Source organism: Pseudorca crassidens, chromosome 9 (assembly GCF_039906515.1).
Source record: "Pseudorca crassidens isolate mPseCra1 chromosome 9, mPseCra1.hap1, whole genome shotgun sequence".
Taxonomy (NCBI): domain Eukaryota; kingdom Metazoa; phylum Chordata; class Mammalia; order Artiodactyla; family Delphinidae; genus Pseudorca; species Pseudorca crassidens.
This window is the reverse complement of record NC_090304.1, coordinates 40,021,207-40,092,815: the sequence shown is the minus strand read 5'-3', so window position 1 is coordinate 40,092,815 and position 71,609 is coordinate 40,021,207. Positions and strand designations below refer to the sequence as shown.

The 71,609-nt window shown below is 49.3% G+C and overlaps 1 protein-coding gene and 1 non-coding gene across 27 annotated transcripts in view; both read right to left on the bottom strand.

Annotated features, from left to right (window-relative positions):
• Positions 1-31,030: 31,030 nt before the first annotated feature.
• Positions 31,031-31,103, bottom strand: TRNAK-UUU (transfer RNA lysine (anticodon UUU)). Its single transcript has one exon. It is a non-coding gene; the product is annotated as a tRNA-Lys (tRNA).
• Positions 31,104-68,857: 37,754 nt separating this feature from the next.
• The window catches only part of SOX6 (SRY-box transcription factor 6), a 631,442-nt gene continuing 628,690 nt past the window's right edge, over positions 68,858-71,609 (bottom strand). For all 26 annotated transcript variants that reach the window (XM_067749779.1, XM_067749774.1, XM_067749772.1 and 23 more), the window contains one exon: positions 68,858-71,609. This exon is cut by the window's right edge and continues 4,108 nt beyond it. The gene's annotated coding sequence lies outside the window, so the exon portion shown is untranslated.

The window sequence follows — 71,609 nt, the reverse complement described above, 5'->3', positions numbered from 1 at the left end:
TGTGAGCAGAAGCAGGCCTGACATACGTTTTGGTTTAGAGACTTGGCTTTGAGGGATGCATGTTTTAAGCCACAGTGAAAATAATAAATAAAGGATAAACTTATTTGGCAAATGCTGACACTCTGCAAGCCAGCATCCTGCCATTGTTCTCTAGCTGGGTCGCACTGCGCAAAGGCTTCTATTTGGGTTCCTGGCATTTATGACCAAATGTCATGATGAGCAAAGGGAGGGAGGCGGTGGGGGACACGGGCGGGATAATAAAGACTTGCAGTCAGAGTTTTTAAGTAACCAGTAGATCGTGTTCAAATCCTTTTAAAATGAGGTTCTGTGGTTCTATATTTAGACCTATCTGGTTAAAACGTGAAAGAGCCAAATTTCAAGTGATTTCTGCCTTCTGGGGAGAGAATGGGTGTTCCTCATTGTTCACAGTCTGCGAGAAGTTTCTAGAACTTTTACTGGTCACAAGTAAGGGACCATATCAACGGTGGGGGGAGGAGGGCAGGAGAGTGGACATCCAGGGGACCTTCCCCACCCCTCCAGCCCAGCCCCCTGAACATGCAGAAAGCAAAGCAGGCTGGTAGCCCCCTAACCCACTCCCTTACGCTGCAACTGTGCAAAATGGGTGGGGAGGAAGCGCAAATGCAAACCTGGACGTGTGTGATCCATTCCTGATTGGAGCTGGATGGAACCAAGTAGTCAAAGCAAGACACAATGTGGTCTAGGTCGGGCTGCCAGGCTTGGACTGCTCACTCGCTAAACGCAGGCAGCAGCTACTGATCTGGCCGAGAAACAATGCCCCATTCAGCTCTCAGTATCTGTTCTTAATATCAAGATGCAAAACCGGGGTCCCCATCGGTGAGGAAGCAGAGTCCGGGCCAGGAGAGCAATTACACCTTAGCCAATCAAGTGAACAGAATGGGAGATATAAAAACATTTTTCAAGTGGAAATAATTCAAGAGCTTTCTAAATATCTTAACAGCGTACTTGGCCACACTTGGGATTAGGAAGCAGTATTTTATGTTGGGCAGCAGGGCCTTTGTTTTGTGTGCGTGTGTTTTTCTCGTTAGCCAGGGATCTGAAGAGAGGACTGCGTTCTGTCAGAGTGTGGCACGGACCCCTCCAGCCCCCGGCGGGGCACGGCAGCACCAGCATTTGGCAAGAAGACAGGGGAGTCGGTGATGAACCAGACCTAGTCCCATGTCACGTCTTGACAGCTTCGAAGCCTACCCAGCCCACGCTCATGGGTTCCCCCAGCCTCACCCTGCTTGGTTTATGGGAGAGGGCTGCCCTCAGAGCAAAACCCAGGAGACAGGCAAAAGGTCCAGAACACACAGGCTTTGGCCGTGGCCCCCAGAGCAGGGTGAGACTGGAACTGGGTCACCCTCTGTTTTCTGTCAGCTCCCAGATAAGATGAGAAAAAGTTGGCTCTGCTGGGAGGAGCCTGTAATCCCAGCAGAATCCCTCAGTCGGCCCTAAAGTTGGCCTCCGGGCAATAAATCTGCATCCTGTGAGAAGCAGCCCTGCTCTGCCCGGCCTCAGGGCGCCCCACTTGAGTTCTGAGACGATTCTCTGTGCTGGGCACTGGGGCCAGAGAGGAACAAGCTGGGGCTGGAGAGAGGCTGGGAGGAAAGAGACCATGATGATGGCAAAAATAATGAAGAGGAGAGAACATTTATAAGGCCACCTTGAGAACTTCACAAACAATCACTCCTTTAATCCTCTACCCTGTGAGATTGGTATTACCATCATCTGCAATTTACAGATAGTGAAACCAAGGCTCAAAGAAGTTAAGTAACTTGCCCAAGGTCACACAGGCCAAGTCAGATTTTTTTTTTTTTTTTTTTGCGGTACGCGGGCCTCTCACTGTTGTGGCCACTATTGTGGCCTCTCCCGTTGTGGACCACAGGCTCCATGCTTTACTGAGGGAGGTGGTGGGCAGGGGCAGACTCAGACATCATCACTCACTAACCTTAATTCCCATTCTCAAGGGGGCTCTCCTGTCCTCCTTCTCAAACCACGACCTTGGGGCAGATGTTCGACTTCTCTCCCTCTCCCCATCACCCATCTCCTTCAGGAGCCACACAAGTCTCAGTAGAGCGAGCACAGACTTTGAAGTCACAAAGACTCAGGTGCAAAAATCAGTTTCATTACTCCCTACCTGTGTGACCTTGGGCAGGTTGCTTAACTTCTCTGAGCTGCATTTTCTTCATCAGTCAAATGGAGATGAGAATAGCTATCTCGTAAATGGATGAGATAATACGTGTCTAATGCCTAACGCAGTGTTCCCTTCCCTGACCACCTTCCATCACTGATCACCAGGCCTGGGACCCAGGTGTTTGGGAATGATGTGGATGGTGCCAACCCAGGACAAGATTACCTGGGGGATGCTGACTCCAGCCCCACAGGGAATGCCATGGGGCCAGTGCAAGGATAGGATCATCACTCAGGGTCTTCAGGCACACAAGACCTGACCCATTGTATTCCTATCACTGCACGAGCTGAAACCAAAGCCCAGTTTCCCTCTGGGCTCAGACTCATGCCAACAACTGCAGGTGGGGCCCAGGAGCACACCCCTTCTAGGGTCCCAGTGGCCCCAGGTGGAGCTGCCCAGCCGGGCTGGTGGTCCACATCAAACCAAAAGAGACATGGGAAAGAGTAACACCCAGAATCCTTTGCTTCTGGGATTGAAGTCATCAGCCCCCAGGTGATGACTTATTCTGGGTTGGCATCATTCATGTTATTCCCAAACACCCTCTGAGCCACTGCTTCCCACACCCTGGCCCAACACAGTGAAAAGGATCCTAGGCAGACTTTCAGGGACCACACCTAAGAACAGCCATCGCCTCCCCACACACAGGACAAACATCACACACAAGCATCACACAAGCCACATCCTGGCAGAGTCAGAAGGGCAGGGAGAGGAAGCAGAGCAGCCTGAGAGCGCTGCTGCCCGCATAGACCAGGTCTCCCTTCCCTGATCCACCTCGTGCCATCGCCCAAAGCTCCGAAGTCATCTAGCACATTGCCTTCCCAGGCAGGAGTTCCTTCCAGAGCCCTACTCCTCAAACACCTTCAGGGATGCCTCCTCTCTCTCGGAGTAAGCATAATTATACTTATAATCACAGCTATTTGTTGTGTGCGTGCTATGTGCTAAATATTTTATGTAATCGATTACCCAAATTGACCCTCGGAAAAATCCTAGGAGACAGAACACATTAGCATCCTCTTGTTTTTTGTTTTTGCGGTACGCGGGCCTCTCGCTGTTGTGGCCTCTCCCATTGCGGAGCACAGGCTCCGGACGCACAGGCTCAGCGGCCATGGCTCACGGGCCCAGCCGCTCCGCGGCATGTGGGATCTTCCCAGACCGGGGCACGAACCCGTGTCCCCTGCCTCGGCAGGCGGACTGTCAATCACTGCGCCACCAGGGAAGCCCTAGCATCCTCTTTTATAGATGAGGAAGCTGAGGCTCAGAGACAAAGAGGAAAATATTTGCTCAAGGCCACACAAGGAGCAATATAGAGCGAGGATTCCCACTGAGATCCCTTTAATTTCAAGGTCATGTTCATAGCCACTTGGCTAACAGATGTCATTGTCAGAAAGATTCCTCTACCTTCTTAGTTCTGCTGCTTAACCAATTATGTCTATGTTCCTGATCAATTTGGGGACCACATGCAAACACTGCGATTTCACTGGAGATGATCAATATGGAGGTTGGCAGAATTATCACCTCCCTCATTCAGCACACTCTACCAACACTGATATGACCCCAAGACATCAGCTCTCTAGGCAACCTTCCTCCACTGCTGACACACACTGATATCAGCACGAGAATCTAAACATTTTTCACCTTCACAGATTTCCAGAGGGACTGGGAGTGGACCTGCCCCCTTCCTGATGGGGGTCTCAGAGTTAGGATACGGCAGAGCAGTCCCTGGAATCTTCTCTGCCGGTTCAGGCTGTCCGCACTGCTTTTCCTTTGCCCTGAGCCTGTAAACTCCACATTCCTCATTAACAGCAGAGTCAATAATTGCACTTCTTCGACTAGCAAGAGTCAGACCCATCCCCAGGCACCCCAGATGCCCCAGACCTGTGTACTTTTTCAGAATTTATATTTTAAAAGAATAATGATGGCTTATTCCAAATGGCAGATCTGTCCTCCTGACCCGTAGCTTTTGTTTTAGCTCCTGAGCTCAAGTCAGAGGCCTGGAGCCAAAGGGCCTTCCTGCAGATTCAGAAAGTTCTCTCTGGCCATAAGGCAGCCCCCTCCTCATTCTTTCCCTCGTAAATGATATGAAAGTTCTCCCTAATTAGAGTCTCCCTTTAAGTTCTGTCGACTGCTAATGAGTAAGAAAGAAGAGGCACTTGGGAGCCCTGAAGAAATTATTTGAAAGCAAAACCAAGTAGCCTCGGTAAAGCATCGCCATTTCAGTCAAAGGGATTTCTTCCCCTTACATACAACCACCTGACACAGCCCAGCTGGCAGCATATTGAGAAATTAGAGAACGGGCCTCTATTATTCCTGGGCTTCTTTTGCTTCTCAAACTGTCTCCTTATCAACCTGACCCTACCACGACCCCCGATCTCTGTCAGCCAAGGCAGGAGCCGGTATCCCCTCTTGCCCAGGGGTCCAGAGAAGGTAAGTTAATTGCTTGAGGTTGCACAGTAAGTTGACAGCCGGCAAGACCTGGGTCCTAGGGCTATGCATTCAAGGTCATTTCATTCCATCACTAATAATTCTGAGTGCTCACTGCGGGGCAGGAATGATGCTTTGCAGGCACTAGCTCATTCATTCATTCCTTCACCGGTTATTGAGCAAAGAGTTATTCAGTTGCTGGACCTACAGCAGTGATTTAAACAAAGTCCCTGCTCTGCGGAAGCTTACATTCTAGCCAGGGAGCCAACAATAGACAAATGTACATGACAATGTCAGCCGCTGCGGATAAGGGAATTGAGAAAGCCTGAAAGTGCTGTTTAGAGAGGAAATCAGGAGTCATCTTTGGGAGGAGGTGGTAGAGATTTGAGCAGAGATTAATTAAGGGCGGAGACAAGCTTTGCCGTTATCTGGGGGCAAGGCGCTCAGGTAGAGGGAACAGCAAGTACAAAGGCCCTGAGGCAGGACCCTGCTGTTTAGGGATGGCAAGGAAGCAGGCTGCTGGCTGAGTGCAGGAGGGGAATCTAACTGGAGATGAAAAGAGGCCGAGGGCAGATCCCACAGGGCCCGGAGCCCACGGGGAGGACTTCAGATTTTATTCTAAACTCTCTGTGTTGTGTGCTCAAGAAAACAAGTTCCAATTTCAGTTTCAAAGGGCTAATCTGGCCCCTCTTTGGAGAACAGTCTGGAGGAGGTCAAGGGTGGAGGCTGGGAGCTGAGCAAGGGGCAGATGAGATCATCAAATCATTCGGCAACCCTAGAAGATAAGTCGTATTATTACGAGGCAACCGAGGCTCCGGGAGATTACAGAACTCGCTTCAGGTTTTACACCAGGACGCGGACAGGCTGGGAAAGAACCCACATTTGACCCCGAGCCTGAGCTGCCCCAGGACTGGAAGCTCAAAGAGCAAAAGACACCACGGAAAAGGGCGGGTGCTGGCTGCCGTCTTTAAGGAGTAAAGCTCTCTCATTTCAGGCCTGCCTCTAGCCAGCCCCCGGAGCCCTGGTTCACTTGAGAACCACCATTTATCGGGGCTTCGCTGTGTCCCAGGCACAGGCCGGGGCTTTGACGTACAGGATCTCATTTAATCCTCACTGTAGCCCAGGGATCTGGGTATTATTATCCCTGTGTTACCAGATGAAAAAGATCTCATTTTCTCAGTGGAGATAGTGAAAACATTCCAAAGCTGCTTTGGGGTTTAATTCACAGAAACCTCAGCATTTAATCTACTAAAACCAGAGAGAAATCCCCTCTTTGGTTGGCCCTGGGAGCCTGGGTCTGCCCACAGTCCATGGCGGAGAACTGGCCGTTTTCACTTGCACACGTGCACATGCTCACACACTCCACGCTGCACCCAACCCATCCGAGCAATGCCAGCCCCTGTGAGCCCTGCGTGGCTCCCTCTCGCCCTTCTCCTCAGAGGGCTCTTGTCCCCCTAAAGCCCCTCTCTCTCATCTACACTCACACAGCTGATGGCCTCCCTCAGGCCACTTGGAAGCCCCTAACCACCCCACCCGCCTACCCTGAAAGGCTCCCCCTGGCTGCAGTGACACTCACACGCCTCCATCCTTCTGCACCCTGGCCTGGCCCTCTCCCCTGCCTGCTCTTTCATCTGCATCGAAACTTACGAGATCGGGCTTCCCTGGTGGCGCAGTGGTTGAGAGTCCGCCTACTGATGCAGGGGACACGGGTTCGTGCCCCGGTCAGTGAAGATCCCACATGCCGCGGAGCGGCTGGACCCGTGAGCCATGGCCGCTGAGCCTGCACGTCCGGAGCCTGTGCTCCGCAACGGGAGAGGCCACAACAGTGAGAGGCCCGCGTACCGCAAAAACAAAAAACAACAAAAAACAACAAAAAACTTACCAGATCTGAATCACTTTGCTGTGCACTGGAAACTAACACAACATCATAAATCAACTATACTTCAATTAAAAACAAACAAACAAAAAAAAAACCTTACCAGATCTGTGTCGCTTTTTTACCAGAATCTGGTAAATGTGATCTGACAAGCTGCGCTCGGCTTTGTGGTGTATGGCTGCCAGGAAGCTACTGATACAGAAATCACAGGTAATCATTTTGTCTTTCAAAAGAAACCTTCTGAGACAATCATTTGGTTCAAGGCAGGGAAGATAATAAGGAATGTTGCTAAGTGCAGCGGACAGTGAGGAAAGGGATGCTTCAGGAGGAGGCTGCAGGTGAGCTTTTGGGGTGTTTCCTAAAATTCTGCTATTCCAAGACTCCTGTCCTTGGAGAGAAATTCAATCTGATAAGGATTTAAGCACTGATTATGGGCTGGGCACTCTGCGTAAGGAGCTCAAAGTCTAGCAATTGTAGACAATTACCATGGCAGGGTGATCTGCACAGCCCTGGAACTATGGGAGAGCCGAGGGAAAGGGGTTAAGTCTACCTTGGGATGGTTCATAAGCTTTGGGAGCGTTTTTTGTTGTTTTTTTTTAACATCTTCATTGGGGTATAATTGCTTTACAATGGTGTGTTAGTTTCTGCTTTATAACAAAGTGTATCAGTTATACATATACATATGTTCCCATATCTCTTCCCTCTTGCGTCTCCCTCCCTCCCACCCTCCCTATCCCACCCCTCCAGGCGGTCACAAAGCACGGAGCCGATATCCCTGTGCCATGCAGCTGCTTCCCACTAGCTATCTACCTTACGTTTGTTAGTGTATATATGTCCATGCCTCTCTCTCGTCCTGTCACAGCTCACCCTTCCCCCTGGGAGCAGGTTTGAAGTATAAATGTAAATGTACTTATGTGGGTGATGATGAGAGAAGAGCATTCCAGGCAGAATAAATTGTGGGGACAAAGGCCAAGAGGATTGTGGCCTGGGGGACCTTGGCATTGCAAGTGTGGACACGGAGGTGGGCAGAAGCAAGAAGATGGTTTTTCCCGGTAATGTGTTTACACTCTAAGTTTTCAATGAATTCCTCAGCAAACTCCAATTTCCAGCCTCCCCCTGGGGTGACAGGGTATATAGCAGGAACTGCAGGGGCTTCAGCAAGTGGATGGCTTTCTGATGGGGTCACTACCATGCTCAAAAACCCTCCTTGGCTCCCTAGTACCTAGGGAATCGAGTTCATATGAACAAACAAAGATTGAGGCACCTGCTAAGTTCCCAGCAGCCTCTCCAATTTCGAACTCTTCCCCCAAATCTCCTGCCTTCAGCATGAAGCTGTCTTTGATTCTTCCCTGCTGGAAGGGGACCTCTTTTATGACACTGTAATGGGCCGCCCTGTGTCAGAGACCTCTGTGCGAGCTGCCATCTGGGGCCAGCCTGGTCCAGTGGGAAAAAGCAAAAGCTCAGGGGTCATCATGATGCATTGTGTTAGGGGCTGCGGTGGAGATGAGCAGGGCTGGTGCAGTGCAGCACAGTGGTTAAGTCCGTGGGCTCTGGAAACAAGGTTCCCAGTACTGGCAGAACACACACAGTCTTGGGGTGAAGTTATTAAACCTCAATGGCTGGCTTCACCCTCAGAGATTCTAATTTTATTGCTTTAGGGAAAGATCTAGAAATGGTTATGTTTTAAAAGTTCTCCGGGTAATACAAATGGGCCACCAAGGTCAAAACCACTGATCTAGAGCCTGATTGTGGAGGTCAAGTCCCAGCTCCACCATCACCAGCTGGGGACCTCAGGCAGGTCACCAAGTCTCAATTTTTGAAACTGGCAAAGGGGATAGATAATACAGCACCTCCTCTGAGGGGTGCCGGGAGACTAAATTAGATAATGCGCGTTCAGCTGGGGGCAGAAGCGCTGCGTGAGTAAACGCTTAGTATTAGCTCTCATTAGTGTTGCTTTAGGCGGGTGTGCTCCACTCAGCTCTCCCCTGCAGAGCCCACCACAAAAGAGGCGCCTGGGAGGTAAGTGTTGTATTAGAATCTGTTTAATTGAACTCCTTGGGTTGCCAAGCGCTGTCCAGGCAGAGCCCTGCCCTGGCCACTTCCTTCTGAGGCTTCCCTGAGAACTCACGCTCATTCCTCAGCGGGTTGGCAACCTGGGTCCTCTCTGGGACCCTTTCAAGATCAGCTCAAGTGCAAACAGGTGAGAGCTCAAGGCGACCCCAGGACCCCTCTGTCTTCTCGCTCTTGGCCTCCTCACAGCATGGTCTGTCCTGTAACAGGACCCCAAACCCCAAGTGTGTCCCTGGTGTGTTCTCAGGACACAAGCCCAAGCATCCCAACCCCTTAAAGGCTGACCACTCTGGTCGGTGGCAGAGGGAGCCCACCCAGGCCTCTCTCCTGTCTCTTGATCCCTCTGGCCTCAGGTCAATGAACAGTAAGATTCTGATGAGCGAAAGAATTGGTTTAGATATGCTCATCTCATCCTTCCCGGGACCCTGCCAATTCAAAAACCTGTGTCCTGGCACCCTGGAAACAAAACTTCACATTTTCTGGGAAGGCTGGAGGATGCCTACAGGCCTTTTGCTGTTACATTTGTCAAGAGCTGGAAAAGGTAAGAAGATGTTAAGTGTGGCAGTTCGATTGCCAGGTCATTTGTTGTTGCTAAGGCTTTATGGTGCAAATGAAAGAAATCTCTGTAGGGGAAGGGAAAGCCTCCATCCCTCCCCTCATCCCTCCAAGCAGCCTCTTCCTCACTCCGTCACCAAGAGGACATCTCCTAATCTGCTAGATGGGCTGCGTTTCCTGATCAGCAGGGTCACTGCATGGGGAGACCTGACACCCACGGGGCCTCTCTCTCTGCTTCCTGTGGCTTCTTGGCAGGATTGGTAGGGGACCGACGGCTGCCACTCTTTAGGGCAGGTCCTGCAACTCTTCTCTGCGTTTCTTACATGTGCTACAGAGTGCCGCTAACATGTGCTCCATGGACCAGTGTCAGTCTGTGAACTGGTTTTCACTGGTCTGCAACGAGATTAGGAGCCGCGCCTGAATGCAAGAGCACCGTGTCACTAAGCACACTGTTTCGCTCGGCTGACATTTTCCCCAGCAAGACCGTCTTGATAAAGAAATCGGGGTGTTGGTGTACGTTCTCCATACGATGCTCATGTCATTGCAGAAGGGTAACACTCTGCTGTAGGGCACCCCCTGCTGCAGAAGGGGTGCCTGGCTGGTGGTGAGGTTCAGATCTGAGCTCAGATGGAGGGAAAGAGGTCCCGCCAATGTTCCACCCCTGCCTCAGCAGGCCTCTCACGGGGAGGCATCAGGCATGGCCCAGCTCATAATAAAGTGGTATTTGTTCCTTTTCCTCGTGTGTAACCAACCCAACAGCCCAGCTGGACAGGGGGGAGACTGGCTTACTGGAATTCAGGCTTAAATACAATCCTTATCTTCCCAATACCCCTAACTGCATTTGTATTGAAAAATGTATTGCTATGTAGTATGTCCAAGGTTACCACGAAAGAGCCAACTGGTGTTAGATGAATCGTCCACATCAGACAGAATCCTTGCTGCGGGTGGACCCAGGAGACCAAAACTCAGGAAGTATTCGGAACAAAATCCCACCCCAAATACATGCATCTACAGAGGTGTAGAGAGAAAGCCACCGCTTTGGGTAACCTCCCTGGTCTTCCAGGGACCACAGCTAAGCCCTGGATCAGGTACGACAAGGCTTGTTATAATAATCAACAATGAGGCTTCTGAGCACGGTGGTGACCACCACACACCCTTGCTTGATTCCTTTCACTGCCAGGGCAGGTAGTTGAGGTTCTCTAGTCTCTCAGAATACTCAGTTTAGCACATACTATACACATGACCCTAGACTCAATTTCTCCATTTGTGAAAACAGATATCATGGAGAGGCAGATGTGGGTTCTATGCAGGGAAGCGCTTTTGACGGCAGTACCGCGGCTGGGGACGGGGGGGCGCTAATGCCGCCTGGACTCTGAGGCAGCCAGATGGCAGCTGGATGTCTCCTCGGTAAGAATGACACCGAACAAAGCTGGTGGCTCCTGAAGTCCCCTCAAAAACAGTTGGCAATTCTCTGACCTTCCTTTCTGGACACCAATAGATCACAACAGCCAGGGCTACAGGGAAAACCCACCAGCCTTTAACCAGACACTCCGGCCGCCGTGTCTCCACGGCCTGGTTTGGTTTGAGGGGTCCCCCATGTGCGTGCATGGCTGTTCATTTTCACTTACTTTTACTGGACTCAGTGACACGTTGTGCACCATGACGTCCAGGTTGCTGAGAGGCTTCCTGTCTCCATGCCTGAGCCAGGGGGAGCTAGCACCTCCAGAGGAAAGTGGCTCAGACCCAGGTCCCGATGAGATAGCCAGCCATCCCCCAGGCATGTCAGGAGCGGGCGGAAAGGGCCAAGGCATCTTTCTGTCCTCCAGTGCCAGCGCAGTCATTTCCTAGGGCTGCCTGGGTGGTACTTTGTGACCACCGACTGGAGAGCTTAAAACAACAGAAATTTATTCCCTCGTGGCTCTGGAGGCCAGAAGTACCAGCTGGGCTGTGCTCCCCACAAAGTCTCTAAGAGAAAATCCTTCCTTGCCTCTCCCAGACTCTGGAGGCTCCGGGTGTTCCTCAGCTTGCGGTCGCATCACTCCAATCTCTGCCTCTTCCTCACATGCCTTCTCCTCTTCTCTTGCCTCCTCTTCTGTCTCTTATGAGGACAGTAGTCATTGGATTTAAAAGGGCCCACCCAGGTCACCATCCAGGATGATCTCATCTCAAGATTCTTGATGACATCTGAAAAGACCCTTCTTCCAAATAAGGTCAGATTCACAGGTGCCAGAGACCAGGACGTGGACGTATCTTTTTGGGGAGGGGGCCACAATTCACCCACTACACCGGCTGAATGCCACCGACAGCGAGATCAGCACCTAACGTAGAGATAATGCATGTTGCTGAGTGAAAGGGTGGATCTGTTTTGTTCCCTTCAAAGACATTGCCTGATGCTCGGACCCTGTGCCAGCTCCTAAGGACACTAAATAAGTGAGACACAGCCCTGAACTTGAGGAGCTCAAAGTCTACAGTGGGAGATAGAATCAGACCGAGCAGTATGAATGTTAGCTTCACCTCCTACCAACTGGGCAGCCGAGAAGCTCCTTCCCTATCTGTAGAACAAAGAAAATCATACCAAGGGCCTGGGAGGCAGAGGGGGAGGGGAGGTATGATGTTTCCTTGCTTATGGAGGGACCCACAGACCCCTCTCTCTGCCATCGCTCGACCTCAGAAAGTGAGAAGGAAGTCTCTGACTGGTCAAAGTAGGACTAATGTGGCCAAGCTCCCTCAGCATCTCTCTTTACCTGAGGAGGTGGCTTGCCCGCAGAGAACATGCATTTTATCTCTCAACAATTTAGAGGTCAGGGCTCTGCCCCACTCCCTCCCCATGCAGCCTGTCCCAGCACCGTGTGCCTGTGTCTGGGAAAGGAACTAAATAACTGTGAGTTTCAGAATCAGAAGGCCACTTGCCTGCAGGTACCAGCTTTACTATCAGTAGTAAGAGGATATTTAGTGTCAGTAGTGAGCATCGGTTGTAAGCATCGTATCAGTGGTAAGCACCATATTTGATCTCTTATTTGCCCTGCGCTTTTTTTTTTTTTTCCTGCGGTACGCGGGCCTCTCACTGTTGTGGCCTCTCCCGTTGTGGAGCACAGGCTCCGGACGCGCAGGCTCAGCGACCATGGCTCACGGGCCTAGCTGCCCTGCGGCATGTGGGATCTTCCCGGACTGGGGCACGAACCCGTGTCCCCTGCATCGGCAGGCGGACTCTCAACCACTGCGCCACCAGGGAAGCCCTGCTCCACGCTTTTGCCTTATATCTCAGCTGGTTCAGACAAGTGAGGGAAAGAGCAGTCGTGTTTATGAAGCCCTCTGAAACCCTTGCAACAATTATTGTAGACGGCTGTTGGAAATTTTAAATAAGACAATTCACATAAAGTTCTTACGTGCATCTGGGACATCAGTAAGTGCTCAGTAAGAGCAACCATGCCTTTCTCCATCCCTTCTGCCCACAGCACCCCCTCCAAGCCCCTGAATCAAGGAGGTGCCGAGCCGGGCATGGAGGCCACCCGGCTTCTGGACTCCCTGAGCCCACCGGTCCCGCAGCCAGGGCTCCACTTCAGATGCCGCCTTCTCCCTAGTGGCCCACAGCCTGGGTGGTAATCAGAGATTCCAGCCGAGTCTTTGATGCCACAGCCGGCGCGGCGAGCCGGGCACTGTTTGAAGCGCCTGCCTGTGTAATAAGGACTTCTAATTCGCTCAAACCAAAGCAACATTTTTTAGTAAAGATCATTTTTGGAATGAAAAATAAATTGTGACTGGAGGGTCTGGGTTTGTTTCAAAAAGGGAGATCACCCACAAGCATCGCGTTCTCTAAGAAGCCACCCGCCTGCCTGTTTTAAGATGGAAAGCACGCCACTCAGAATTTCAAAGTGCTGTTAATTAAGAGCAGTTTATTAAAATGTCAATCTTTTAAACCAAAACAACTCTCGTCCCCAGCCTGCCGATTGGGCTTCCCAGCCATACTTCCCACCCCAGATAAGCCAGCAGGTAGCTTCACCAAGGCCCGTGGAAAAGTATCTGTCTGTATACTGCTCTCAGAAAACTGGGCCCAAGGATGGCCCCTGACACCTGCCATTCCTTTGCAAGCTCAGCCCACGGAGCCTGTCTTGCATGAGACAAGATGATACAGGGACGAAATGTGTGGACTCGGGAGCCAGACTGCCCAGGTGGAACCCCAGCCCGGCCTCGCCAGCTGTGTAACCTTGAGCAAATAGTTAAAACAGTTCACCATTTTTAATCCTCAGCTTCTTTTTGTATAAAATGGGGGTGATGATAATAGTAGCCACCTCACAGGTTGCTGTGAGGATTAAAAGAGGTAATACTTATACAGCATTTAGACTGATGCCTGCACACAGTAAGTGCTAAATGAGCATTAGCCCCATTCTTTCTTAGAGTCTCCATAAGCAGACACTAAATCTCACTTCTTTCTTTACAAATATGTCTCTTTCAAGGCAGGAAATGAGCCTCATTCAGTTTTGTCACTCCAGCAATCAAGATTTTGCACACAGTAGGTAGGGAGTAAATGTACGTCAAACGAACGAGACAATGAATGAATGAATGCGTGCAGCACCCTCGCAGGTGCTTGTGGCGGGACGTCAGCTGCCCTGCAGAAATCTGTGATCTGAGAGCAGCCAAAAGAGAACGGGCTGTGTGGTGGCAGCTTCTGACGCTGCTCTCAGTGACCCTCTCTCCCCCCGCCCAACCCCGCCGGGTGTTCATACCCTCGTGTAATCCCCTCCTCTGGGTGTGGCTGGACCTAGGTACATTGTCCTCGTGACAGAATACAGCAGACTGTGCTGGGAGGCCGTGTCCAGGATTACATTATAAAGACTGACTTCCATCCCTCTGGCTCTCTCTTGCCTTCCCAGCTTGCTTGCTTTGATGAAGTGAGCTGCCGTGTTGGAGAGACCCCTGTGGCAAAGAACTGGCGACCGTCTCTGGCCAACAGCCAGCAAGGATGGAATCTCGCCAATAGCCACACAAGTGAGCACGGAGTGGATCTTTCACTGGGTGAGCCTTCAGGTGACCCTAGCCCCAGCCAGCACCTTGACTGCAGCCTGTGAGAGACCCTGAAGCCGAGGGCCCAGTTAAACGGCACCCAGATTTCTGACCTACGGAAACAGTGAGATAATTAGTGTTATTTCCAGGCACAGTTTTGGGGTAATTTGTTATACAGTAATAGAAAACGAATACAGGCTTGTAAGGGAAAGGAAGAACCTGGGGGAGGGGGTACCTGCCACCTTACCTGGAATCTACCTTGCAGCTTACTCTCTCCAAGGGACCCCAGGGAAAAGCTCACAGGTCAGGAGGCCTAGGTTTGAGTCTCAGATCTGCTGCTCTCAAATGTGTAATCTTGGGGAGTTTCCTTAATCTGTCCAAGCCCCTGTCTCTGTCTATAAAGGAAGATCACAATTCCTACCCGTGGGTGGGTTGAAAAGATTGTGAAAATTCCTGACGGGGCTTTCTAGACTTTTCAAGGTAGAAGCAGCTGGAAGCGACCTATGCCCTCACTCTCATGGCCACCTGAGGGCCCCAGCTGCCCCTTCAATGATTTAACACATAACCTTGGAGCAGCTATTGTGTGCCAGGCTCTGTGCAAAGCACAAGAGATACAGAAGTAAACAAAACAGCACAGTCCCTGCCCTCATGGAGTTTACTCTCTAGTGGAGAGACAGACGTTGACCTAGGAAGGGCAAGAGTGAGATGCAACAATGGAAGTCCAGGGCTCTGAGAGGGTTGATGTGCAGGGTCTGGGGACACAGGCCACTGTGGCAAGGGAGAGAAGGCTCCCTGAAGAAGCGGCCTTTGAGCTCAGAACCAAAGTTCACTGGAGTTAAGCTGCATGAAGAAAATGGTGGAAGGATCAGCATGTCCGAAGGCCCCGCTGAGAAATAGCAGAGCAAGTTCGGATTCAAGAATTATTTATTTAACATATACTGTATGCCGGACACTGTTCTAGGCGTTGATGATACGGCATTAATCAAAATACAAATTTCCTTCTCTCAAGAGCCTTTATTCTAATGGGGGAAGAAAGACATGAAATAAATGTAATAAAAAAGATAATTTCAGACCATGATAAAGCCCGGACAGAAAATAAATAATCCCTCAGATAAAGGGATGAATAGGGGCTGAGTGAGGGGAGGGACATGCATGCAGCTGGCGTGCTCAGGAAAGCCTCAAGAGATGACTTTTGAACTGAAATGCCTGAAGAAATGAGGCTTTTGAGGTTCTGGGGGAGCAGTATCCCCTGCACGGGACACAGTAAGTAGAACGGTCCCCAGACCAGAATGACATGGTGTGTTCTAGAACCAGCAAGAAGGCCTGGGGACTGGAGTGGAGAAGTCAAGGAGAAAATGGCCAGAAACAAGGCTGGTGGGGTGGACAGGGAAGGTCATGTAGAGCCTTGCAGCCCAGGGGAGAAGGTTGGACTTTTTATCCAGGCACCAACAGGAGCTGCTGAAAGGTCAGGAGCAGCGGACGTGACATGACAATGTTTGAGTTCCAGAAACGTACTGCATGGAGAACACTCAGGCAAGGGTGGGTCATCGGGCTGGGTGGCCGGGAGGAGCTGCCCCAGGACAGGTATGAGAGAAAGAGAGAGTGGCAGCAGGGATGAAGGTGCAGGCTGGCTTCCCACGCCTGGGACTCACGTCAGCCCTGCCTTACCTTGCCACAAGGAACACCCAGCCTGGAGCCCCCCCGGTCTCTGACAAGTCCCCTCCATCCAGGACTGCTCCTGCAGAGGGTCCCTTCCCCAGATGGGCCGGAGAATCACCACCAGTCTCCCCAGATCTCCAGATCTGTGATGCCACCCTCCCTCATAACAGACCTTCCATCAGAGGTCTCTGCATAAAGGACGGCAGTGTAGGCTCCAGACACCAATTGCCAGGGTTGAAATCACCTCTCCACCACTTAACAGCTGTGGGATCTTGGGCAAGTTACTTAACCTCTCTGTGCTTCCGTTCCCTCCACAGTCAAATGGGCATAGTAATACAACTTCCCAGGGCCATCAGTCCCAGAGATTAAGGGAGGTCAAGTGCTGGAGCCCTGGCACAGGGAGTGCTCCCCGGCGTGAGTGACAGCAGGATTAAAGGGCCCGCAAGCTGCCCTTCTCGGTGACCTCCTCTTCACCGAGCTTCAAATCCCCAGGGTTTAGAAAAACAAATGACAAATGATGTCTCCCCCCACCCAGTGCCTCCACCCGATTGGGCCTGACTTAACAGGTTCCCCAAGGAACCCAAGGATTTCTTACCTGCCCCATCCTGCACTGGACCCAGCGCACCTCCACCCAGGTGTACACGCTGTAAGCTGTGAACAGGGCAGGTGTGTGAAGACCTGACACCTGCCCTCTGTGCCCCTCTTTTCAGCAAGGCCCTCCTGTGGGTGGGTTTGGCGGGGAGCTGGGACTGTCTCTGCCCTGCTCTCTGATGGATCCTAACACCCACCCAGGGCTCGTTCGCTCTGCCTTAAATGAACCAATGAATAAATACATGAATGAGGGAAATGAGTGAAAGAATGAGCGTTTCTTCTCCACTGATACGTGGGTTTCTTAAGGGCAGTCATTCACTTATTTCACACGTATTTGTCACGTGTGCGTCTTCTCAAGGTACTCCGGATCCAGGTGCTACCCCACCCTGCTCCCAGCGGCCTGACCTGGACTGCATTATCCAGGCGCCCTTGTTCCTTGTCTTCCAGAGACCAAATGGCAAGAGCAGAGGGAGACTCCTGCCCGGCCAGGCGGCACTTGGGCAGGGGCCCTGCTCTGTCCAGCGGCATCCTGGAAGCCGCTCTCTGCCACGTGGGGCTGGTAAGGGCCCTGCTGGAACCAGCCCTGGGGCGCTTCACACCTTGTTGGTTCCCTTAACTATGCGCCGGTTTGTAAATAGTCTCTTCATTACATTCTCTTCAAAGCCCAACCCCCCACTTTGGCCCCTGCCTTTGGCACAGGGCACCCCGTGGCTCTGGCCAGGTTCCCGAGACATATAGCCTGCTCTGTCCCAGACTTTCTTCCAGTCACTGAAGCAATGTGGAGGGGGGGAATAATTCCTGTCTTCTGGAACTTCAATTTAGTGGGAAAACACTGACAAGAAGTATAATAAGTAAATAAAGTATATGTTATATAGTAGTGAATGCTAAGAGAAGGGGGATAGGAATTCTTGTGGGCGACGGTGGGTTGCCATTTTAGAGAAGGAAGCAAGGGAGGCCTCACTGAGGGTAACGTTCAAAGACCTCGTGTAAGTGAAGGGACGTGGATTCTGAAGGAAGAAAAGCGGAGGGAAGAGAAGCACAAAGGCTGTGAGGCAGCAGTGTGTTCTCCTTGATCGAGGCATGAGGTACAGCCCAGCCTTTTTTTTCTTACAGCACGGGGCGCCCAGTGGGCTTTACTGAATGTTGTCCTTGAAAGGGAGAGCGAAGGACACAGGGAGGCGATAGTGGGCGGAGGGAGCATTGGCTGGGCAAAGTTCTCATCACCATGCCAACCACAGGGCTTTTCGCAGGTCCCCAACGCATCAAGTGACTGGCTCAGCTTCTCACCTCATGGCTCTAGGTCATCCCCAGGTGGGGGGCACAGCTGCCCACTAATAACTAAACCCCCCCCCCCATGGCCATCTCTTCTGGGGCTCCTCTTGGTGGAAACTCCCTACCACCTAGATTGTACAACTAGCCCTCAAGGGAGCTAGTGCCCAAGGTTCCCAGGGGCAGCTCCAGGCTGGGAAGAAGCCCACTACCTAGGGGGACCTGGTTCCAGGGACCTCAGGCCTGCCCTCCTCCCCAGGCCCACTGCCCCAGGGTCCCCTTGGCTGACCACAGGCAAGACCAGGGCCCCTGCAGAGGGGAGGATGCAGGGAGGAAGGGAAGGGGAGCCAGCAGAGGGTGGCCTTGCCCTTGCCGGGGAGCCTGTCCCTGGGGACTCTCTCTCCCTTTGGTGATCGTTTCCCAGGCTCCCTGGAGCCAGAGGAGGATGGAATGTTCTTATCGCTTCCCGGAGGGAAGGCTTTCTTCTTCCTTCACAAAAATGTTAAGCTTCATAATCCGATAGGAAACCTGGACAGGCTGCAGCTGGTGGCCTGGGTCCTACTTCTGGGAGCCATGGGGACGGGGGGAGGGAGGGGAGGGAGAGGAAATAGCCTTGTTGAGCGAGACCAGGGAAGGGTGACCAGGGGTGTGAGCAGGGAACCTGGAGACCCTCCCCCAACAAGTGGGAAGCCTTGGGGATCCACCTCAGACCCCAAGACTGTGAGAGATGTCCTTCTCCCCAGCCCACCACAGCCCTGACCATGAAGGGGGGGGTGGTTCCCCACCAGGGCAGAGGTAGCCCTGCCACCTCGAGGTCGCTGGCCTGCTCACACACCTTCACAGAGAGCAGGCTCCCTCTCTGCGCTGGGCAGGTGGTCACGTCCCTGGTGGGGAGCTGGGTCTGGAAAAGTCTCTCCTCACAGAGCTACAATCACAGGTCAGAGACCTGCACAGGAGAGGACAGGACAGGTGACCTCAGTGGGGCCAGCCTCCTCAGAAGGCCAGGGTTCATGAGGCTAGGACTGTGATTTCCTAGGGACTGGCCTACTTCCCGAAATGGGACAGGTTGAGGAGACGCCGGGAGGCTCAGAAATACAATGAGAGCCAGTGAAGATGATACCCACGAGGGGACGTGTGCCTTCCATTCATTCATTCATTCTGCAGAGGTTCATTCAGTGACTATTGAGTGGGAAGCTGGGGAGAGGCCAGCTGGGCACTAACCAACGAGCAGTTGCTACCCTTCTGCTTCCGTCCTGCCCCAGGCCCCCGTGAAACATCCCAGGTTGGCCTCTGGAGCTGTGAATGTCTGTGCGGACCATACGCTCTGGGAGGCCAACAGGCCCAGCCATTTCCTCCTCTGGATCCCCAGGGAAGAGCAGCTCCTCCCCCCGGGCAATCTGGTCAGGGGACTAGGTGTGCTGGGGGGACCCAGGGCCAGACCCCTCAGAGTCAGGGTGCCCTCTCCCCTCTTCACCTCCTTCCATAGGGGGTGACCATAGTGGCGATCCCCGGCCCTGCTGGCTACTGGACCCCAGGAATAACTGTGCCCAAAAGACAGCAATCGATGCTCAGGCCCAGCTTCAGTCCTGTGCCTGACCAGTCAGCCTAGGTGGGAACAGCCCATCCTGAGGCTGGGCATCCAGTGGACAGTCTTCCCAGCTCACCTTGCTTCAGGTGTGAAGCAAGGCAGACTCTTCCGTCAACTGACTTTTTAAAATCAACACGGTATTGGGATCTCTTTCCATGCACACACTCATTTCAGCCTTAGCTCCACATATAAGTACACATATATGTAGATTAAAAAAAAAAACCTTTTAATAATGTTTATCTAAGTTCCATATAAGAAGACTCTCCAGTTTCTAACTTACAGAATTATATATTGCTTGAATTTTTATAAAGTATGCATTACTTTTACAATAAAAAACAGCAAGGACATTTCTATTCGAAATTTAAAATACATTAATACGTTGTTTAAAAAAACAACATTAGTTTGTGTGGTGGAACAGTGAGATAACTGAGAGGAAAGACCATGTCACTGGGGGCTTCAGGAGGGGGGGTGTTCAATTCCACGCCACGCCCCCCATGCGCCCCAGCCACGCCACCAGACACAGAACAACTCATGCCCAGCCAGAGCACTGACTCTCCTTACGTGAGCCAGCGAGGGAAGGGTCCGTCCTGGACACAAGGCACTGCACAGGGGTCAAAGCCAAGCTAACAGGGCAAATAGCCACTCTCCACGTAAGACCAGACTGTGTTATCCTCGGGAGAGATGAATGTTCACCTGGGCCAGGTGTGCGTGCTGTCGGTGTCATCCAGGGAGGGAGCCAGCGGCAGCTCAGCAGCTCTGAAGGCACTTCAGACAGACCCCGTGGCCGCCTCTGAGCTGCAGGAAGGGATCAGAGATGAGCCATCCTTGCACCCGCTCAAAGTTGGGAGGTGCCCAAGTTCTCAAAAAAATAAATAAAATTAAAAAGCAGAGTTGGGAGGGTTGGGATGAGTGGCTTCCAGGGTAAAGAAGGTGCCTGACTGCAGGTCTTGGTAGAGGAGCTGCGTGGAAATGAAGAAAAGCTGAGGCATCTGTGGCTCCCGGCTGACTGTCCCACTCTTGGGAGAGAAAAAGGAAGAGACAAGGAAGAAAAAGACCTCCGCGCTGCTCTTTGGAACTGGGCTCTGCACACCTCTGCAGCGGTTGTCTGTCGCCTTCGCACACATCTGTGTGTTTGCGGAACTCTCCACTCCGGGTCCTGGTTGGGGACCAGCTCTCTGTATGGAAGCCAGAAGCACACCCCACCCCCGGCCGCCAAAGCTTTCCCAGCCTCCTTGCTGCCAAAGCTCAAGCCCGTGACCTCATTCTGTTGACCCGACTCACCCGCATGAAACTTTGAACCTTTGCATTGAAAGGAAATGACGCAACAAAGCCAACACGGCCTGGAGCCCCTTCCAGCAAGGGTGCAGGAGCCGCCGCGCCCAGCTTCCGGAAGAGCTGGGGCTAAGGTTCTGGGACATCCGGTACCCGGTGCTGGCAGTGACATAGTGCTGACGGCAGTGTCATCGCCCTGCAGTGACGGCCTCGGGGCTCTCCCAGCCCCGTCAGTTCTGAGAAGCGATTTGGGGGTTGTTCCTGGCTGGGGAACCTCCAGGCCAGGAGCTCTAGCCTAGAGATTCCGCAAATTTCCCAACACCATTTAATACATCTCCATTTTACCCAAATAAGCCAGAGCTAGTTTCTGTGTTTGCAAGATGGAAGCCAGGCCTGAATCAGAAGCCTGTGTGTGTTTGGTCCGAGGAGGGACATGAAGGGACAGTAACTGCTCCAAGCCACCGTGGACATGTCACCTCGTGGAGACCTAGTAACACTGGTTATCAGCATCAACGGAGAAGACCTCTCTCCCCACGTCACCCCTCCCGCCTCCACAAGAAACAGTAAAACAAACTCCTGAGATGCATCTGCAGGATGACTCAGAAGCCTCAGGTTCTGCAAGCCCAGAGGAAGCTAACGTCCCCTTCCCCACAGCGGCCTTTCGCCAGTCTGAGGGGCCTCAGCGCCGCCTGGTCCCATACCCCCCAGTGGGGTGGGCACTTTCACAGCACACCCCTGCGAATAGCATCTGAACTCCAGGGACGGGAGTCCCGTAGCACTCAGTGTGGGTGGTGTCCCTGCAGTTGTACAATGCACGACGGTGGCCCTGGCTGTCATGGGGCAGCAGAGAAGGGAGTCCTGATTTAAGACCCGCAGGGCTCTGGGAACCATACACTATCTGGGAGGGAGTATGCAAGGACTTTTCTATAGTCAGAGCATTCTGGCCTTCCAGCACGCACATCCCTGTGTCCCGCCCCAGATGTCACAGTCTTTCTGAGAGACTCCTTGCCTCCCTTGGCCTGGACCCCTACTCCCTACACACACCCCTTCCCTTAATGCCTTCTCCTGCGTTGGAATGTCCGCATGTGAGCGTCTGTCTCGGGGGGGCTAGTGGACAAATGGTGTGTGGGTGTGTGTGTGTGGGGGGGTGTGAGCCCACCCATGCTGGAGAAGCATAAGCCCTATCTCTTTGGAGGCTGCTTGGCCTGAGATGCTATCAGCAGCTCCTCACCCTTGCTCCACTGAAGCCAACATAAACAGAGCCACAGAGCCTCCCCCAAGCCGGGCCGCCCTAGAATGCCCACGTCTCCTTCCCACCCTCTTGGGCAGCTACCCATGGAGCCAAGAACCAGGTATCAGGCTTCAGCTGGCTGGACTCCCAGCAGCCCCTGCTGGTCTGCCCTGGGCCTGCAGCGCAGCCTGGGCAGGGGGGCCTCAGAGCTCAGCCCATTAGTGTCCCCCCAGCCACCCTCCCCGCCGGCCCCAGGGTGCTGGCTTGGCAGAGAAGCAGGGTGCGTGGATGGGGGTGCCCTGACTCACTGCACTCCCCAAGACCTCCAAGTCTGCCCCAGGATCCTTTCCATGAAGCAACGGGAAACCGGAGCGTTCGGGCCAGAAACAGAACATTTTGAACAATTTGAGGGGAAAAAATTATTCAGACCAATTTCAAGACATCTGAGAGCTCCAGGGGAAAATCACAGCCACCTCTTCAGGCACTATTGTGTGTTCGCGCCAAACCCCAAACAGCTTGGACTGAAGTAGCACAAAGGCTGCGAGTCCTCACGTCCCTCCAGCTGGGAACTGGCCTGACTCCCGGGCCTCTGGTCTTCTGGGCCACTGGGCTTGCCCCTTCCTCCATGACTCCGCTTTTCTGGAGGCCCATGGCGCATGGCTGAAACTAAAGCTCCTGGTACAACCCACCAGCTGGAGTCATCTTCCTGTCCTTCAGAACTCAGCTCAGACATGCTTCCTCCTCAAAGCTCTCCCGGCTCTCCGAGGCAGCGAGCCCTGATGTATCAACTGAGCCACAGGGGCCTGAGGAGTACCTGTAATGGAGCCCCTCCAGGTACCGGGCTTGGAGCTGCGAGCCACAGATAGGTCACCCCATTTAAAGGGCACCACCGCCTTACGAGTGGGTATCATCTCTCATGTCATAGATGGGACACAGAGCCTCAGAGCTGAAGTCGCTCACCCAAAGTCACAGCTAGTAGGTACTGGAGCTGGAGTTTAGAACCAGGCAGTGTGGAGCCAGAGGCTCTGCCCAAACCATTTCACGCCACCTCTCCAGCAGCTGCCCTGAGAGGGGAGGGGCCAGCTCTGCTGCGGGAGAAGGGAGAGTCGGGAATGGCTCAATGGAAACTTCCACAGGGGAGCCAGGTATTAAAGGGGGCATAGACATTCACCAGGTAAATACAGCAGGGAAGAGCCTTCCTTGTGAAAATCACGGCAGGTATAAAGGCCTATAAAGGAGAAATGGCAGAGGGCTACGGCTCTGGGTTCCTGCACGTGTGGTGTAAGGGAAGGTCCCGAGGGATGAGGCTGGAGAGTCAGGCCAGACTCCAGCAGCTCCACTGACCGCCACCCCCTAGACACACACACACACACACACACACACACACACACACACACACACACACACACACCCCGACCCGGCACACACACACACACACACACACACACACACACACACACACCCCGACCCGGCCCAGGGACTCGGCCTGCGTTCTCCAGCTGAGGAAGCACCATGGCTGCGATACAGGAGGGAGGTGGAGCGCTCAGATCTGACTGGAGACCCATCCCTCACAGACCCCTGTGCAGCCCCGGCAGGGTCACTCACAGCTAGTCACCGGAGACACATGATCAACACTCAGGGTCTGACAGGACACAAAGGACACGTCTGGGAAGGCTTTAGGAGGCATACTTTTATTTAAAATATATTGTTCAGGGCTTCCCTGGTGGCGCAGTGGTTGGGAGTCCACCTGCCAATGCAGGGGACATGGGTTCGTGCCCCGGTCCGGGAAGATCCCACACGCTGCAGAGCGGCTGGGCCCGTGCGTCACAACTACAGAGGCTGCACTCTAGAGCCCACGAGCCACAACTACTGAGCCTGCACTCTAAAGCCCGTGAGCCACAACTACCAAGCCATCATGCCACAACTACTGAGCCTGCGCTCTAGAGCCCACGAGCCACAACTACTGAAGCCTGCACGCCTAGGGCCCGTGCTCCGCAACAAGAGAAGCCACCGCAATGAAAGGCCCGGGCACTGCAGCGAAGAGTAGCCCCCGCTCGCGGCAACTAGGGAAAGCCCGTGTGCAGCAACAAAAGACCCAATGCAGCCAAAATAAATAAATAAATAAAATTTAAAAAAATAAATAAATAAAATATATTGTTCAGTTTTTATGGCATTTGATCATATTCAATTGGAAGACAGTGCTTTGGTTTAGTTTTAATTTTTTCCCTTTCAAAGCTCTTATACGCGCTTATAACAAAAAAATGTTTTTTCAATCAGAAATGTATGAAGTAAGATGAAGAAGTTACCCTCCTCTCTGTTCTCATCCACTTCCGTCCCCAGAGGTCATCACTACAATAAATGTGCTCCTTCCTCCCAACACAGCCAAAAATAAATAAAATAAATAAATTTTAAAAAATTCTGGCATAGAGAAATAGTATATTTTAATAAATAAATGTGGTACTTCCTAAACTTCTCTATTTGCAAAACCATGCACGTGGCTCTGCCCACGATTAGGAGTTTTTTCTTAAGAGCTGCACATATTCTTCTGCATCTTGCTCTTTTTCTCACACAATAATACGTGGTGAATATCATTAGTCACCCATTCAATAAATATTCACCGGTACTCTAACTTGTGTTCCAGGCCCCGGTCTGGGAGGCTGAGTAGGGCACAGCAGAGACTAGACGGGAAGTCAGCCTCCTGCCGTGTAGCTTCCACAGTCCATCGGGACTGAGAAATGCAGGCAGCCTCTAGTAGCTAGAAAAGGCCAGGAAACTGATTCACCCCAGAGCCTCCAGGAAGTAACACATCACTGCTGACAACTTGATTTAGCCCGTGAGACCTGTGTCAGACTTCTGAACTATAGAGCTGTAAGATAACAAATTTGTGTTGTTTCAAGCCACCACGTTTTTGGTCATTTGTTACGGCAGTAAATAGGAGACTACTACAGGAGGGTAATCCAGGAGTTCAAGGGAGAGATGCTGGGGCTTGGTCCTGGGTGCTGAGAGACAAGCAGACAGATCAATTTTGGTATCTTGCATTACAAAGAGAGAGGCTCATGGGGGGAGACTTGGGGCTCACCTGGACGTGGACGCTGAAGGAAAGGAAGTTGAAGATGACTCAGGGTTTAAGACGGGCAGCGGGAGACAGTGGTACTTTGCTCTGCACAACTTGTGAGAGCAGGATTCTGTCTCGTTCACTGCTGTGTCCCCAGCACACATCAGAGTGCCTGGAACATAGCAGGTGCTCAGTAAATATTTGTTGAAAGAATTCATCAAGTAAATAAAAGGAGAATCTAGGAAGCTCATGTTTGGGGGGAAAGACAATGAGTTCCAAGGTCAGCGTCACATGTCCCAAGCTGCTCTGTGGGCCCCCTGCAGCCATCAGGAAGATCTGTCAGGAGCAATGAACACATCTCTGGGATGCGCAAGATGAGCCACTGCAGAGGGGCCCCCATCTGATCTGGCCTGTGAGGCTAAGCTCAGAGGGTGCGGCCAGCCAGGGGTCCCCAAGGCAGGCAGGCAGATGGCGGAGGCTCTGTGCTGACATTACCCACTAATAGGAGGTCCTTATCAGCCGGGATGGAGCCGGGTACTCTACTTAATTCAGGAGAAAGCTGCTCTCCGGGAGCCAGGTGCCAATTTGCAGCAATCACAATAAGAAACATCCTCTCTCTGGCTGATGCAAGCTAACAAGGTAACAGGGCATTGTGCAGTGGGGAGAGATCAAAAGGTTTTTTTTCCCCAAGCCCATGGTGGGCACTTAATCCATCTTTTGCTCCCTCTCTCTCCCTCCATTACAGCCCACGGATGCACTATTTATGGGCCCTGCATCAGCTGCCTTTTCAGATATCGCACTTGCTCAAAACCACTTCAGAAGGAAAGTGAATTAGAAATGAATTTGAGACCCAGGCAGTGGCTTTCACCGCCTCCCTGCCCGCGGGTCAGCACCACCTTCCTGCCTGGAGGCAGGAGCCCAGGTCCACACCCTCTCAGCCCCCGGGACAAATGACTCCGTTCCAGACCCTGTGGACACACTGGCTCCAGCCCATGAGGCTGGCTTGGAATTAGCAAGGTGGAGGGCAGGCTGAGGGCAGGTGTGGATAAGGAGATTGAGCAGGTAACGCCACCTGGGCAAATGCAGGAAGCCAGGCTGAGGAAAAGCAGCAGATCTGGGCTGTGGATCTTGGGGGAGGGGCCACTTTGGACAGCCTGCCCTTTGTAGGACCTTCCGTAGGAGCCTTCCCACTTTTCTCAGTCCCTCCCACCTGCAGGGAGCACAGGGCCACTGCTAGGCTAAGGCAGCTGCCTGGGCAGTACCGAGGCCCCAGGCCAGCGTCAGCTCCCTCCCTCCCTCACCGGACTCCTCCAGGAATGCAACTACCCCTCCCTGAGGCACCGGCAACTTCCAGGTGTGGGAGTCCAGGGAGGGCAGAGGGAGTGTGGGAACGTGGGAGTTTTCTGTCCCCGGAGTGGGAGAAAATTTCAATATGGGAGAATGTTCCATCAGAAATCCCCACCCGGTCTCCTCCTTTTACAGGTAGGACCATCTGTGAACTAAGTGACTTGCCTGGAGTCCCCAAAGCCTGGCCTAGGACCCGACGTTTCTGGCCCACAGCCAGGTGCTTTTGCCTCCATCGGATAGGTTTCAAAATCTAGGCTGAGGTTCCTGTCTGGAGGGGAGGAGAGGACCCCACCCCCGCTCCAGCTCCATTTTAATCGTCATATTTATTAGGGTTTCCCCTAAAAGTCTGAAAGCAGATGAACTATTAAGTGAGGGCAGAAGCCATGGGGCCTCCATCAGACCTTCTCTACCGACTGCCTGTGTGGGAAGCGGACTTTCAAGCAGCTTCCAATAGTCCCCGCTTCCGAGTGTTCACGCTTGTGTGATTCCCTCCCCCTGGGTGTGGGCTGGACCTCGTGACTCACTTCTAACAAATAGAATATGGCCAAAGTGATGGGACGTCACTCCTAGATGAGGTTACAAAAAGATTCTACTTCTGCCTTGCTGGCCCTCCCTGGCCTCTCTCCACCCTCCCTCGGAAGGAAGCCAGGCGCCATGCTGGGATCTCCTGTGGGGAGGCCTCTTGGCAAGGAACTGGCATCTCTGGCCAACAGCCCGCGAGATCCTAAGGTCTGTCAACAGCCACGTGCGTGAGCTGGGAAGCAGATCCTCTCCAATCGCGCCTTAAAAAGACTGCAGCCCCAGCTGGCACCCCAATCGTGTCCTTGTCAGAGACCTTGAGAATTTTCAAGGACCCAACTAAGGTGCACCTGGTTTCCTGACCCATAGGGGCTGCATGGTGATACACGTTTGTCGTTTCAAGCTGCTACGTTTTGGAGTAATTTGTAACAGTGCAGTTGATGGCTAGTACAGTGTCCTTTTTAGAAGGCCGCTTTTCATGAGACGGGCCAAGCACAAAAGAGAGCAGAGGCAGCTGTGAGGTTGTCACCTGGTCGTATTGGATAAAGTCAGGAGACCTAGGCTCTGTTTGGGGCTCTGCCATCGACCCACACTTTGGTCTTGGATATGACCCTAACCATTCATGGGCCTTAGTTCCCCAACCACTGGGGAGGACTCTGGGATGCTCCAACGGCCTGTGCCTGAGAACCAGGAAAGGGAAGCTTGCAGGCCCGAGATGACTATGTTCGGCATGAGGAAGGGGATATGGAAGGTGCCTGACCGTCCTCACCACCGCTTGTGCTCTTTTCCCCAGACCTGAACCCCATGGCGTGAGTCAATGGCGTCAGTCTTCAGTGACACCCTCTGATCTCAGAGGCCCGGGGGGTCTCCAGATCTGGTGGGAGGAGACTCAAGACACTGAGGGTCCCTTGGAAGGAAGAGAGCCACGCTCCCTGCCCTCGCGGCCCCGTACCCTCTCCATGCGGCGTGTCTCCTGCCTTTGGCCCCAAGGAGCCCTGAATGGATCTCTTCCAGTCCCTTCCCCTCAAGGACCCAGATGGTCTCCAGCTCAGCCTTCCCCTGGGAGAGCACCCTTGGGGGCCCAGGTGCCAAGAGGAGGCTCCAGAGGCAAGCCACCCCCTTGCTTTTTCCCAGGCCCCCAGCAGCAGCACAGGCCTCCCACTCTGTACCCCAGGTGGGGGCTGGGTCTCTTCTCTCTGCACCAGGCCTAGGACGGTCCCCAAGGTCCCACTTCCCTCCCTTGAGCAGCCAGAAAGCCTGGGAAAAGCCAGGCCACTTTAACACTCCTGAGGGATAAAAACAAGCCCAAATAAGGGTCCATTTCTACCACATTCCTTCAGGCTGCAAGGGAATGCCAGGCCAGGGCAGTCCCCCCACGGCCGCCTCCCCTTCACCAGGGCCAGGCCAGGCCTGACGTCTCAAGGCCGGGCCGAGCTGGCAGGACTGCCCCCAGCAAGCTCTGTCATCCGTGAGTCTGTCATCTCGCTCACAGGCCCGGGGCGGGGGGCTCCCGGGGGACCTCCGCTGAAGGGCCGGGACTAGTCAGAGCTCCCACAGGGGTTCCCGGAGCCCTGACAGGCTATCGTCACTCGGTTCTGCGTCACTCCAGAGGGTTCTTGCCACCTCTTAGGCTGTCGCTGATTCAGCCGCCCCACTCTCTCTCAGAAGCTACTCAGTCCTAAGTCAGGGTTTCTCAACCTCAGCACTGCGGACATAGGGGCTGGAAAATTCTTTCTGGGCGCGGAGGGGGCTGGCTGTCCTGTGTGTCACGGAGTGTTTAGGAAGCACCTCTGGCTTCTACCCACTAGATGTCGGTAGCACACCCCCACCCCAATGGGTTGTAACAACCCCCAATTCCTCCAGATATGACAGGTATCCCCCCCCAGTTGAGAATCAGTGTTCTAAATGGATTTAAAGGCCTCTGGCTGGTCTCTGATCGAGGTCTCTGGCTGCAGGGCTTTGGAGGAAGAAAGGCAGGTGGCAGAGAGGAAGGAAATCTCACTGGACCCATGATATACACACACACACCCCTCTCAGGGTCAGAGCTGATAATTGAGGCGTCCCCTAACTTGAGAGGCCAGTATTAACATCCCTGCTTTGTCAGTGAAGCTCAGAGTGGCAACATGGCTTGCCCAAGGCCACACAGCTCAGCAGAGGCAGAGATGGGCCTCCAGCCCAGGGCCATGGGCCCCCAAACCTGTGCTCTATGCCACGCTATCCTCCCTGGTCTACAGATGAAAGACTGCATCTCCCTCACTGACCTACTTTGGGGTGCCAGGTCCCCACATTCCCCAGCTCAGGCTGGGTCTCCTGAGCCTCCTGGGCTGACTTTCCCCTCCCCGACGCTGTGCTGTCCTGATCGCGGGTGATCGATTTGCATACCGTATCGATCTCAAGGGCCTGTGTAATATGTTTGACTTGTGGCACTTTGCATAATTTTCTGATTAAGTTACTTATTTAACCTATTGACCTTTTCTTTTAATTAGAGTATCTGGGTACTGCAAATGTTGAGTAGTAATCAAGTTGTGCATTTCCCCGAGTGGAATTCACATCCTCACCACTTCCCTGCTCCTTCATGACTCCAGCTTCCTCTGCAGTGGTTCATGTTGAACCAGCTGCCCCCTCCCCACCGCTTTTCCCCAGAGGTGTGAGAGCTGCACACGTGAGGCCAGGCCTTCTCTGGCCTCTGCTGTCCAGAAGGTCCCCAGAGCTCAGGAAGGGGCCAAGACAGGGGGCAGCCTTGCTGGAATAAATATTCCCAGCTGAGTGGACAAATCAAGGCAGGGGTGTGGATCAGAGGTATGGACACTGTATCAGTTAGCTATTATGCGTAACAAACCGCCCCAAAATGTAGTAGCCTGAAACGCACCAATGGATTATTTTCTTAGGCATCTGTGTATTGGTAGGACGGTTCTGAGGATTTGCACCAGGCTCCAGTGATTTGGGCTAAGCTCACTCATCCATCTGCAGCCAGTCAGTGATCTTGGGATAAGTGTGGTCTTTTCTGCCTGTCTCCCATGGTCTCCAGCAGCTAACCTGGACATGTTTTCATGGGTGATGAAGGAACAAAAGTGACAAGAGAGCAAGCCCCATTGCACAAGTGCTTGTGAAGGCTCTGCTTGCGTTGCACCTATTACCAGGCCATTGGCTAAAGCAAGGCACCAGCTGAGCCCAGAGTCAAGGATATGGTGGAAAGCTCTGCCCACAAACGGAGTGAAGGTCCAGGCCAGGTGAGCCTCCCCTGTCCACCTCGGAGGAAGATGTGCCCACTTAGAGTCTCGACACAAGTGCAAAGCAAGGTGATCCTCCTCCTGGCTCTCCCACCCTGAACACCCACCCCAAACGCCAAAGCCCAGTGTGGTGAGACTGGGGCCCAGGGAAGGGAGGACAGGTACAGTTTGCTACAACTTCTTGTCCTGGCATCTGCTTCTTAGAGGGTTTGGATTAAGATACCCTTTCAAGGGCTCTTAAAAATCTTGCAGCTCTTCCGGTTGCACTGGGGCAGGCGGAGACTGAGAGAGGCTGTACCCCTGACCACCACCCTCTCCCCCAGCGTGGCCACATCGTCTCCCCTCCGCCTGCACTGGCCCAGGGAATGCTGACAAGGCTCCTGCCTCCCAGGGCTCCATGCAGGACGGGGCACAGGTCCCTCCTACTCTCTCCCTAAGCCTCTCTGAAAGGGCAAGAGTCAGCCCCAGGGAGGCCCCAAGACCATCTTTCAGAAACCACCGCCGCCCTCGGCATCTAAGTACCGCTTCTCCCCTCTGCGGTAGAAACTGCCCACCGTCCACCAGCATCCATCCTCTGCTCCCCCCACAGTAAGAGCTTTACATTTTGTTTTATAGCTATTATAAACTATAGCTATTATATATAAACACGTAAATATATATCATGTATTGTGCTATTATAGTATGAGGTATTACTGACATACAATATGTTATATTGTATATATTGCATATATTTGTTGCATATATTTAAAGCGCATGATTTGATGAGTTTGACACGTGTACATACCCATGAAACCACCACTACTATCAAGACGATTATAGCCATCACCCCAAAAGTAGTTTTTTGCCCGTTTGCAGTCAGTCCCTTCCTTGATCCCTCCTTCCCATGGCCCTCATCCCCAGGCAGCCAATGATCTTTCTGTTCCTAAAGATTAGATGGCATTTTCTAAAGTTTTACGTAAGTGGACTCACACAGGAGGTACTCTTTTGTCTGGCTTCTTTTGCTCATGGTAATTATTTTGAGATTCATCCCTGTTGCTGCGTGTACCAACAGTTCATTCCTTCTTATTGCCGAGTAGTAGTTCATCATGTGTTTTTTTGCTTTTTGGTCACACCGTGAGGTTTGTGGGATCTTAGTTCCCTGACCAGGGATTGAACCAGGGGCCTCAGCAGTAAAAGCGCAGAGTCCTAACCACTGGACCACCAGGGAATTCCCTCCATCATATGGATGGACCACATTCTGTTTATCCATTCACTTCTTGATGGAGAAAGTTGAATTGTTTCCAATTCAAGTTTGGGGCAATTACAAATAAAGTTGCTACATCCACACAAGTCTTTGTACAGACATATGTTTTCATTCTCTTGGGTAAATATATAGAAGTGGATTGTCTGGGCCACAGGGTAGGTGTATGTTTAGCCTTCTACGGAACTGCCAAGCCATTTTTCTAAGTGGTTGTAATTTTACATTCCCGCAAGTGGTGTCTGAGAATTCCAGTTGCTCTACATCTTCATCGACACATGGTATGATCAACTCTTTTATTTTTAGCCATTCTAGTGGGAGTTTAGTAGCATCTCACTATGGTTTTAATTTGAATTTCTCTACTGACTCATGAGCATGTTTTTATGTCCACAGCTCCTCTTTTAAACTGGGCATAGGATTGCTCAACTACAGACTATGTCGTTCAGCCTCCCTTGCAGCTAAGTGTAATCATATGATTAACAAAATGTGAGAGAAATTAATTTTTTAAACTTCACTCCTGCTTACTTAAAACAAATTGCTTGCCCTCATTCCATAGTTTGTATCAACCTGTGTTTGCTGCAGTAATACTGCATAAAACCACCCCAAAATTCAGTGGTAAACAAACGTGAGTATTTATTTCTTGCCGACAGATCTGCAGGTCTCAAAGCAGCTGCTCTGTTCCCAGCCATGGGTCAAGTTCAGGTCTGCCCCACATGTCTCATTCCCACGCCCAAGCTCCAGAGACAGCAGTCACCTTGGGCAGGTTCTGCTCACAGCTGAGGTCAGAAGCTCCCAGAGGATCAGACAGAAACTCATGATGCCTGTTAAGGCCTAGACTTGGAACTAGGGCAGGGAAGTTTATTCCTCTTGCGGCGATAGACCAAAAAGAAGTGAACATTTGCTGGGCAATGTAATCTCCCAGTGAACTCTTCCCCCTCCCACAAGGTAGAACACAGGTGAGTCTGTGACCCACACTTGACCATGAAGCTGAGGTTATTATTCTAGGGATGGTGGAGCCACAGGACGGAGGGCACCTGGGTCCCTGAGAGTCCTTGTAGAGCCGAACTGCCCGCACATCTGTTCCACTCTCAACCTGAGTATGTTGAAGTGAGGATGCGATCATCTCCATCTTCTTTATGACGCTGCATTTTTAACCCTCTTTGTTTCCGCAACTAGACTTCAGCCTAATATATGCTCCGTCTTTTCCTTTTCTGACACAGGGAAAATTTGTTTTTGTTTTGCTTTGCTTTAATCTCTTCTCAGGTGGAAAAAAAATTACCCAAGCATTCTTTCATGATTAGCAGCCAGAAGAGGGAAGGTCCCGGGGTCAAAATGCAAAAGTTAATACTTCACATTACCATCCAGCCACATGACCTACCCTGCTGGGCGTTTCCAAGAATTCTGGAAACTGACTTGCCATGTTCAGAGCTCGGCCTTCCCTGCTCTCCTGCCCATCCAGCGCATTCACCTTCCTCCCACACAGAGCTCCCGGCTCTGCTGCCCCCAGTCCCTCCCTCCCCGGGCCTGTGGCTGGTTTTGCAGAGCCAGGTGCCAGCGCTGGCCCTGGTATCCTTGCCTCTGACTAGCAGTGCCTCCACCCAGCCTCGCTCCACTCAACAAACACGAAATAGCAGGCTAGGGCATCTGAAGTTCTGCTCTCATTAGCACACTGGGAGGTAAGTGCAGGCAACCAGGGAGAATTTACCCTGCAGCAACAGGCTTCTCTGGAGAAGCCAAACACACCCCAGCAGGTAGCGAGTGCAGAGGCTGGGGGCCTCTAAGTGCCTCTGAAAACGTTCCTTTTCCCTCTGCACAGAGCCAGCCCCTTCCTCCCTTGCCCTGTGTCTTCTGCAGCCCCAGCCCCGTTTTCATGCCCCTTCAGCGGGCGCAGCTGTCAAGCTCTTCCCCAGGGGAGTTTCCTGAGAGCCTGGGAGACGGCCCAGCCTCATCTGGGGCTGCTTCTCCTCCATGCACACTCTCTGGTCACTAGCAACTCCATCGCGTTGCAGGAAAGCCCCAGATCTCACTGCCTGCTCTCCTCCCTGCCCTCAATGCCCTTACCCTATTCTCCACCTGGGCAAACTCCTTCCCATCCTCCAAGTTCTGATTAAATGACACCTCCTTGAAGAAGCTTGCCCTCGGCCTCCATACACAGTGGTTATATCCTCCTCTGGCTTCCACTGACCCACGGGCAACTCTGTTCTAGTTCCAGCCCCTCTGTATCATTGTGAGGTGTTTAAGTATTTTCCCCACCAATCAGTCTGTGCCTGCTTTGAGGTAAAGGTCAAAGTCTTTTGTTGGTATTTGGGTCTCCAGCACCTGGCCTAGTGCCAAATAAATGACAAGTATTGAGTCCATGTTTATTGATGCCTGGAGCAATGAATGAGCAAAAACACACACTGAAGAAATAAAGAGCCAGTTAGATGCCAGTCTGCTTGGATGCACTTTCCCTCTCTAGCACTTATTTCTGTTGAAGTATGTCTTATATGTTTATTTTCAATCTCCTCTTCCACCCCGCTCGTGAACTCTGTGAAGACACAGGCTGAGTCTGTTTCATTCACTGGGTATCTTCAGTACCCAGTTTAGGGCCTGGACCTTAGAAGGTGCACGATAAATATCTGTTGTAGAAATGAAAAAAGTGAACACATACTGGATTGGAGGATAACAGGATGTTTGAGTGGGTACCAGGATAAAAGCAGGAAAGGTCCAGTCCAGTTTTATAATCTGGAGAGACCTGGCCACTTCTTCTTGAGGAAAAAGAGTTTAACTGGCCTCTTGGTTTCATAAAGATAAGGTCCAGGCTTAATCTAAAAGTGGAGGTTAAGGAAATTCAGGGCCAACCTTCTTTACAAAATAATTATTAAGCGTCTGCCCTATGACAAGGACCTGTATCTGTACTTTTTTTTTTTTAATGTTAAAAGAATGGCAGTTTTTCCTTTGGTTCTGTTTTGTTACTCCTGATGAGTGGTAGAGGTGTCATGGCCTTGGGCCCAGAGAGAAAAAAGAGATGAGAGAAGATGCCGAGCTGAGGGAAAGCAGCAACGCCCCTCCCTGGCCCCTCCTCCCAGGACCAGGGAGAAAGAGGCAGGGACAGGGCTCCTTGTGACGGGCTATAGATAATGGCCATGGGAACTCTGATACTGAAGGTTTAATTCTAAGTTCTTTCTGTGGGCCACAATTTCCTTAGAATCTCCCCAATACAATCCATTACCCGTGACAACTGTATGTCGGGGTTGGGGGGGGGGGCTTGGAGAGTAAGGCAGTCTGCTGTGTCCATGCTTGGAGCAAACGGTTATGGGGGGAGGAGAGGGGCCAGAGCAGCAAGGACAGCTGGAGAGGATGAAGGGGGAAGCCTGCAAGTGCAGCTCACAGAAGGAGGTGACAAGCAACACCCACCCCAAGGAAACACTCCCCAGAAAGCCTCAGGGAGATTCAAGAGGGGCTGAGACTTCCTCCAGTCAGGCAGAGTGAGGGCCTCAGGTATCATACTAGAACAGTGAAGGAAAGAAGGTTGCAAGAGCCCAGAGTATGGGAAGGCACAGATTATTAAAGGATGGTTGGATAGATGGATGGACGGAAGGATAGATGGAGGGGTGGATGGGTATATGGGGAGATGGGTAGAAGAAGAGGTGGATGGAACGGAGAATGAGTGGGAAAATGAATGGATACGTGGCCATTATTACTTTTTCTGCTTACAGGTATGTGGACCCAAACAGAGAGACTGGCCACTTGGATGTCAGAGTTATAAAGGAAACGGGTGAACGTGTTGCCCATCTGGAACTCACTTCACTGCCTAGAGTTCTAAAAAATAAGCTTGTCTCTCCTGCTTCCTGGCCCTCTGCCCTGGCAAGCCCGGTCCCAGGCTGGTGCGTGGATATGCCTCAATCAGCCCAGGGGAGGAAATCTCCTAGTTAAAATATTCAACGGCAGCAGCTAAGAATGCACACTGATTAGCCAAGTGCATCCCAGGCCCGGCTACTCCACTCCACCGCAGAGGCCTGATTAGTGAAGGAGGAGGCTCAATCAGCACAGCCTGCAGGCCCTAGACAGGGCCCTGGCACTGCCAGCTCCTCACGGCCTGTCCCTCCGGGGGGGCGGGGGCAGGCGGAGGGAGGGGCCATTGCTGAGCCCCAGAAAGTCAGCCTGCTCCAGGTCTCCTGCCGCCTCTCTAAGACCAGGACCTTATCAGCACCTCACAGTCTGCCAGGCTGAGTTTCCTATCATTGAATCATTTCATCATCACAGCACTTTGAAGCTAATATTATTACTACTCCCATTGTACAGATGAGGAGACTGAGGCTCCGTGAAGTCAGGTAGGCTACAGAACTAGAATTCAAACCCATGTCTTAAGTCCACATGTAATACTATCCCTGCTACAAGCATCTATCTGACAGTGAGGGCGCCCAGCCTTTCCATCCAAAAGGGCTGGGCGGATAGTATAAGGCTGATAAGGGAGTCCCTCCTTTGTGGGTTCATCATGGCTTCTGCAAGGAAGACAGCCACACAGACGTCTATTCCTGGACCTACCTGCAGCTCCCAGATAAACCCTTCAAGACCCTCAGAAAGGGACCCTCCATGTCACAGATGAGAAAACTGAGGCTCAAAACAATATCTTCCTCAAGGTTGTTTATCAAATAGCTAATCCATACAGGTGGAATTTGAATCCAAATCCTGTGCAGTGCTACTTTACCATATGAAGCTATCTCATCGGCCTGGAGTTTTGGAGTAACTGACCCACCATATCACCCTTATAATAGTTAAGACTCTAACTACTGGTTACAAATGGAAGAAACTCTAACCCAAACTAGAGTAAGAAAGGGGAACTAACTGGCTCACAAAACTGAAAAGTCTGAAGGGAGTTTCAGCTGCAGCTTGACTGGACTTCAAACCATAACCGCAGGGCTTGTTTTATGTCTTTCAGCTGTCCTCTTCTTAAACTTCTCATGGTAGCAACCTGCCGAAAAACAGTCCTGACCTGCAGGCACTGGGGGTTCTACTCAAAGGGGAGAATCACATATCTTTGTCCCAGGAGTCTCAGCTAAAGTGTCTTTTATCTCTTTGGTTCTGTGAGGGTCACGTGCCCATCCATGAACCAATCAGTGTGGCCTCAGGAATGCCAGGGGGTGGTGCTTATTTCCCACCCGAAAAGCGCTGAAAGTTGGGGCGCTGAGATTTCCCAAAGGTAATGCCAAGCGTCTTTAACAAAAGAAAGGTGCAGGGATGTTGTGGGCAGAATAACAGGCAACCCCTAACTCCCAGTGCCTGTCCTCTGCCTCAGGCTCGGCCTCTTGGAACCCCTTCTCTGTGTAAATGTTGGAAACCCACCACTGAAGCGCATGCAGCCCATGGAAGAATGGCTTCTGTAGGACCGCTTATTCCTTTTCCAAACGGACTTTGTTCTTGAAATCTTTTAATGAGGAGCAAGCCGGCATCACACATCTATCTGGATGTGGACTCAGGGTCAGAGGCATTTGATGATTTATTAACTGACCCACCAAATCTCGTGCCTCCCTGCGGCCCATGCTAACAGGCCATTTCATTTATTACTCGGCAAAGTTTGAGTCCATGAAACAGATTCTTTCAATGACTTGTTGCAGTGGAATTTGGCAGTTCAAGTCAAAGAGCACTTATTAAGCACCAATTATATGTCACGGACATTGGGAGTGCAGAGACAGAGGTCACCCAGATCCGGCAGATGGGACAGGCTTGTGACAATGTTTTCAGTGTTCTGCAGACAATACTGTATTAGTTGCCAGGGCTGCCATAAGGAATTACCACAAACAGAGTGGCTTGAAACAACTGAACTGTGTTCACTCACAGTTCTGGAGGCCAGAAATCCGAAATCAAGGTGTTGGCAGGGTTGATTCCTTCTGGAAGCTCTGAGATCGAATCTGTTCTACGTCTCCCTCTTGGCTTCTGGTGTCAGCTGGTAATTACCGGCCTCTCTAGGCTGGTAGACACCTCACTCCAGTCTCTGTCTCCATTTCATGTGGCCGGCCCCTCTGTGTCTGTGTCAAATCTCCCTCTGCCTTTTCTCTTATAAGGACAGTTGTCCTTGGATTTAGGGCCCACCCTACTCCAGGATGATCTCACCTGGTGATCCTTAATTTCATCTGCAGAGACCCTTTTCCCAAATAAGGTCACATTCACAGGTTCCACAGGGACATAACATTTGGGGTCCACCATTCTACCCAGAGTTAACACTGTGCAGGGTACAGAGAGGCATCAGAGAAGGGAGTGGTTTCTGTCTTTAGAAGGTGAGGGCAGCGGTGTCCTCACAGAGGAAGGCATGGTGTTGCTCTCCAAGAGGAGAAGAGGAGTCTACGAGGGAACACAGGTGGCAAGGGCTTTGCAGGGAAGAGCAGGGACTGAGGCAAAGGGAAGAGAAGGAGCAATCACCTTCAGGGAATGAATAGTGTGGTGTGGCTGGGGCGTGGAGGGAGAGTGACAGAAAATGAGGCTGGAGACGGAGGTGGGGCTGGACTTGGGCAGCGCCGAAGAGCCTTGCAAAAGAGTCTGGACTTGATCCTACAGGCAGCACAGGGCCACGGAAGAGGGAACTGGTTCGTTCTGTACTCGGCTCTACTCGGAGGCTCTTTTCTCATGGAGTTTATGCATCTCCTTTGCAATCTTGGCAAATCATAGATTGTGAGCTATTTGAGGGTAAGATTCATGTTTGATTTACCACTGTATCTAGCACAATGCCCATGTGTACCGCAGAGCATGTGCTCAGAAAACACATCCTGTCTGATGAATGGGCTGAGTGAACTGAGAAGGCGATTGCTGAGGGCAGGTGGCCTCCAGCCCTCACCCATCAGAGGCCGTGTGGGAATAAAGGACAGAACCTGTGTTTATGAAACTCTGTCCAAATCGCAGTTCTGCCGCTTAGGAGCTCTGTGACCTCAGGCAACCCCTTCACTTTCTGGTTCTCAGTTTGCTCCTCTGAACGATGGAAATAATCATCACTGACATAAACACTGCAGGTTAATGTCTGAACCTCAGGCGTGTGTGGCCTGCCCCATGTGGCCTCCAATAAACAGGAGTTGGATCTGAAGAGGCTGAATTGCTGAAGGAGTGGAGTCCAGAGCTGGGCTGGTCATGGGATCAGCTTCAGCAGCTCAGAGGCCAGAGGCTCGGTGGCCCGCCAATGACGCATCTGGCATTAGGGCAGCCCCTGGCTGTGGCGGTGTCAGTGTTGATGCTTCTGTGACAAGTCATGGAGCCACCCCTACACTTGCTCACGTAGGTTGTGTGGTTGTCTGTCTAATGGAACCAGGAAGAGTTTCTCAGCTCCAAAGCTGGAGGGTGGCCTCCAGAAAGGCCAAGGTGCAACCCTGCCCCAGCACAAAGGACTGGGAGCCCCCCACCCTGCCCCGCAACCGACCCAGGTCCATCCGGCCTGTCTCCCAGCTCCCAGCTTCACAGACTGCCCAGGAGGCCCAGGGATAAAGTTTCCATGGTGCCTTGTGCTCCAGAATCCTCTTCTAGGGCGCGGTCCTGGCTCTGCTCATGCTGCACCTCTGTCAACTAGGGACCCCCCAACAGCGGCCTCCCTGACCACACCCTCCTCCCACCTCCCGTGCCATTTCAGTACCAGGTTAACACCATCCTGCTCTCCTTGGCGTCAGCTCACTGCTGCAGAGCCGCAGCTCCTAGGGAAGCTGGGACCATCAGAACGTTTGCCTTGAGGACCTGGATTTGGGACACTGAGTCCGTCATCTGCGGGACCAGTTGACAGGGCTCTAGCATCTGTTGGCACTTGGAGCTCACACCAGAGCCTCACACAAACCCCAGACATGAGAACAAATGGTCCTGCAGAGAGGAGAACGAGGCACAAGCAGGCGCTAAAAGTGAGAGAAAGCGACTGCGGAGAGGCTCTCGGAAATTGCTCCCTTACATCCTGCAAGCCCAGCTGTCCCTCCTTGTACCAGAAGTAGAGCGAGTGGGTTTCGGTCTCCTACAGCTTGGAAATCCCTGCCACAAATACGCTTCCCCTCCTGGCTAAACCCGACTCTGCCTAAAAGGACCAGCTCGGTTGTTCATTCGAGACACCCATGCCTGGCGCTGTGCATTCGGTACTGATGCAGGAGGATGACAGACAACATGAACTGCACCTCTGAAGTGCCTGGCAAGTGTTGATTCTTTAAACTTTTGCAGCAGTACACTGAAGGGCCAATTTAAGGTCCAATTTTCAGATGAGGGACCCGAGGAACACACAGAGGTGTTAAGCAATTATGCCAAGGGGACCTGGCATTACATAGAGGGGTTGGCCTCTGGTTGCAGAGTCCACATTAGGAGCCCCTGGCCATGCTGCTGGTCTGGGACATAGACGTCAGTTAAGACTGGTTTCTTCCCCAGGAACCCAGTGATGAGCTGGCAGAGCAGGAGATACTTTGTAACCATTGAGATAAGCAGAAAAGACAGGAATGTTGCCAGAGCCATGGGTCACACAAGAGGGAACCACCAACAACCCGGGACAGTCAGAGGTCTTTACTGGAGGGTGGCCATCGAGCTGGACATTGAAGGATGTGTAGACGACATCAGGGTAGAGATGGAGGAGAGATCATCATAGACAAAGGGAACAGATGGTGCAAAGGTGAGCAGAGAGGAAAGCCCACTGTGCCTTTTCTAGCCCACACTGACCTTATTCTCTTCTGAATCCTACTGCGCTGACTGGGGATGCTCACAGGCTGATCAAATAAATGCCCAGTGGACAGGTGCTGTGCAAGTCTCCTCTGTATCCACAGGGACACATTTGCATGGCTGGTCCCTGCCTCTTTAAACCAGGTGTCCCACTCCAGGACTGTGTAGCAAGCTGATCCCCAAGAGGAACAATGACTATTGCCTCAAAGCCTTTCTGTCTTGGCCCAGTTCCAGAGATACCAACCACTTGTGGCATGTCCTACCTTCAGCCCCTCCCTCTCCCTTCAGGCCTGCCATCTGGTCCTTCTCTCAATGCTCACCTCACCCAGGAAGTGCCTCTGTCCACTCAGGTAAGACCCATGTCTGAACCACCCAGCACCCAGGAGCCTGCCCTGCCCTGTCCCCAGCCCACGTGGCTTCTAATGCCCTGGCCCACCTGCCCTGTTCCCACCAAAAGGGCTCAGTTAGAGTACAAAATTTGTGTGCTGCTTCTCCACCTGGCAGTAAAGCCCCAATAAACTCTGAAAAGCCCTCCTATTGGATCCTGCACTAATTACAACAAACAGAATTCTTAATGTATTTCTGGGCTCCCTGGAAAGTGAGGGAAATTTCCATGGCCGGACGTGGACAAAAAAGAGAGCAAGATCGGCAAACTCACACGTAAAAGGCAGAGTTTCCTGGAGGGCAGGTGTCAACACTGTGGTGAGGAGACTAGCCCTGTGCAGCAAACAAGGTCAGAGATCTGACCAAGACTCCAACTTTAATCAGGGGCCTCTGAAGGGGACTCAAGTGGATCCAGATCTCTAGGCCTCCTTGGCTCTCAGCAGAAGTACATATCAATCCTCTCTGAAAAACTAACCTACCAATCTAGGTCTGACAGGATTATCGGATAAGTTCAATTCAAAATGAGCTCACAATGGAAACTAACAAACATACGAAATGGGTGAGAATCAGCTGAATGACAGATTTAGACCCTCAAATGCTTTAGATGTTGGAATTGTAATATAATTAGATACAATAACCCTGTATTAAATAACCCTAATAAAGAGCTAAAATATGGAGCTAGAAATGTACAGGGACCAAGAAACTATCAAAACTAGTCAGGCAAATATGAAAATGAGTAACATAGAACTTGTAGAAGTGAAAAATAAATTTTTTGAAATTTAAAATTAAACAGTGGATCAGACACAATTGAATAGAGAATTAGTGATCTGGAAGTTGATGACATTTGTGAGAATGTAACTCAGAGAGGGAGATGGATGAGAGGGTAAGTGATATGAAAGATAAAATGAGAAGGAGTAATGGGAAATGAAAGAGAGCCAATATTCAAAGAAGTAATGGCTGAGAAAATTTCCAGAACTGATGAAAATGTATAAATCTGCAAATGCAGAAACATAAATATATCAAACAAGGCTAAATAAATAAATCCATATAATATTGTAGTGAGCATGCAGAAGAACCAATGACAAAGAGAAGATCTTAAATACAGCAAGCGAACAAAGCAGGTCATCCCCAAAGGAATGACAATTAGATTGACAGCAAAGTTCTCAACAGTAATGGAAGCCAGAATATAGTAGAATAAGATCATCAAAGTGCTGGGAGAAAATAATAGCCAAAGACAAACAAAAACTTTCAAGGATAAGGGCAAAATACATTTTTTTCAGATAAACCAAAACAGTTTACAATCAGTGACCTTTACAATCAGTGACCTTCACTAAAACAACTTCTGAATAACTTCAGAAGAAGGAACAAAGTCTCAGACGAAGTGCAAGAAAGAATGAAGAAACTGGTGAACATGAAGGTAAACACAAACCAGACATTATCTCTATTATTATTATTATAATAATGACCACCACAACAATAATATAAAAAATACAAATATGAAGTTTAAAAAGCACAGACCTAAAATACTCAATGCCAATGCCATGTCACTCAGGAGAAGGGTGACTGCATTAAAGCATTTGAACATTCTTCTGTTATTTCCGGTACTGTTGAGAAGAAATGTTTAACAATGTTAAGTACAAGGTAAAAAGCAAATGTAGTCATTAAAAGAATAGAAATTAAATGTATAACTTACAAAAGTGTAGAAGGAAAAAAAGTTTTAAAGTTAAACCAACGAGGGGAGTTGAGGAAGATGGCGGAAGAGTAAGACGTGGAGATCACCTTCCTCCCCACAGATACATCAGAAATACATCTACACCTGGAACTGCTCCTATAGAACACCCACTGAACGCTGGCAGAAGACCTCAGACCTCCCAAAAGGCAAGAAACTTCCCACGTACCTGGGTGGGGCAAAAGATAAAGTTAAACCAACAATAACCATAAAAAGCAAGAAGAATAAAGCAAGAGAAAAGAAGTACAGAAAAGACTAGGCAAAGAGTAGGTACAGAGTAACCTGTAAGAAACAAATACATCAATACACACAACAAATATAAAGGGACTAAAGTCACCTGTTAAAATATAGAGCTTACCATACTGGATAGAAAATATAACTATATGCTGTTTCAAAGAGATAAGTCTAAAACATAAGGACACAAATAGGTTGAAAATAAAAGGATGGAAAAAAGTATACTAGATCAAGTTTAAATACATCTGGGATAGCTATATTGATATAAAAACACACTTTAAGATAAAGAGCCCAGAAGTTATTACATTTTAACAGGTTTAATCTCCAGGAAGTTATACAGGCTATTAACTTACATTCACCTAATGAAATAACTTTAAACTTGTTAGAAATATAGAGAGAAGATGAAAACTTACCTTCAGAGTGGGAGAGTTCAACACATCTCTCTATTGACAGATGAAGCAAATAAAAATTGAGGAAAGATACAGACATTGAAACAACCTAATCCACTAGCTTAGTTAAAACCCTATTCCCAGTCATTGGTTGGTGCATAACTCTTCAAGCACATAAAGATCCTTTATAAAAAATCATCAACAATATTAAGCTATAGAGTAGTTCTCAACCAATTGCAAACACATTCCTATCATGCAAGGAAGGTGTAAGTCAATAACAAAAAGATAACCAAACAACAAAAGCAAACCACCTCCAGCAGCGTGCTGACTAGGCAGATCCGCTTCACCGTACTGTTCGGGGCTGCAATCTCCTCCACATGGATGCCTGCCCATTCCTTAGGATACTGTTGTCATGTGCATGGGTGAAGTTTGGTCACGGACACCTTTGTCTGCCAGCTTGTGGAAAGAGAAAGCGTCCGGAGCAAGCAATTTTATTTTAAACTCACATTGGTGCACATTTAATCACATGGAGCGGCCACACTTAACTCAATGGAGGCTGAAAATGTCATCTCTGGCTGTGCAGTCGTGTCCAGGAAAAGGCAGAGATCAGAGCTGGAGGACCAACTGGCAGTTTGCCACACTCCTGATTCATTCTCTGAAGTATAATATTGTTACCCAAACCACAAAAGAATAGTAGGGAAAAAAAAAAAGAAATAGCTGGCCAATCTCACTCATGAAAAGAGATATAAAAGTCCGAAACAGGAATGGGAAAAAATCCTATTCCAGCTACTTAGAAAACATATAAACAGAATTAACAGATTTTTAAAAAATGATCATCTCAGAGTGGATCTACAGCCAGTTGCTGTTTGCAGAGGAGAAAATGAAGACAATGAGAAGCTGACTCATCCAAGTCCCCACCTCCACGCTACCCCGTTGGATGCTGCCCAGATGTGTAAAGCAGCCAGGACGCTCATAGGGGACACACCCTTGGTGGGGACATCAATCATTTCCATTTCTCTGCGTCCGGTACAAACCAGACAAGGCCTTGGTCTTCTAGTCTTTTTTTTTTTTTTTTTGCGGTACACGGGCCTCTCACTGTTGTGGTCTCTCCCATTGCGGAGCACAGGCTCCAGACGCGCAGGCTCAGTGGCCATGGCTCACGGGCCCAGCCGCTCCGCGGCATGTGGGATCTTCCCGGACAGGGGCTCGAACCTGTGTCCCCTGCCTCGGCAGGCGGACTCTCAACCATTGCGCCACCAGGGAAGCCCCTTCTAGTCTTTTTAACTAGCTTCATGAGTGCTGGAACAGCTCCTGCTCTACGGAGAAACCTGGCGGGCATTATTCCTTCAGTTCTCACAGAAACCCAGTGAGGTGGGTGGTATTACTGCCAATTCGCAGATAAAGAAGCCAGAGCTGGTCTCTTGGATTACTGTGGCCATCTACTCATCCCTAGAGATCCACCCACTGTTGGGTCCCTAGACCTGTTGCCTGCAGAACTGTACCACTACTTCCCTGTGGGAAAACGTCACGTTCCTGAAGGTGTCTCTGGGGCCAAGGGACGGCCTCGTTCTGAGAAGCCTCAGAGGGCAGAGGCTGCAGGCTGGAGGTTGAAGGGCAGCAGGCTGGATTCAGCAAGTGTGATTCCTCCAGCTGTCCCTGGAAGGAACCACCCCTCCCCAGCCCTGGCCTGCTACTTTGATGCTCCCATTTAAACCCTAGAGCAGGATTATAGCTCTCTTTTCCTCTACACACCACCTCATGAAACACACACACACACTTCACACATTATTTATAGATTTATGGATGGATAAGAGGCTCTGCTGGAGGGGAAAGAGGCCTGGACTGGAAATCAGACACGCTGATTTTGGCTGTGTCACTCACTCACATGTCGTCTTGGACACATCAATTCACCCTTCTGAGCCTCATCTACGATGCACACCCTGAGGCTTCCATGAAGTGCTAGATGTAGAGGGATGTATTGGTGTCAAAGTGAGAAGATGCTATTGGCAGTTTTAATAGTTTTCAATCCAGGAGTTAGGTCTGCTCTCTGGCCCAGCAGCCTCTCTTGCGCATCAGCTTTTTGGGGATGGCCAAGGGACCCACAAGTCCTATCTGTATTAAGTAGGATAGAGGTTCGGCTGTTGTAACAAAACCTCAAAATAACAGTAGCTTAAGTAAGATAGAGTGGATTTCTCTTTCATATAACAAGCAACCCGGGCTTGGTGTCAGGGCTCCATCATGTCAGTGGCCCAGGATTCTTCCATCTGTTGCTTTGCCAACTCTTGGGTGTTGCCCTCGCCATCTGGTTCAAATGGCTGCCACCACAACTGTGTTCCAGGAAGCAGCCTGGAGGAACAAAGGCTCACCTTTCCCCTTAATGGCATAATCCAGAAATTGTTCACACCACTTCCACTCAACCCCACAACTTAGTTGTATGACCACACAATGGAGACAGGATCTACGGTCTTTAGATGAGAGCCATCTATCCAGCTGAAAATTCTACTAATATTGAAAAAAGGGGACAGACACTGGAGGACAGTTTTCAGTCTCTTCCATACCATCCCTCTCTTTCCACACTTAAGGGGAATGAGGAACTTCTTGGACTGAAAATGAGCTTTCTAGTGGTGTTCTAGATTGGCATGCATGTTGAATTTGCAGTGACGCTTAGAGGCTCTATTTGGAGACACTAAGAGAATTCAACGAATAAACACAGTCTGACACAGATCAGCTCTGGAGCATATCCTCCTCCCTGCTCTCAGAGGAGAAACCTGAACCACCTGTTAAAGGACAGAGCAGGAATCAACAAGCGTCAGCAAAGTGGGGGGCCTTCCTAACAGCTAGAGGTGTGTCTGCTCAGCTGGACTCGCCCGGACCCTGGAGGACCTGCCCTCAGTCACCCCACCTCTCACCAACTAGGAGCAGAAATAAGTATCTGGACACTTCACTAGTTTTTGCCACCTGCAAACGGCAGTGACTGAGAACCAGCTGGGAACAGGGCACAAACCTCAGAGCTGGGGCTCAAGGTCTTCCTCACCGTCCATGGGAGGCTATGCCATCAGAATCGCTGGCAGGTGCAGGGCCTCTAGGACACCAAGACTGGCAACGTGTGTGTCCAGGGGGACGGAGCTGGGGCTCACAAGTCCCTCAAAGAGAGCTGCAGAGCCCTGTCGAGGCCTGACTGATCAACAAAAAGGGCCAAACTCAGCCTCTGGTGACAGAGGTGCTGGGGGATGATACTCCACTCTCCCAGGGCCCTCGTGCAAAGGAGACAATCAGAATTCCAATATTAGCTTAGCCATTTATAATGGGCTGCTTGTACCAGGCAGCAAGGTAAAGGTTTTATGTATGTGTTATAGAGAGAAATCTCATATTTATCATTCACAAAAACCCAGTGGGGAACGAGGTAACTAAAGCTAAAAGGAGTAAAAGAAGTTGCTGAAATCACATGGCCAGTAAGAGGTGTGTGGCAGGAGGCAAAGCTGGATCCTGTCGGACTCCCAGGCTGGCAGGATTCGCCACCAGCACACCGGAAGCCAACAAAGTGGGAGGCCATGGGCTTTAGTCAGCTGGGCCTCGGTACAAGTCCCGGCCCTCCACTCACACCAGCAGCCTCTCTAAGCCCTCACTGCCTCCACTGTCTCAAGGGCCCAGTAGTGGCCAACCCGCCTTGGCTTCGGACCGTGGTACTGACACGACACGTAAGTGAAGAAGCCCAGGTCTTCTCTAGCCCGCGAGGAATGGCACGCACTGGAGGAGTGGAATGTTCAATCCCCGTGATGCTCTCCCATCTCAACTGTGAACTCCACACACGGCAGGGACCTCACTCACCCAGGACCTCACTGCTCTAACCCGGCGTCTCCCCAGCTGCCCCACTCCACTGTTTTCTCTTTGTTTTTGTTTTGTTTTGTTTTGTTTGTTTTAAACCCAGCTTTATTGTTCCTCTTAGCTCTTCTCATCACCTGATGTATCATATATCTGTGCATTCATTTGTGTTTTGTCACGTACTAGAATGGAGGCTCAGTGAGGACAAGGGTTTTTTCTGGTTTTACTTACTATTGTACCCTTAATGCCCAGATAAGAACCTGGCAAGGGGTGAGTACCAGTAAAATGAATGAACGGATCTATCCATCAATCAATATCTAGCAGATTGTACAAACAGGCACTCGGTAAATTCATTGAATGAATCAATTACTCAATGTCTAGCAGATGGTACACATGCCATTAATTCCCAGGCTCCCACCTCTAGGGACAGGCTGAATAAACCCTTATGTGCATATGTGCCCACAAAGACACATTCAAAAGGTGTGAGGGCTGAGGCTGCTCAGAACCTTAGAACTTTCTGGCTGTTGTGGATTGGCTTACTCCCAACTTGAGAAAACTGAGAAGTAACACGGTCAGAGGGACACAGCTCCAGGGAAAGGGGAAACTTGCCCCCCAGACACCACAAGTCAAGTACATCTTCTCACTCCCTTCCAGGAGCCCCTTTCTCTCCCGGCAGAGTATGAACCAGCCTTCAGAGTCTGGGCTCCCACTCCCTGTGTCCACAGCCCCTGAGCCCCTCTAGATGACAGCTTCCTCAGCCCTGGAGAATGGGACACTCAGGCACTTGGCATCCCCCAAACAGGCCTCTACTCCTTCCGCAGCACAGTGGGTTCTGGAACGTCACGAGGAATGGTCTTCTTTGGCCAGCGAGGGCAAACCCCAAGAATCAGATAAACACCAGTGGCCTGGCCTCCACCCCTCTCGGGGCTGATTCATGAGGCCCAGGCGTGCCCATTAGCTGCCAGGCCGGCCCTGTGCGCTCAGAAAAAATATTGCCGCTGCTCTGGAGGCGGCTGCAGCGTTTCTCAGAAGAGCCGCGGCCATAATAACCTGGCGTCCGCCTCCCCGCCCGGGAGCCCATCAGTTATTATCTGCAGCACAAACACCTACCACTTTGTACTAACATTCTGGCAGTTTCATACAAACAGAGCACTTAGCGCTGCCCCATAACTCTGCGCTCTTGCTGGGCCCCAGCTCCCAGCTGGCACGGGCAGCCAAGTGGTCTGCAGCAAAAAAGTGCGAAAGCAAATGAAACGTTTGGGGTTGTTTTTATGGGCTTCTCTGCAGCCCCGCGACTCCCCCGGCTCCCGTGGCAGACACACAAGTATGAGTTCAGACTCTGCAGGACACAGTTTTCGGACAGGCCCCGGTGACGCCAGCTCCGGGGATTACAACAGGACGCATTGTGCGGCATTTTCCGTCCTCGGCCGGGGGCTTCCGCTGCAGGCGCCGGGGATCCGCAGGCTTCGCGTCCGCCCACTGCCTACGCGTGGCCGGGCCCGCTGTCCTCGCAGCTGGGCACCCCCTGGCACATGCTGATCCTGCAGCAAGGACAGAAAGCCCCGAACGCGGCCGCTGGCTGCCCAGATATTTGCCACCCCTGTCCTAGTCCATCCAGGAGCCCAGGACCTGAGCGCAGTTCCAAGGCCTTGTAGCTTTTCCTGGCAGAGGTGGGAGGACTCTGGAGGCCACAGGAAGTGGTAGAGAGTGACTTCTTGGGCCTGGAGGCTGGTTCGCTGCCCACTGCCTGGGTTCTACCAGTCTCGAGACTGGAGAGGTGACCCCAGGGCCAGGTGGATGGTCTGGCTGCCTCCTGTCCCCTTTCTGAGCCCCTCCTCTCTGGCCCGTTCAACTAGCTGTTGCCTCTTTCTAATGCTCTCCGGATCCTTCAAAAGCTAAAACTGTTTAAGAGGGGTATTGGGAAGGCCCTGCTAGGTGTCAGGTGCTGTACTGAGCACTTTCATGGCTCTTAAATTCCCCTAAAAGCCCTGTGAGAAGGTAGCATTGTCTCCATCTGAAAGGTAAAAACACTTGTGCTCAGAGAGGTTAAGTGACCTGTCCAGGGTCACACAGCTTATGAATGGGACAGAAACCCAGACCTGCCTCAATCCAAAGGACTGCTTTTGCCTTCTTCTGCCTCCTGGGGAGCAATGAGGTAGCACAAGAGAGCTTCTTGAAAAGCCCAGAAGACCCTTGCTGACTTGGGGCTGACACCATGCATGTGCTGTATGACACTGGGCAACTGTTCTCTCCTCTCTGGTCTAGAGTATCAGCGTCCGTGCAGTAAAGAGCATGGATCTGATGTTCCCTTAGGTCTCCCTTGTCTCTTATACAGCCTTCGCTCGGGCCTCCCCATCCACCCCAAGGTTGCTGCACTGGTCTCCAATGGCCTACCTGTCTGCAATAGGCACCCCACTGCGCACCCACAGAAGCCCACAAGGTCTGTGTAACCGGCCACTACATATTAGCCACACTCTTTGGCTTGGTGTTCGAGGCATGTCAAAGTCTGTCCCCCTTTCTCAGCCACAAAGCATGCTGGGACCCCAGGCCCAGAAGACCAGAGAAAGGGGAAAGAAGCTAGATCCAGGGTGGGCAAGGAGATGGAGGCTGACCTGGGCCAGGGCTGCACTGAGCTTGGTAGAAGATCCAGGTACTGGGACTCTCGGCGTCAGGGTGATGCGCAGTGTGTTGGGCACTCAAGGCCAGGCTCAGGCACAACTGGAGAGACAGCAGAGGCCAACTGCAGCTTGGCTCTATCTTGGGTCTAAGCCTGCTGCTGGAGGTTCAGGCCAGGGCTTGGCTCCTGAGGCAACCAAAGGGCTAATCAGGGAAACCGAGGCAGCCAACCATTCTCAAGAATGAGAGTGGGGTTAGAAATTCCCCATTAGTCCTCAACTAGTCCCAGTTTGTTGCCCACCTTAACTCCCACCTCCCAGGATGGGCTGGGGGCTGAGACCTTTCATGTGCAGCCTGCCTCAGTCAGGACGGACCTAGGAGCCCGTGGAACACACCATAGGTGTGGTGGCCCTTTGTGCTGGGATTCCTGCTGTGTCCTCTGCCTTCAGCTGCAGTGTCTCCTCCTGCCCTGCCACCAAATGGTACTCATTTCTCAAGACTCAATCTCTTCTCCCTCATTTCCACCCTCTGCTCCTCCTCCTCCAGGAAGACCCCCACAAAGCCGGCCCCAATCTCCCAGGCCTCGTTGGCAGGTCACTCACACTGCCTTGTCTAATTTTACAGTGTTTTCTCAAAGGAGACCCTCAGGAATTCACAGGGAGCCTTCTCCTTTTGAATCTTCTCATGTATTCACTCTCTCACTCATTCACCAACAGCAAAGACTTTTCTGAGACAAGCCATATGCTAAGTGGCAGAGATAAGAGGACAAAGATGACCTTAGTCAAGGGGTCATCAGACCTGAAATCAGATTATAGATTTTTTTGAGTTCGGAGTCCATTGGGGTGGAGGCAAGAGTGACGAGGACTCAGAGAAAGAGCTCATACAAAAGTTCTTAAAGGTGGTAACACGGGCTGGTACAACTCTGGGATGTCTAAAGGGCCAAGGGGGAGAGGGAGGGACAGGGGAAGAGCAGGCTGTAAAGGCAGGCCCAGGCCCTCACCGGACAAGCTGAACAGCCCCCAAAGGGCTTTGGTCCTGAAAGTGACCGGAAGCCATGGGAGGTGAAATAGCTGGTCAGGTTCCCCCCTGGAAAAAAATCTCTAAGAGCTTTGAAGCCCTCACTGTCTAGGTGACCTTGGGTGGGTATCTTAATGGCTCTGAGTTTCAGCTTCCTCATCAGCAAAATGGGAGAAATTACGCCTGCCCTTTATGAAGCACTATTGCTTGGCAAAGGTTGTTGACAATAATGATGATACTAATCAAATAGGGGGATATTAAGAGACCTCCCCTCAATCTCCCCAAGTCATCCAGAGGGACCTGGGAGCCAGAGCCCCTCAGAAACCGGCCAGGGCCCTGAGTCTCCTTGCCCAGTGGAAACCTCAGCCTCAGGGTGGCCCGCCGGCCCTCTCCCTGCCCAGCTGCCCAGGCCTGGGAATAGACAGGCCCAGCCCAGCCTAATTACTCCCATCCTGGCATCTGCCTTTGGTTAAATGCACAGATCCTCTCACAGGCTTGGAACATCAGCAGTAAACAGAGCATCTGCATGGCGGATGCTGACGTTTAAAAATAGCCCAGCCTTGGGAACCGCACTTCCCTGCCCTGGGAAGTTCCTGGAACGGGAGAAGGACCATCTATCGCGAATTTAGCCCTCCAGCAACACACTCTGAGTCCCCAGGCCAGGGCAAGAGAGGGGCTGTCTAGCTGGTGCAGTTCCACAATCAGCCACCAGGTGGCGCCGGGGCCGCCGCCTGGGGGCCCGGGAGGGGCTCTGGGACGCCCCAGCCTTTGGCAATGCCCTGTTCTCCCACCACTTGGCCTTGGGAGTTGGCTGCGGGCAGCGGCTTGGCAGCCTGCGGCTGGGGGCGGATGGCGAGGCTGGTGTGGGGTTTCAGCCTCTCCGGAGGGCCCTCACGGCTGTGTGCTGAGCAAACGTTCGGGCCTGATGTCGGCAACATGCGGAACCAATTTTCGGGGAACTCGGCAGCCAAACCATCCACCTTCGGGCGGGAAGCAGGATCGCTGTCGGCCCTGGGGGCTCTGTGTCTCCCGTTTGGAAAATTAGAGAGGTCTCCTCGCGGTGGGGGGCAAGGCCGGCCTGGCTGTGCGGGGCCTGAGAATGCAGAGTCTGGGCAAGCGCTGAACTCATCTGCCCTGGGCTGGGGAATTACAGTCTGGGCTCAGCTACGACTTTTTAATGAAGCATCTACTATGTGCCCAGCATTGCCCTGCATTTTCCATGCATTTTCTTACCTAATCCTCACAACCAGCAAGTCTCAGGGAGTGTCAGCCAGGGCACCGCACACTGCCCCAGTCTTTAATGGGCACTAAAATGTCACTAGAATAAACCAGAAATGCGAAGCTAATTCAGGTCCCCGCACACAGAGAGGAGAGGAAACTGATTTTTCTACCACCCAAGCACCCCCAACTTCCTAAATCTCCTTGGGTAACACCAGAGGGGCCTGGAGGCCAGAGCCCTCAGAGCACCAGCCAGGGCCCAGAATGTCCTTGCCTGGTTGAAACCTCAGCATCATCTCTTAAACTATCCCCCACTAAGTGAACATAGAACAAATGTTTAAAGCGTACATCTTTGAAACACAGAATTGTCAACTTTTCCGCATTTCTCGTTGTCTGGCCCTGGACACTACTCTAATCACTCCCATTTTACAGATGAGAAAACTGAGACCCAGGGAGTCCCTACGGGAGGTGGAGGGCTGTAACTGGAAGAGGAGTAGATGGTATGACAGGCAGGCAAAATCAGTAGATGGTTCTCTCTACTTCATGAACTTGTACATCGATCTGAGACTCCATTTCCTCATCCACATGGTAGGAATCATAACAGACTCTCCCTCTGTGAGAATCAGGTGATGTTCAGAAACTCTGAAGTGCTGTGCATGTAAATTAGTTCCGGTATCGACTGTGGTATGGGCTGTGGGGTAGAGGAGTTGGGGAGGAGACTGAGGGGGCAGAAGAACCCTTGGAAGAGCAAGTATTCCCAGGAGGTATTCCAGGACTAAACAGAAAGAAGCCAAAGGAAGAAGGATAAACAAGACGGTGGCCTCCAACCAAAACACTTGACAGAACTTCCCTGAGAAAGGAGAACGACTCCATAAGATAAACGAAGAGGGTCCTCTCCTTACCTACTCCCTCTGCCCCCACCCTCATCCTTCCAGCTCCTCAGACATGGAATTTGGCTGCCCCTGAATGTCGGTGATAATGAATGTAGGTGGCACTGAGCAGGTTTGGAAGGTCTCAGGGGTGTCCGTGGGAGCAAGCAGTCCAACCCCTGAGTGTGCAGCTCCTGGGTGTGCAGAACGACCAGAGACACCTGAGTCCTAGTGAGTGAGGGTGCGCGTAACACTTGGCGGCTGTGTGAAGCTAGTGGAGGTCGACACATCGTCTCTGACAGCTCACTGTGCCTGGATGATTTGCTTCAACTCCTACTGATGCGTCTTGCACTGTCTCCCTTCTCAGAAAGAGGCCATGTCCCTCTCCCCTTCCCCCACTGCGTGGGCAGAAAGAACAGGATCCTGCGGAGGGGGCGCATGGCAGTGGGGTGCTGGGAGTAGGTGCTGGGGGCCATTTCAACACTGGGAGAGGGCTGAGGAGGAGGCCTGGGGGCAAGACGGGGAGAGGGGACAGCCCACTTCTCAGTTCTCTGCCAGGCTGTGGCTGTCCTCTCCTCCTACTCCCAGCTGGGTGAAGTTGCATTTCGGGCTCATTATAATGGCACCCTCATCTGATATGAGCTTGTATGCAGAGGTCATCTCAAAATCAGGCAGGAGGAATAATCACAGAGTGTGAGGGAATCTTATTATGTAATTACTCACTAGCTTGACCCTTAAGATTCCATATTTCACATTCAGCATCGCGCTTCATTCTCCCAGAGGAGGTTATGATTTCCATCATGTGGCCTTGGAAGCTGAGGCTAACGCAGTGTGCTCTGCAGAGGTCAGTGAACATTTGCTCAAATGCCTCTGGCCAGGCCATCACCTACTGAGCGAAGCTCTAGGCGCTTACCTGGGCTTTCCAGGCCACCTGGATCAGACACATCTAAGCTGCCTCATCTGTCACCTAGGCCTCTCCACCCATCCTGGATCTAGCTACGCACAATGTCTTTCTGTTCTTTAAAAAATTCTTCTGAAGGCCCTTCCCCCCTTTTCCGCCTGATGAACTCCTACTCTGTTTTCAAGACCTGCTCAGATATCAGCACATCTTGTTCCCCATGGCAGAGTTGGGGCTCCGGTCTCGGTGTGTCCACTGCAATGCTCACTGAGCCCTACTGAAATTCTGACACGACCTTAGGAGCTGAGATTCATAGAGGCCTTCTTGAGACCCATACTGCGCTGGGTACTTTATACATACTTTACCTGTGCATTCCCTAAGGGCCGGCACTAGCGTGAGGCAGATGAAGCACTCTCTTTGGGTGCAAAATTTAAGGGGGTGCCCCCGAAACTCAGTAATCAAGGTAAATAATGTTTGAACGCATTATTTTAAAAAATCAAAAACAGCCCCTGTTTGAAACATGCAGTATGCTCACGTGCACACCAGCCAACGTTTGCCTTTTGGACACGCCTGGCTTTTTCCCTAGTAAGGGCCCTTTGTGACCAGGGAAATGTTTCTCAGTCCAAAGAGATATTGGGAAGATGTCTCAAAAACAAAAACAATTAAGTTTAAAATACTTTCCAGGTGATTCCTGGCGATGCTAGAATTGGTTAATCATTGACCTGAAGTATTCCGCTCCTGGGGCTTCTGAAGAGCTTAACTCCTTATTCCCCTTCATGTCAGCAAAACGACAGCCAAAGTTGCCATCGATTCAGCCAATCCCAACTTTCTCTTCTGCTGAAGAGGCTTTCAAAGGCTTCCCTTAGAAATTGATGATTGGGCTTCCCTGGTGGCACAGTGGTTAAGAATCTGCCTGCCAGTGCAGAGGACACAGGTTCAAGCCCTGGTCCGGGAAGATCCCACATGCCGTGGAGCAACTAAGCCCGTGTGCCACAACTACTGAACCTGCTCTCTAGATCCCGTGAGCCACAACTACCGAGCCCACGTCCTGCAACTACTGAAGCCCGTGCGTGTAGAGCCCGTGTTCCACAACAAGAGAAGCCAGCGCGATGAGAAGCCCGCGCACCACAAGGAAGAGTAGCCCCTGCTCTCCGCAACTAGAGAAAGCCTGCACGCAGCAACAAAAACCCAACACAGCCAAAAATAAAAATAAATTAATTAATAAAAAAAAAAGGAAGTGACCATTAAGTCTGTCTGAAGGACAGATAAAAGTGAACCAGAAAAGATTTGAGGAAGAGGGTTCCATTAAGTGGGAACAACATATGCAAAGCTTGAAAAGCTCTTTTAACCCAAAGTAAGTAGAAGGAAGGAAATAATAAAGATGAGAGTGGACATCAATGAAATAGAAAACAGACAAGCAATTGAGAAAAATCAATAAAACCAAAAGCTGTTTCCTTGAAAAGATCAATAAAATTGATAAACTTCTAGCAAGACTGAGCAAGAAAAAAGAAGAGAAAGCAAAAGATACCCATATTAAGAATGAAAGAGGGAAAGAGAATAAGGAAATACTATGCAAAGTGTCTTTGATTTTGATCAATGACGTAAATTTGAAAATTTAGATGAAAAGGACAAAATAATTAAAAAACAAATTACCAAACTTACTCAAAAAATACGCATCATTCCATATCTTTCAAATAAGTTGATTTTGTAATTAAAAGCCTTCCCCCTAAGAAAATTCCAGGTCTAGAGGTGTCATTGGTAAATTTTCTCAAATATTTATAAAAAAAATACTAAGCTTATTCAAGCTCATTTTTAAGAGTATGGCATTATCCTGATACCAAAACCAGACAAAGACATTACAAGAAAAGAAAAATCACAGACCAGCATTCTTCATGGTTATGGACACAAGAATCCTTAACATAATATTAGCAAGTCAAATCTAATGATGTATAAAAAGAAAAACACATCATTATCAAGTGAGCTTTATTCTAGGAGTGCAAGGTTGGTTTAATATTTGGAAAGCAATCAATATAATTCACTATTTGTATACTTCTAGTCAATGTGTACGTTCATTTTTATTTTGTTTTTATTTTTGCTTATTTTCTCAAAAGCCACTGTTATATTCAGTGGCCTATTGGAATTGATATTTGTTCTTTCTGCTCACTCAGCACTTCTCCCATCACCACCTTAATCTTACAACACACACATTCCCATCATTGGCTCCTGCTTCATTCATGCTTGTTTGCCAGACCCCTAACTCTAGGCTTTATCCACCTTCATTCCCATCCTCCCCTACCCAGACCTCTATAAGCATCAGTTTCCCTCATAAGCATCCGTTGGCTGCTCATTCTCAGCTCACATATTCACCTTCCCACTTTGTTCAATCTCTTGGCTTTCAGCAGGTGAGCCCCATCCCTCCAGCTCCATCTGGGGAACCAAGTCCAGACAAGCCAGGCCCTCCCCATGGAGGATGGGGTAGGTATTCAGACACTGGCCACTTCTTGCACTGATGGCTGAGAGGCCTTTGTGGGCAAGGTTCTTCCCAATGGACCCTTCTTGCTTTCTCTATTTGCCTGTCTTAGGGAGTCCCAACAAGAGACCCAGAGCAGATACTTTCCTACCCACCAACCCCCAGGAGCCTAGTATTACCCTCATACCTCACTGAGCACCCTCACACAGCCTCTTCCTGAAGTATTTGCCTTTGTGGATTCCCAAGTTCCCACAGAGCCTATAAAAGGGGAATAGTACCCAAGAAAACTGTTTTGAAATTCATAGGCTCCCTTAAATTTTCATGGGATGAGGGAACAGATTTTTAAAGGAAAGGTTAGGAATATGAATATCTCCTGGCATAATTCATCACATTTCAGTTCAGCCCTATAGGATATCTTTGGAATTGATTAATGGAATCCAGCTTCCAAGTAACTGGCATCTGCTGACTCATTGAAACTGAAAATTTGGCAGTTCCAGGGCTTTGAGGGTAGAACTAGGACGCAGGCAGCCACTGAGCCTGCTTTGAAAGTTGTAAGAGCATTGTCTGAAGTTTCCCTAACATGCTTTCGTATACGCTACTTCGAGAATAACCTTGCCACTCTCCTTTTCACCAGATTACTCTAAGTCATCCTTCAGGTCTGCAATGTTCAATATGGTAGCCACTAGACTCGTGTGGCTTTTTAAATTTAAATTAAGTAAAATAAAATTTAAAATTCAGCTCCTCAGTCTCACTGATCATATTTCAATAGGGCTCAATAGACACGTGGCTAGTGGCCATGATTTGGGTCATTGCACACATAGAATGTTCCCATCATTGCAGAAAGTTGTGTTTGACAGCCTTGCTCTAGCCTAGGTAATCACTAAGCCCCTTCAAAATGATGTTGAGCTAATTTTTGTGAGTCTTTTGTGAGCTCCATGGTTACACAGCCTGTAACCCCCAGTGTGTCCTGCACAGTGTTGAACTTGGGATTAGCTTTCTAAAGATACTCACAGTTCTAAGAAGGGTCAGTTCAGTTCAATATGATTGGTGGAGCATCTGTGCTGTACTGGGCCCTATGCCAGGGGCTAGAGGTTTTAAAATGATGGGACAAGGGCTGTGCCCTCAGGGAGCTCACTGACTGGGGTGGAAGGCAGATCATATAAGCGTATAACGACCCGACGGACACCAGGCAGAGGAGAGAGCGCATGGTAGGGGCCTTGGAAGCACAAATGAGCAGAGATGATCACTGGCAGGGGAGCTGGGAAAAGCTTTAGAAAATAGTCCATGTCCAAGTAGCTTCTGAATGATAAATGGGAGTTACCCTGATGGCCTGATGAAGAAGGGCAATTCAGAAAAGATGCGCAGCATGTTCAAAAGCAAAGGGGCGAGGCATGTTACAGTGCACCAGGGAACCTCAAGCCACTTGATGTTGGTGACCGAACATCAGGTCTCAACCCCGACTCGATGCTTGGCATGGGTTAGCTGCTTAATAAACATGAAAATAATATGAATTTTGGTTCTAAAACTCAGGTATGCAGAAACTGTAACTTCAGACCCCAGCTGAGTTTCTCTTTTGAACCCTCTTTACGCCAGGATGTCAGGAACTCAAAATGAAGGGACCCTGGGTGACAGCGTTGGAGATGCTGGACTACGCCTCACCAGAATGTAGTCCTACTTCTGGATATTGGTTTTGTGAATCATTTAATTCTTTTTCTATTTAAGCTACTTTGATTTGGGTTTTCTACCATAAGGGATCCATTTCCAGGGAAGGAAATTGAGACCTTGATCATTCAAGCAGGTAGCTTTTATTCTTAGTGCGCATCGGAATCACTTGGAGCGCTTAACCCGTGTTAAAACACGGGTTCCTGGCCCCGCCCTCAGAGACTCAGATTCAGTAGGTCTGAGGTGTTGCTTGGAATCGGAACTTCTAGCCGGCACCCAGACGATGGATGATGCTGGTTCAGGGACCACGTTCTGAGAGCACTGGCTTAGCCCCTCACCCAGCGTCACTTTGCTAGGAAGTGGCAACCTGGGATTTGAACCTGGCTCTGTCCAATTCCAAGCTTAGCACTTTTCAACTCACCATCTTTGGTAAACAGGATGAGAGAGTATATTATCAGCAGGATATTGAATGTATTTGTCTTGCTTACAACCAGAAGACCGTCTCTAAGGGGAAGATAATCCATCACGTTTGAGTTGTTCATAGAATAACGTGCAATAATTTTCAGCCACACTCGCTTGATTATTCTCCCTTTAAAAAGCCAGCTTTGTTTCTGGCCCAGCTATCTTTCACCTACAAAAGGCATCTCCCTCTTTGCATACACAGTACTTCATTATGTGGGCCACTTAATTACATGTGTAAAATGGAATGAAATTTCATATGTCCATATGGGGTCGTGTTAGGTAATATTTTTATAACGTTGCCTCCAGCCATTGTGTGAAAGTTATAACATCATTGCCGCATAATTTCTTGGAAATTCCCACCTAATACTGTATGGGTAATGCTGAAAGCAAATAAACTTATTCTACCCTTCCTTTTCCCCCGTTCCCTCCCCCAACAATCTAATCAGCTGCTCCTAGGGAGAAGTTAAATACATGGACAACTCTGGAAGGTTCAGGACCTAAAATCGAGCTGAGCCTCCAAGGCCATCCCAAATGGTGCAGAGAAGGGATTTCCTGTCTTGACCAAGGGAAAGGGGCTATGGCTCCTTCCCTTCCCACCCTCCTGGCATTTGGAGTATCAGGCTAGGTGCTTCGTTTTCTCTGTAGGGATGGAGGAGGAGAAGAAGAGAAGAAGGATGTGAACAGATGACAGCCTGGAGGGTAGTGAGAGGCACCTCCTGGAGGGCACCCAAGAGTGAAGGAAGGGAAGGCTGCAAGCCAGGGTGTGCAACAGCAAAGCCATCGAGAGGCCTAGAATCAGATCTGGGTTGGAGTCTGGGTGGAATCCAATCCACTTAAGAGGCGGAATGCAAGTTCACGAGGGCTGGACTATTATGTTTAGCTCAGTTCAATAAACATTTACGGATGCTGACTCGCATGCTGCTCCCTGCACTAAGTGCTGAGGACAGTGAGACAAATGAGGTGCTTCCCTGAGTAGACATCACTGCCAGGCAGCTGTGCTGGACACTGGTAGGTAGTCGTTATGTCCACCACATTTAGGTTTTCAGCAGAAGAGTAATAGGATCAGATTTGCAGTTTAGAAAGACCATCTTGGCTGCAGTTGTGGTGGGGAGCTTGGAGGCATGAGGTCCGGGGGTTACATTACCGCAAGGTCCAGAAATGAGATCCCAACGTCCTGAACCAAGGCAGGGCCATCCAGGAAGAAGGGGAGGGCACAGTTGAGGGACACTGTGGAGATAAAAGCTGTAAGATATGGGAAGGACAATGGAAGAGTCTAGGATGCTCCCAAGTTTCAGGTTCAGATGATTGACTTCAGTGTTAACTCGCTCATCCTCTGCAGCCAGCACAGTTTGAGGCACATAATGGTTTTTTAACCAATTATTTCTATGATGAGTTAAAACAATCATTATCAAATTATTTAATCTGTCTGAGCCTTTCTTTCCATTTCCAAGAACCTCACTGTTGTGAGGATTAAGTTCAAGAGTGTAGGTAGAAGTGCCTAGCTCTGTATCTGGCCCACGGTAGGTACAAAAGAACTTTAAGTTCTTCACCCTCTAAAAAAAAAATCACTAAGGATTCAGAAAACATCTAAAAATGTCAGCTTTTTCCTGCAACGTCACTAAAATATTTGTAAAGGGTTGTTTTTAAAGTCATAAGCCCAGAGGACAAAGGGAACGGTAAAGAAGACCTTACCACTAAAATTTTAGAAGGCAGAAAGACTGTGAAATGGAAATGATTTAGCAGGCCCAGGAAAGCACATGCCCAAGCCAGCAGTCGGCAACCACAGAAGCAAAATGACTTGCATGGCAGAACCCTCTAAATTTTAGAGTCTAGAGGCTCAGGAATCACTACTGATGTCCCTGTAAGTGAAAGTAAAGGTGAGGCTAAAATAGAAGAATTGGTTGAAAGTCTGTTTAAGAAGTGGATCGTCTCCCTGACTCTGAACAGACACCTTGACTGCCCTTCCCCCCTCTAGCAAAGACTGGAGACTTAGTCTCTACGAGGGTGAAGCAGAGAATCTCTAGGTATCTGTGACCAAAAATGAGGCATTAAATGGAAGTTAATATCTGAATATTTCCCAGTTCTGTCTCCAGGGGGCTGGCAGTCAGGCTTAGACCTACAAGGCAGGAGACTGGAAGGTCTTTTCTGGATGAATCTTAGAGAAGATCCAAAGATGCTGACATCAGAAGTTCTCCAAGGAAACAGAGCAGCCATGTCACTTACAGTAAAGATAAGAAGTGACACGCCTTCCCTCAGACATATTACGTTCCACTGGGGTTTTTTGTACCCTACTTAAACATAAACAGAGAGCTGAGGTCCACCAAACACATTAGCAAAGTCTCTAGTATCTTAAAAAGACAACAAAATAAGCAACCAAAACATAAGCTGCACAAGGACCTAGATCTTTGTTTTGCTTGCTGAATTAGTCCAAGTTTTGTAGCTGCCTAGCATATAGTAAATGCTCAATAAATACTAGTTGAATGAATGAATGAAGCAATTAAGAGGAAACAGTGATCATGTAAGGAGAAGAAATTAACATTTTCATAGGGATAAGAGAAGTTATAGCCTTCATAATACAAAACCAGCGTGCTATAAAAAAGGAAACTTTCAGGCAACAAAGAAAAGCACTTAGAAATTAAATATATGATACAGAAATGAAAAACTCAATTCACATGTGGAAGATTAAGTTTAAGATATTTCTCCAAAACATAGAGAAAAATTACAAAAAAAAATGGAAAAGAAAAATAAAATGAAAACACCACATCAGGAGGTTCAGCATCTGAATTTATGAGTTCCTCAGAAAGACATAGAGAAAATGTGAGGAGAAAGTCATTGAAGAAATAGTTCAAGATAACTTTCCAGAACTGAAGGATATGAATTTCCAGTCTGAAAGGGCCCACTGAGTACTTAGTATAGTGCGGTGAATATGTACCCATACCAAGGCACATCATCATAAAATTTCAGAATGCTGAGGACAAGGAGATGCTACAAGTTATGAGAGACAGAGAGAGAGAGAGAGATGTTGCAAACCAAGGGAAAAAATCAGAATGCATAGGATTTTTCAACAGCTATGCTGAGAGATAGATGACAATGAGGCAATACCTTCAAATCTTTACTGAGAAACTATTTCCAACCTAGAATTCTATTCAGCCAAATTATTAACAGTAGAATAAATATTAAGTGTAGAATAAATATATTTTAGACAAAGTCTGAAGAAAAATGTATCTCTCAGACACCCTTTCTCAAGAGGCACCTGCAGGATGTGCTCCACCAAAACAAGGAAGCAAACAATGAAAGAGAAAGAAAAGGTATCCAATGCAGATATGATGGGGGATGGAAGAGCCCAGGACCAAAGTTGTGCAATAGGTCTATCAAGCAACTGAGCTATTTTGGAGCTGAAAACAGTTCTTCAGGAAGATAAAACTGATAAAAGACTAATGTGTTTTAACACATTGTGAGGATATTTACACAGATGGAAACGCTATGTTTGTGATTAGTACGTAGACAACTTCATGAAAGAAAGAAACTAGATAAAATTCTGAACAATAGGAAAAATAACTCATGCAGGAAAGAGAAAATAATCATAATTTTCTATGTGTCTCAGCTGTGAGCTCTGACTGAAAAGTAGGGATACAAAGTATGAGCCCAGAGTAGGGAATCTGTCGTTAATTCTTAAAATTGGAAAACGAGGAAGCAGCTATATAAGCCCTCTTTTTTTGTGGAACTTAAAGCTGAGAGAATATGTCTGGAGCTGCAGAGGAATAGCTCATGGAGACAGACTACCTGGGAGCAAGGCCAACCAGAGCAGAGAGGTGAGATAGAGACATCAAGTCTAGATGGCCCTGTTTGAACACCTGTATCCAGCCATGCCTGAAGCCATGATATCCTTGTACTTTTTCAGTTATGTAAGCCACTAAATCCCTTTTGCCTGCAGAAGCCATCTAAATTGGGTTTCTGTCACTTATAATCAACAAAATCTAAATAACGCAGTATTTGATCTCACCAAAGATTTGTGGGGTTTTGTTTTGTTTTATTTTATTTGGAAAAGGAGATTTCCCAGCTCTCTTCAACTCTCTGAATTATCCCCCAAGATGACCAATCAGAAAACTTGATGCAATTCACATTATCTGAGTACCCTGACCCTCAGGATTGCAATAGAGAGATTAATCAATATTCAACCTTCTTTAGTGTGTCCTGTATTTCTTTAGTCTATCATTGCAGAGTTGACTGAAATTTAGGGTTAAATTGAATTTCCTCCAAACAGCATCTTAAAATTTGTGAAATTAATTTCAATTCCAAATTTTGATTGGACAATTTAACTCTTCTGGTCCTCACTTCCCAGACTTTCTTGGTTAAATTAATTGGACTTTAGCCATTTCTTGCAGTAGAGTTGCAAAAATAGAGAGTCCCAGATATTACACTCTGCTTGGCAAGCATTTGAAATTCAACAGCTTGAAAAATGATCCAGTTTCTTGAGCTGTATTTATAGCTGCAGTATTTATCCCCTGGTATGTCTTATCTGACACAATTTAAGGTCCAGACCACTTGTCTTTTCCACAGCTCTGTCCAGGGCAAGCGTGTTTGGCCGACATCAGCCAGCACATCAACTACCTGTCTTCCTGGCACTCACAAAGGGTCCAGATTACCTCTGCAGGTGGAGAAGTAAAGGTGCCCCCATACCCAGACCTAAGGCTGCCTTGGGAATTTACTTCCAAACAGAGTTCTAACCCATATATTTAGCAGGTGTTCTTTTCAGTATTAATAAACAAGTGCTTCTTCTAAGTGAATTGATTTTTTAATGTGTAAAAGTGCATTTAGATGATTTCATAAAGGTTTTTCTCCAAATATAGAATATATGAGTACTTTTTGCATTTAAATATATTCTAACTCAAGGGTGAATCAGGGCAGTGAATGTCATATCAGGGAAGAACGAACAATTGGTTTATCTGGGGATCAGTATCCTGATTATTATTTGTGGTCAAATAATTGTTTGTTTTGTCCTAACTTTCCTACCTGCCTGTGTTGTTCATTAATAATATCAGTGTGCCTTTCATTCCCAAAAATGTATCTAAACTCTACATTTTGCATTTAATGATAAGGATCCAGCCTCATTTATTCTTTTCATATAATGACACTTGTAATGGAAATACTAATGGAGCTTTTATTAAAATTAACATATAATGATATTTTAAAATAGAATTATAAATAAGATTTAAATAAAAGAATGTGCTAAATATCTTTGCTTCTTTAGATCTGGTTTGGGTATGTATAATAATATCCGTTAGCTGATTAATATTAATCCAAGGTCAGAAATTTAATAGATTGTCTTAAGGTTGACACTGTTTTTCTCGATTTAACTTTTTGGATTTAACTGATGATATAGGACATATTTAGGGACTGCCAGAACATCAAACTATCATTTCCCAAGTCTAAAAAATGTTGATTTTTTTGTGTATTTTATGACTCCTAGTACTGATTATTACCATTTTAAAACATCTTTTGTTGTATTGATGAGAGTAGTGTTGACAGAAATATCGATACAGGTAGAATATTAGCAAAAGGGGATAGACCGGTACTTTGCTAATTATTGACAACATTAGTTTGACAGGCTTCTATAGAAATGAATATAAGTCAAATTCTATTGCACATACTTTGGGTGACTCGCTTGCTCTATCTATCTGCCTATCATCTATCTATCATCTATCTATCTATCTATCTATCATCTATCTATCTATCTATCTATCTATCTATCTATCTATCTATCTATCTATCATCTATCTATCTATCTATCTATACTGGAATTTGACTGGTTTGAATATTTCCAGAATAACAGATTGCCTCTGAGAGGGAAAAAAAAAAAGAAAACTTTAACGAGGATCTTGCTTGTAATGCTTGCTACTCAGCTACCATTTGTTCTAGAGTATCCTGGTGCGTCAGTGAGCTTCCTGCCCGAAGCTGACCTCTCTAGGGATCTCTGGACCATGGTAACCACATACTGGTAATGGCAGGAATGGAGCAAAGCTTGGGGTTTTATCCTCTCAACTTAGAGTATCCAAGTAAATTTCAAACACATATACCAACATTGTACCATGTGCAAGGCCCTATGCAGATGAGGTGGTAGTTGGAGGTGGGGCACAAGGGTCACAGATAGACAGATATCAGAGTACAGCATATGGTATTTTCCAAAGATGGCTACAGCAACATATCCAGTCCCATTTACTCTTCAGAGCTTTATCACGCTCCCATTGAGAGGTGGAGTTGTTTTCCTCTCTCCTTGAATTGGGCACAACTTTGTGACTGCGTCAGTGGACAGAATGCAGTGGAAGTGGTGCTGCATGACTTCTGGGGCTAGACCATAAAAGAGGACTCAACCTGGCCCTCACTCCTTCTGTTCTGGTCTGCTCGCCCTTGACACCCACCACCATGTTATGAGGCAGCCCAAGGTACATGAGGAGGCCATACATACGTGTTCTGGCCAATAGCTCCAGCCAACAGCTGGCATCAACTGCCAAACATGAGAGCAAATGAGCCTTCATTTTATCCCAGCCCCAGTTTTTGAGTTTCCCAGCTGAGGTCCCAGACGTTGTGAAGTAGGAAAAAGCCTTCTGTTGTGCTCTGTTCAAATCTGTGAACTCACAGAATTTGTGAGGATAATAAATGGTTGTTTTATATCACTAAGTTTGGGGGAAAACTGTTACTAAGCCATAGTAATCAGAATGCAGAACTCAAGACACAGTAAGGAAACAGTTGCAAACTCCATGGTAAGGGCCAAACCTCAAAGTGAACTTGATACAGAGCATGCATCCTCAACAGGGGCAATATTATGCCCCCAGTGGGGCAAAAATTGGCTCCTGGAAGGTGAAAAATCCTTTTTTAATGAATAAAGCATAGATATACATAGAGCACATAAGCAGGGAGTGTATTTGCAGTATTTACATTTCATGGGTGGTAGAGGACTATTGGTGAGGAAAATGTCTAAAAAGCCTCCTTAAGTGGTGATAATGAAGAAAAAAAAAGATCGAGCAACTTTGAACTAGAGTAAGAGAGAGATTCATTCTGAGCTAGCAAAATCTGAGAGGCAGCCCATCCAAGCAGAAGACATTCTGACTTACTGGGAGACCCTGACCAAGCAACTTGATTTCTCCCAGTTTCAGTATCTTCTTCTGTGAAACGGGGAAAATGATAGCTAGCATTCCGAGCTGTTGTTAAGGGTTAAATGAAACGTTTAGTAAAGTTTCTGCTATATAGTAGACTCAGCATTTTGTAGAGGTTGTTGAAGGAGATGCGCTTTGAGTTGGCCCTGAAAGGAAAGATGGTGATTGATAGATTTGGGGGAAGGGCAATTTAGACAGGGGACATGAATTGACCAAAAGTCTAAAGAGGTGGGAGAACACATTACAAATTAATAGTCTGATGTGTCTAGAGAGCTAGAAGCCTTGGGGTTAGGAGATAGGAGGAAAAAAAAAAATAGCCAGTAGCATAGTATGGAGGACTTTGAATTCAAGGATAAAGAGTTCATTCCTTCTTTTTTTAAATTGTTTTAATAATACACACACGTATGGAGCACCTAGTGTGTGCCAGGACTATTGGATTAAAAAAAGTGAATGTGACAAAGGAATCCATCAGATTCCTGTGACACAATATGACATATGTGACAAATGCAATCAGATCATTTCAGTGCAATTCACGTTTTCTGGGTAAAAGAATTTTTGACAGAAGATTTCCCACAAGAGGTGACATTTAGGCTGGACTTTGAAGTATGGGTGGTGACGGTGGCAAGAGAAGTGAGAGGCGGACACTTCAGGGTGTGGCAGGTACAGGTAATGACGAGCAGCGTGCTTGTGTCAGGAGCATGAAGGTGTGTGGACTGGAAAGGGAGATCGGGGCCTGTGCGCATCGGGAACGCACCTGCATGAATGCCAACGGTTCAGGCTTTGTGTTGTGTGTGCTGCATCATGACTAAAGCTGTGAGGGGAAGATCCTTCTGGGGAGCAGTGAGGAGGGGGCAGGTGGAAGTGGAAGAGGGAGCAGAGAGTGGATAAACCGTCAGAGCAGGTGGCAGAGACAGAGCTCACAGTGACTGATAGAGAGGGGGCAGGATCAGGGCTGCCTGCCAGGGCATGAGTTTATAAAACCTGCTGGATGAATAACCCACATGGGGTCCTAGGAGCCCTAGTGCCAGTGCCAAGGTGACATGTAATCAGACCCCTTTCCTGATCACTCCCTTTCCTGGGTGTCTCAGTCTGTCTCCCACTCCCACAGTTAGGAATGGAGCCCCAGAATCTGCATCTCTCCTCATTGATCTACTCAATGGCCACTCAGCCTGGTGCCAAAATACAAAAATTGGGTAGGTGGACAATTGACAGAGGGACCATAGAACAAGCTCTTAAGAGAGTCACCCTGTTGGCCTGGGGTCCCTCTTGGGCTCTCAGTCAGGGCCGAGCACCAGGCCCAGCCAGAGCAGGGGATGACAGTGGCAGAGCTCTCAGAGGCCACTGTCCCTAGATGCCTCAATGCTCCCACAGTGACACAGCTCAGGACGCCTGGTGGTAACTAGAGTCTAGATTCAGTGCTGTAATCTCCACAGACCCTTGTGGGCCACATGCAATACTGTCAACTATTTTAAAAATTGGAACATACAAGTGTTCATTCTGACACTACCATTTAATCTCCGTGTGACTTTAGGTGGGTCATTTCCTGGCTCTGGGGCCTTCACAATTCAAATGAGCACAATAATCCTTAACCTCTCCGTGCCATGGTATGTCACTGACTAAGAAGAGGTAGATAATAGTTATCAGAGTCTCCTGTGTACCAGAGCCTGCTACTCAGCCTGGCCCATGTAGTGCTTTAATGCTTCGCAGGTGATGCTGAGGCTGACCTGTGGACCATATTTTGAGTAAGCAAGGCTCTAGAGCATTATTAAGGGAAGAGTCATTACTACCTGGACTGTGGGTTTCTTTTGTTGAAGAAGGAGAGGGTACTAAGTGAACAGGTTGCAAGGCCACTGTCCTTCCTCTCCCCAGCAGGCAGAGTAGCTAAGTATCCCTCCCTTTCTGCGGTGGATATCCAGGGTGTAGGCCTGCCTGTACCCCTCATCCCTGGGCAGAGTGAAGGGTAACCTTGGGCCCTGGGATGTCAAGGAAAGAGTAGGACAAACCCATAAAACGTCCTATTTCTGGTCTGTCTTTTCCACACTCTAGCCAGGTTGCCCAGGAAGAAGGACAGAGCAGTGACTCTAGGCTCAGAAACTTGGGCATCCAACAGGATGACTCCTCCCCATAGCATGGGGACTCAATGCCCTCAGGTCTGATCAGGAAACAACATCACACTGACTTGAAATGGTTCCCCCCAAATGACCAGAGATGCTTCAAATAAAAATGTTCTCCAAACGAAGTAGCTAATACCAAGGTACCCCTACAGGCTCCCTCATCCCCACCATCTAAGACCCTGATACTCACAGGCATCTGTACCACACATGGAGGCCAAGTTGCCACCATTCACACATTGATTCCACAAACAAGTGTTGAGCACTTACTCTATGCCAAGCACTGTGCTGGGAGCTGGGAGGACCAAGGTACAGTCCTTGGTTTCAGTAGCTTGTTATCTAGCAGAAAAGACAGACACAGAAACAGATTATTACAATGTGGTAAACATGATCATAGAGGTCCTTTCAACGTACCTTGGGAGCCCCGAGGGAGAGCCTGAAACTATCTGGGGAGCTGGGAAAGGCCTGATGAGGTGGTGATATCTGGGGTGGGGTTTGAAAAAGGATAGGAAATTTTCCAAACAGAAAAGAGAACATATTTACTCCAAGCCAAAGAAGAAGTGAGAGTCCCAGGGTCGTGGGTCGGCCCCAGGGTGCGAGAGAAGCAATGAAGTTGCGGGCATGTACGGCCACAGTGGAAAATGAGGCTGTCAGGTCTGCGGGCACTTGAGCGTCAGGGTAGGAAGTTTGGATTTTATCTGGTCAGCTATGGAAACCCAGAATATTTTAGGAGAGATTATGAGAGGGAGGACAGATCAGATCTGTGTTTTAGAAAGAAAACCAAAGGCAGTGGTGAGGATACACTAGAAATGAGAAATCTGTGTCCTGGAGACCAGCTTGGAGGAAGGGAGGGTAATCACAGACAGGACCAGATTCCGAACTGAGGCTCAGCCAGTGGCACCGATGCTCTCCCCTAGCTGAGACATTCTCTGATCAGAGGAGGCAGGCTCACTCGCGCGCTCTGTGTACAGGCCTGCCGCTCAGTGTTTTACACGTGCCATTTCATTGAATTCCCCCAATAACCTTGAGTGGTAGGGACTTATCGCCCCTTTTTACAGAGGAGAAAGCTCAGAGGAGTTACTTAGGGAAGGTCACAGAGCTGGCAAGTGGCAGAGCCAGGTCGTGTGACTCCAAAGCAATCCCCTATGCTTAAAACCCACGGGGCGGGAGGGAGGGGCCTGGAAAGCTAGGTTTTCGGGACTGACAACAGATTGCATCAAATTGACAGTTTGACTGTGATAAAGAAAAGTTCCACAAATCCTTGGCTTTTCTCTAATGAGGCATTTGTCACAGGAAATATCAAAGAAGAAGTCGCTAGGCCTCCCCTCTGTCTCCCCTGAGCCCTTTGCTTCCTTCTCCGGGTGTCGGTCACTAACCTCTGGATCCATAGCCCTGGCTTGGCCAGTCTCCTTTAAGGGCCCGCCTCACTTTGGTCCGCTACCCCACCTCCAGGCCTCGGACCCTTAGAGGCTGGTATCATTCGCTCCTGGGCCAACTCATAGCTGGGCAAGGAGACCGGGAACTCTCCTTCTCTGAGGCAGAAGTAGCTAAGAAATCAGCCAACCACTCCCAACCACAGCGGAGGCAATGGTTCCAGAAGCGCAGCATTTTCCACTCTTGGCTGCTAGGCTCGTAGAAGTTGATGTCATGTGAGAGGTTGGCCCTCGAGATTCGTTCATACCCGGGAATGCTGGGAGTTTTTATAAACTGTTTCACTCTCATGAAGAAGTCAGGCAAATAGGAAGTGACATCCTTTCCCATCTTCTCTTGACAGAAATCCACCTTGGATCCTGTTCCTACCATCTAAATCCACAAGCATTTCCTGCTGCCGCAGCGCATGCTCCACAGTGAAGAAAGCAGGCCAGTCTTCCAGGCTAAGGGGTTTGAAGACTTACCTCCCAGCGAAGGTAGAAGCACCGGCGGGAGCAGGAAGGCTCTGCAGGCTCCAACAGCAGGCAGCGTGGGCCAGGGCTGCACGAGCCGAGGGCTGACCAGGCTTCAGGCTAGGAAGAGTTGCCAGGGCACAGACAAGGCCGTACACGGAGGTCATAAAACAAAATTTATCTTTAATTTGTAAGTGTCAACAGCAGTACAAAAGATGGAGTGATGACGACTAGATTAAGGGTAGAGAGGACAGTCTTGAGGTAAATGAGCATAAATAGGCAGTTCTTATAGACACTCCCCTGAGGGGCCTAGGCCCCGTCATGGCATATACGTTATCACCCAAAGATGGCATGTTTAACATATCAGGAAAGCACCTTGTGCAAAAAGGAAAAAAAAAAAGTAGCTAAGGTGCCAACATACACCAGGATAGATAAAGACAGTGTCTTTCAATTTTGTCTTTTCCCTTAATTATGAGGCAGAGGAGGGGAAGACTTTGAAAAGTACCACTGAAAGATTATTCAATGTTGAGTTTTATCTCACGTCAATACTGCACAACGAAATCCAAGAAGTGTGTGTATGCAACAAAGCTAAGAACAATGATTCATTCCTTGAAATTTGAAGATATTCTTTTTTTTTCTCATTTCTTTAATCCTTAGCAAACTTTTTTTTCCATTATCAAGAGGAGAGTGTGAGAAAGATGTGATGGCAACCCTTAAGGTCATTTAAAAACTTTACACTGGACTGTACAAGATTTTTTTTTTTTGATAAACTATTTACATTTTCAGACTTTCAAACATATTCAAAGCAGCAATAGACACTAGTTTTTATGGTTTTTGTTGTTTTTCTAATTGCCCAAATAGTTACCAGCCACGGGCCAAGTAGGTACCTGCATTATACACAGAATTTCTACAAAGAATATCTGCAGTTAAAATTTGCTCAAGGGTGTATTCAACGCCCTTAGCGTCCCAAGGGCCGCACCCGCAGTGTCGCTAGAGGAACCAGCACAGCACCTTGACAACAGAGTTGCAGTTGTCCCAACAGCCCTACACAAACTTTACACTTTGAAACAGCAGCCAGCATTCAGTCCAGCATGTCAGTGAATTGTGCTGATTAAATTAACACAGAATACAATCTCACAATATACATCACAAACAAATTACAATGTCGGGAAATAAAAGAGTTACAGTAAGATAAGTTATGTAGTAACAGCTTATAAGCTCGTCTAAGGTAATAAAAAGTTTACATGGCAAATACAATAATGAATGAACATAAATGCTAAGCATTCTAATTTGCTACAAGCTGGAAAGGGTACAATAAAGACTGCACTTTTCCAAAAAGCAAAAACACGTATGACAAAGGAAGACAAACGGAGAATGCACATGAGCAGGTCTGCAAGTGTGCAGCATACAAAACAGTTAAATATTTGCACATTCCCCATATTCCAAGAGCACCGGCACTGAGGCCTCACTTTCTGCTTGTGGTTCTTCAGGAATAAGAAGCTACTGAGCAAGATATGTCACTGAGTTGCCTTTAAGCTTTCATATTGCCACGGACACCAATTAGAAGAGGATCTGCACTAAGCTTTACCTTTTTGCCCCTCCCCCTCCCCCCTCTAGCCCTGCCCCAAAGGTACCAGCATTCCAAATACTTGTTCATGGGCTTTTGGGAAGAAATCTGTCCCCAAAAGAAAAGATGGCATGGGGATGAAAGGGAAATGTGTTTGCATATCAATATTTTCAGTGATATTAGCAGAGGGTTACACTCAATAGTACATGGCATCAGAAACAGAACATAATCGGCAGGAATAGCAGATAGAAGTTGTTTATTAAGGAAGAAAACATGTCAGGGGACAGATGACTTAAGGAAATGATGCAAGTGCTTTTGAAAAAGGACAAATGAGGTCATACAATATTATTATACTTTGAGAAGTGAGTTTAAGTGCCAACTCAGTCCTTAAACAAACGTGTACAAAATCAGGCAAGGCTACAGCAACCATTTTTGTCATTTTCTCATTAGAAAGGAAGACCCAGTAATAAAGTCAATACATTCCTCTAGCTGCATTCTTTGCAGTTGTTGGCACTTGGTACAGGACTTCTCATACGGTTTAAAACTACTAACTGATTCTTTTTCTTTTCCCTAATGAGTAGGTAGAGGTCACCTCTTTGCAAGACGAGTAAATTGAGAGAAGCAGCCTCAGCTGTGGTGTTCAAGTGACCGGGCTGCCTTCCTACTGGGGTTAGATGGGCTTCCTCAAAACAATTCCTGCTTTCAGCTAGTGCCTGTGCTCCCCGCTCAGGAGGGTGTGCTCCGGAGAAGCAGCCTGGCTTCATAAGGAAAAGAAAGAAGCCTTTAATTTCAGCCCTAGAGTGATCACACCCTTTTCAAACACCCCAGGCTCCAGTGGGGCTAATGTTCAGGGGAGGCCAGAATTTGACAAGCTCAAAAGCACTGTGAGCCCGCACCTGAATTTAGAACTTGGCCTGAGAGATGGTGTCAGGACCCTGGCAAATCAAATCAGGCCTGAGGACAAGGCTGGGGTGTATCAAATACCAAATGAAGCAAACTGATGTGCCCCTAAAAGGGTGAGCTGAATACAGGTGAAAACAACAAAGCTTTCGTACCTTCCTGGAAAAGATACTGCATCGCATCTGCCAATGAAACAGAAAAACTGCCTGCCTGGCTGCTCCTGTCCACAGATTAACCTTTTCTTTCTCTCTCACTTTCTTTCTTTCTTTCTTTTTTTTCTTTCTTCCTTTCTTCCTTCCTTCCTTCCTTCCTTCCTTCCTTTCTTTCTTTCTTTTTCTTTCTTTCTTTCTTTTCTTTCTTTCTTTCTTTCCTTTTGCTTTTCTTTCTTCCTCTTTCCCTTTCTTTCTTTCTTTCTTTCTTTCTTTTTCTTCCTTTCCTTCCTTCCTAT